This window comes from Cricetulus griseus, chromosome X (assembly GCF_003668045.3).
Source record: "Cricetulus griseus strain 17A/GY chromosome X, alternate assembly CriGri-PICRH-1.0, whole genome shotgun sequence".
NCBI classification, from domain to species: Eukaryota; Metazoa; Chordata; class Mammalia; order Rodentia; family Cricetidae; genus Cricetulus; species Cricetulus griseus.
The window spans coordinates 5,121,352-5,185,206 of NC_048604.1; the positions used below are offsets into that span (position 1 = coordinate 5,121,352).

Consider the following 63,855-nt stretch of genomic DNA (forward strand, 5'->3'; position numbering starts at 1 on the left):
CGGGAGAGGTGGACCTCGCACGCGGCCTGCGGACAGCCCGCACTTTGCTGGGGTCCCGTGGATAACGGGGACCCATCCGGTGCCGGTGTCGGGGGCCGCGGCCGGGCTCCATCTTTGGCCTTCTTCCCGAGGGAGGGCGGCAGGGAGGGACGTGAGGGCGGCAGGGAGGGACGGGGCCTGTCCCCCAGCAGTAAGAAGGACAGTCGTCCCTGGAGCGCACTGTGAAGGTGGGCTGTGGTGAGAGGGTCCCTGGGTGACCATTGGGCCGTCAGTGTGGGGTGTGTGCCGCCACCTCACCGGGGTCTTCGTGTGGGAGCAGCCCTCCCCTCACTGCGGCCCGTGGAGGCGCAGCGGCAATGGGTCCAGAGTGGGGGGGGGCACATGACTTTCTCCATCACTGGGAGAGACTGGCTCTCAGAAGCCAAGCCGAGACGCACAGGCCGGGAGTCAGGCTAGTGTGTAGGTTTTCCAGGGTCCTGTCCCCAACTGAGCGTGCCCGTGGGAACAGGGCCCTCCAGCTTCCGCAAAGGCTTCCACATCCCGGGACTGGGGGGCTGGCAGCCATTCTGGGAGGTCCCTGAAGGGAGAGAGGCAGGGTGTTCTCCTGGGTGCCGGACTTGCGGGCCTTGGACACATAGTGCAGGGTCCTGGAAGGGAGCCCTTCCCACCTGCGTTTCCTCATCCAGACACGTGGGCTGCTCAGAGCCGTGGCCAGGGGTGCGAGGAAGCCGTGTGGGCAGAGAGGCGCTTCGGGTATCTGGGAACTGGGGACTCAGAACCACTTTCTGGGTGCCTGGAGGGCACCAGTACAGTCGTGCTCCAGGCCTGGGAGAATTGGGGCGCCCAATGAGGCGCTCAGGCGCCTAGGGCGGTTATGTCAGTGGGCGCTTCTTGCATCCGGGTTCTCGGGACTTCGAAGCCCTTCTGGGAGGTTCGCAAGAGGAGGGGGACAGTCAGGCTTGCCGTGCCACACCGGACTGCTTTGGGGACTCAAGGCATGATTGTGGTGCCTGGGAGTCGGTCTCACCGCTCTTCCGCTTATGGGTACTGGGGAGCTAGGAGCCAGTGGCAGACCTGGCAGGATTATGACAGGCTCCCCACGTTTTCTGAATACAGGTGACTGATTCTGGGATGTCAAGGGCCCTTTCATAATGGAAAGTTTTCCCATACTCCAGGGTTGACACCTGGCTTACTGTCTCACCTTCCACTTGGCCTGAACCTCTTGCTAGGAGCTGCTTTAAGAGCATCCCAGACAGGCGTCTGCCAGCTCTAGGGTGAGGGCCAGTCACAAACTCCAGAGAGAGGGTGGGTCCCACATTGTGTCCACTGTATCCCTGCAGAGGGCCCTGCACCACGTGGGCGCCCGCTTGCAGTATTCAGTGCTTAACCATGTCAGTCAGTGTCACAAAGACAGAGAGCAATGTTCTTCTTTTCTTTAGTTTTGATTTTTTGAGACAGGGTTTCTCTGTGTAAAGGTTGGCTGCCCTGGAACTGGCTCTGTAGAACAGGCTGGCTGCGAACTCGCTCAGATCCACCTGCCTCTGCTGCGGTAGTGCTGGCATTAAAGGCCTGTGCCGCCACCCACCCCTCTGCTCAAGGATCACATTTTTAAGGGGTCCACTTATACCACACAGTGGCTTTGCATTCAGCAAGTACGTGGGAACCAAGTGGACTTAAGAAGCACCACTCCATCTGGGGGCTTCCCGAATGGTATTGCTGCTGTGGTGCACTTGGAGGAACTCACCTGCTTCCCCTCCTTCACCTCGTATGGACTGTGCCTTTGCTTCAGACTGTATGATGGGAAGGAGGCGGGGGACTCGTCCTGGGGGTAAGGTCTCCCTCAGATTTGTAGTGGTAGGGATCCAGGGCCACCAAGGAGGAAACAGTGTGATCTCTGGTCCAAGACATACACAAGCAGTCTTTGCTGTCAGCGTCGACTAGTTACGGGTGCAGACTGTGGACTCTGACTCACACGGTCACCTCAGACTTAGACTGACTGGGGTGATAAGGTGGGGGCTCAGACTTGGCTTGGACCTGAAGGTTGGATCTGAGAGTCAGGAGGGGTGTCGTGAGGAAGGAAGAGGAAGGAAGGCTTCAGAATGTGTGAGAAAATGCAGGGCTCTGCCCCTTTTGCCAGTCTCGAGAAACCCGGGCACGTTCACTTCTGTCTCCTCTCTCAGGAAGGTGAGCCTTGCACCGTGGGGGTACCACCACAGCCCAGAGGGGAGCACAAGTGCTTGCTGGAGGAGGAGCCCATTTTCCATCGTGAATCCTGGTAAGCTGTCATGCTCACAACTGAACATGGGAAGAGGGCCCCGTTCCCCAACAGAAGACTGTACAAAGCGTGTATGCCCCTGTTCCTATGCCGGGGCCGGAGGGGGGGTGGGAGCTGCCGTGCCTGGCTTCCTTGGGCTGCATGACTTACTTGGCTTGAGACCTCTTCTGGGAGTGATGACCTTGTGCCTAGGGTTGATATCAGATCAGCAGTGGCAGCCAGGTCTGGAGAGCAGAGGGATTCTGCAGGGTGTGGACCTCCCCTGAGGACTGACTCTGAAGCAGAGAGCAAAAGGACTGCACAGACTGGGTATGACCCGGAGTCAGCGCTCCGGCTTTGCTTACTCCAGCCATACCCCCACCCACCCCAGCCCCAGGGAGGTAGTACAGAGGGTGTGTTTGTGGAGATGGGGCCTGCTTGGAAGAGCAGGTCTCAAGAAGGAAGGCAGAGGTGCACTCAGGGTGGTCTTAGGGAACTCCTATGTAAGCAGAGTGGAGCCCTGTTCCCCCATAGGGCTGGATGGGCTGTGTCACAACACTGACTCCTGGGACGTTACAGGGCCTGGCATGCGTGACTTCACTAGAGTGGGAGACCTTGTCTGAGCACGGCCCTTGCTTAAGTGAGCGCCTGGGAAGTTCCAGGAAAGAATCCCAGGGGGTTAGTGAAGGAGAATCCACTCCAGACCCCAGACGGCAGCCCCACAAGAGACTTCCCTGAAGCAGTGTCTGTCTCACAACAGTCCCGGACAGGGCTGCGAGGCTGAGCCCCTGCTCTGGTTCCAGTCAGTGCTCTAAGGGAGCTGAAGGACCTACCTCAACCTGGGTCATCAGAGGAAGGCTTGGGTCTGTGAGGGCTCCTGGTGAGAGGTGAGAGTCCCATCAGCCACAGGCAGAGTGCTGGCTACCTACCTGCCTGTCTGGGGGCTGTGGGAAAAGAGAGGCACTTTGAGTGGATTCCTTCCCCTCTCCTACTCTTCCTTTCTTTCTCACAGCAGTAGTCTCTTCCCTTAAAGACCTTGGACCCGGAGATCCCAGGGAAGCTCCTCAACTAGCCATTCATCAAGGTGAGAATCGGGCCCCTGTCCTGTGCTCGCCCAAATGAACCACACTGAATTGAGGTAGCTCTTTCAGTCCCCCTTCTCCCACTCCCACCTCCAGTCAGGTGTCAGGAGGTGTGAGGTGACCTCACTGCCTTCCTGTTCTGAGGCTTGCCCTCAGGCAAGAAGAGGCATACACCCTGGGAGCAGGGTCTCTTCTTCTTTGAGCCTCTCAGAGGAACGTGCAGTACCAGAGTCCTTTAGCCTCGGAGCCCCCCCTCCCCCCACCCAAATCCTCCCACAGGCGCTTTTTGAGAGCCACCTGAGGAATGGCTGTCAGAGTCTACTCACCCTCTCCCTTTCTGCCCCAGGCCTGTGAGTCTTCATCTCTGTGACCTGCACTGTGTCCTGCCTGTGTTCCCAAGGAATCTCAGCATGGATCCTACTGAGAACAGCCAGACCTTCAACGTCCCTGACAACACTCGGTCCCAAAGGCCTGCAAGGGGCCTGCAGGGTGCCCAGGTCCCCATAGCTGAGGTGGAGGAGGCTGAGGCCACTGCCTCCACCTCAGGGTACATGTCTATTGGAAGAATGCTCAGTTTTCCCCAAAGTGCTGAGGCAGCCTCTTCTCCTCCTGCTGCCCTGGGCTCCATTGCAGGGGGACCATCTGCTGAGGCCTCTAGAAACCGATTAAGGAGAATGGCCAACCCATTGTTCATCCCACAGGATATGCTAAGTAGAAAAGTAGTTAGTTTGGTGAGGTTCCTGCTCCTCAAGTACCGAATGAACCTTCGGGCAACTAAGGCAGAAATGCTGGATAGAATCTCTCGTGACTATGAGATGTTCTTCCATGTGATCTCTACGAAGGCCACTGATTGCATGTGGCTATTATTTGGCATTGAAGTTAGGCAAGTGGACCCTCTTGGCCACTCCTATTCTCTTGTCACTGCCCTGGGGATCACCTATGATGGGCTGCAGCATGGTGCCGTGGGCATACCAAAAACAGGCTTGGTAATAATTATGTTGTGTATCATCTTCATAGGGGACAATTGTGTCAGCGAGGAGGCCTTGTGGCGTCTGTTGAATGTCATGGGGCTGTATGCTGGGAGGGATCATTTCATATACGGGGAGCCCAGGAGACTCATCACTGAGCATTTTGTGCAGGAAGGGTACCTGGAGTACAGACAGGTGCCAGACAGCGATCCTCCTAGCCATGAGTTCCTATGGGGCCCCAGGGCCCATGCGGAAACCACCAAGATGAAAATCTTGAGTTTTTTTGCCAGCATAGTTAGGCGGGATCCCAGATCCTATCCCTCCAGGTATGCAGAGGCTTTGAGAGATGAGTTGCAGAGGACCGAGACCTGAATCGCCCAGCAGATGATACTACTGTCCTGAGCAGCACCCATTCTAGTGCACTGGCAGTTTCCAGGTCAGGTAGTCAGACATTTAAGGACTTGTACCCTCAGTGGAGTGCTGGTGGGATGACAGCATGAACCATTTCATTCTTCCTGTTCTCACTGGGTGACTTGGGCTTTCTTGTTATTTCAAAATGTTGCTACTGTTACTACAAGGTTCCCTATTGGAGATGTTTTAAATTTAAGAATGGAAATGTTAAAGCATATATGTTTATGCAAATTAAGAGTATTTAATATTTTCTACCAGAAGCTATAGTGTCCTCCTCTGTCTAACTTGTAGTATGTCACTGGATACAATGGCCTTAATAATTTAGTTTCCTGGAACATTGCAAGTTGTACATTAGCGTGAAGAACAGAATAAAATTATTTTTGAGTGCCTCATCTGGTTCATTCATCTGTTTAACTAATTAAAATGAAAAGTAAAGTAAGCTAATTGCCATTGTCTCCCCCAAACTCAAGTGAGCATGTGCTCTGTTACAGGCTCTGTGCAGGTGGTACCTCGCAAAAACCGCACAGGAAAGTGTAAATGCAGAAGAAAGGGAGCTGCTAGGAAGCCTTAGAATCTCTTTAAGCTAGAAGGGCGAAGCAGGGGGCTGGCATGGGGAGGGCTGCAGTGTGTGCAGTGTGGTCTCCAAGCAAGAGCAGCCAAGTGTCAGTGCTGCAACCAAGGCAGCTGTGAGTTTGGGAAGAGTAGCTGGTACCAGAACCCTGGAAGGTGTGATTAGCTTAATGCAGCAAGAAGGGACAAGGGCTATGAGCAGTCCCTGTTGTTTTGGGATTTGGCAGAGAGAGGGAGGGTAGGAATCAGGCTGAAGAAGTCCTTCAGGGATGAAACATTTGCATACCATGTGCATCTCCTGGATTGTAACAAAGTAACAAAAAACAAAACAGGCAGTAACAGTGTCCTTGAGCTGGGACTGGAGTTACAGCTCCACACCCCACGTGCATTGTATGTCTTGCCCCCTCCCTGTGGAAGAGATAGCTGACTCATGGTGTAATTATGTGAAAGTAGGGCTTAGAACTACTCTGTCTTGAGAGAGAGAGGGGGGTGGGAGGGAGAGAGGGGGGGAGGAGGGGACTATCAGGATGACTTTGACTTTACAGGCCTTTGAGGAGGCAGAGATGGGCTGGTCTATGAGTTCCAGTCCATCCTCTTCTACAGTGCTGATCCTCGGACAGCTCTGAGGCTACTCAGAGAACCCTGTCTCAGAAAAAAGAAAAACAAGAAAAATAAAGCACAAAGGGGGAAAAACGGTTAACTTTGAATGTAACTTGGACAACTGTTTTGTCTGCACATTGGCAAGTGCACTACATCTGACCATGGTTTCCCGAGGGTGCAGAAGAAGGCACAGGATTTCATGGAAATAAGAGTTAGAGATGGTTGTGACCATCCATGTGAGTGCTGGAAACTAAACCCTGGTCCTCTGCAAGAGCTTACAGTAAGGGCTCTTAATCACTGCACAAATTCTCTAGCCCCAGATACATTTACATTTCAAAAGTCATTTTGTGTGTACATGGAGTGGGCAGCTATATGTATGTATACATGCCCTGGTGTATATGTGGATGGAAGAGAACAGCTTTGAAGGTGGTTGTCACCTTCCTCTTCCTGAGGCAGATTGCTGCTCTTTTTGATGCTGCTCTCTATACTCCAGGCTGGCTGGCTGGAGGGATTCCGGTTTATTGTCCTGTCTGCCCGCCGAAGGCCTCACCAAAGGTGTGCATGGGTTACAGATGCAAACTGATGATTTCCATTATGTATGCAAGTTCCAGGGAGCAAAATCGGACACAGAGGCTTCAGCGCCTAGCGTTTTCATGCTCTGATCCATCTCCCTGTTCCCAAGATAACCTTTTAGTTTGATAATCTCTATTGTAATTTGGGGGACTCTAATAATGTCTTGGGAATTTGGTGAATGATGGTGTGTAGGGGTTTGGCTGCAAAGGTGGCTAGATGGTAGACTGGGTTGGAACTGCTCTTTGACTCATGCTCAGCATGTTCCTGTGAGAGAAACGCCCAGATTTCAACACGTGTCTAACAAGGGACAGGATTTAGTGATGTTTGTTCATGAGATTTGATTTTGTCTCATTACCTATCTCATTCCCAACTTTTCACTATAGTTCTACTCACTCAGGGCATTTGCAATAGGGCCTTTACATGCAGCGCACATACACCAGCCATCCTGATGGACAGGCTTTATCACATCCATTTCACAGGTGATGAGCCCTGAGGCCCCCAACATAAGAAATCTCCCTGATTCCCACTGTTAGACCCCAGAAAACTCAAATATCCGGGGTCCCAGGCCACGTTCGCGGTCACCCCAATCACCAGGCAGATTTGAGAGCTTCCTGCAAACTGCACGAGGCTTTATTGTAATTTAATGAGCTAACACCATGTTAGCTCGGGTCTTTGATCCACCCACCAGCCATGGCGGATGGCTAGCAAAGACAGTTTGAAGCCGCGGCACACAGATCTTTATAGGGCAGCATAAGAGGAGTGTCTAGGGGTACGTACAGGCTCACGATTGGTGTGCCTCCAGGCTTGGAGGGCTTGCCCTGTGTTGATTGGTCAACTGGTTGTTATGGCCCATAGGCCCTCCCAGGGTGGTTGCTATGCTCTCTACGTCATTGCTGTGTGCTTGTGCATAAAGCACACCCAGGGTCATAAAGCATAGCACCACCAGCTAACTTCTGATTGTTTCCTTGTCACAAGGCAGGCATCTGACTTTCTAGTGTCTGGGACAAGGTCATAGAACCACGTGTTCGGCCGTTATGGCTGCCAAAAGGGAAGCTGGTTCCTTCACCACCTCACTAGTGACAACACTGGCCAGGAGTCTGCATAGACCTGTATTTCAGACTATGGCTAACCCTCCCTTTCTTAAGGACAAGATGCTTCTTGGGTCTCCACAATGTGTGATCAGGCTTCAGACAGAATGATCCTCCACTAGGCCAATGTTGCTTACAGAGAACAGCTTCCAATGAAAGGTATAACATTGACTGTGGTTGGGGGCCTGGGAGAACACAGTCCCTGTTTTAGGATACCTAAGTTGTGTGAAGTTACACTGGCAGGATATAAGCCATACCTGTGTGTCTGCTATAAAAATGCTGCTGCTGTCCATGAAAGGGCAAGGAGGACCCAATGGTGTAGAAGCCAAGGCCCTGAGAACACAGCCCAAGGGTAGAAAGCTTAGCACACAGACTCCGGGATCAAATTTAAGATGTTTATTTACCAACTCGAGATCTATTATTATTTAGTAAGAACAAAACTTGGTTCATTTCGGAAAAACTTTCTGAATTTTCTGTCTTCTGTGGCCTGTGACTTTATGAAGTTGTTTTGTTTTTGAATATATATATATATTATATAATATATATAATATATATACACAGAATATACAAGAGTTTTCTGAGTTTCCTTCATCTCCTCCTTCTCCTCTTTCTTCCTCCTCCTCCAGAATATACAAGAGTTTTCTGAGTTTCCTTCATCTCCTCCTCCTCCTCTTCCTCCTCCTCCTCCTCCTCCTCCTCTTGGTCCTCCCACTCATCATCTTCTCCCTCTTCCTCCTCCTCCTCCCCTTCCTCTGCAGTGGACTGACTTAGGGATATGGCAGAGAGGGCAGCTTTCAGGATGGAATAGCAGGTGTCATACATTGACATCATATAGCCATACCTGAGGTACCGTGAGGAGCTACTGGGCACATGCCCCGTAGCTAAAGGAGGGACTGTAGCATTACCCGATGTGCCCTCTCCACATGGGACACTTGTCTGCTGAGGTGGACAGTTGTCTGGGACACTTTCAGGGATGTTGCTCTGATTGTATGTACTAGAAAGCCGGGTGGAAAGGTTGCCTGCTGGTGTCTGGTTGTTGGGCCCCCGCTGCTGGGACTTCATGCCATCGTGCTCTCTCTTTTGGAACCATTGGTAAAGTCCGGGAGGTAAAAGCTTCACCTTCTTTGGGCCCGGCCCTTATTCAACCGCACTTTTTTTGCCTTGCTCACCCATTTCTTCCTCCTAATAATCTTCAGGAGCTCTGGTTTGTCTCTCTGAAAGTTGAAGGTTCTGTAGACCTGAAACAAAATGGCCTAGGTAAGCCAATTGGTAATACAGCTACAGCGACCCCACCGAATTACACTGGTCATTTTTGAGGTGGAGAAAATGACTGAAGTGGCTGGGGAGAGGGGTTATGTGATGACAAAGGACCCCAGTAAAGAGAAATGATTCATAGGTGAAGGTGGTGACTATATATGTGACACTAACTAGCTTCTCGGGGACTGTCTGCCTCCCTGCAGACATCTAAGGGGCAGCGCGGAGTCGAAGTCTCTTACCTTCACCAATCAGTAAACAACATCCCTGCTAAATGAGGAGCTTAAAGCACTTTACGCCTGGGGTGTGCAGATAGGAAGATGATCTCATCAGCACAAGTAGGAGACAAAGAACAACTTCTTTGTAATTGCTGAAAGTTGTCAATCTTAAAGTTTTAGTTTTTTTTTAAATTACTATGTTACTGATATATATCATGTAAAAACTTTCAAAATTAAAATGAAACATATCTTTTTAAGTCAAAGAAGCTGAGCTCCTAGGTAGTTGATAGGATGGCTGAAGAGAGGAAAGATGATTTTCAAGTCTCTAAGGAAATATTACTGAAGGTTCAGGCATTATGCTGGCCTGCCCCTGTTACCTGGTGGAATCCACACAGGCAATGCCCTGGTCAGCCCAAGGTTCCATGGGAACTAAGTCTGCACGCAGGTGCAGAGGACCCCTTTAAAAGATAAGTCCCTGCCCCTTTACGCTCTCTGTTTCTCTCTTTCTCTGTTCCTCTGTTTCCCTCTCTCTGTTTCCCGCTCTGTCTCTCTATGGCGACCGGCCATGGTGGTCAGCCATTTACCCCTATTCCTCTTCTTAGTCTCCCCATTCTGCCGTGCCTTATAATAAACTTATAGTCTTATCAGTATTTCTCTTTTCTTCTTTTTAAACAAAACAATAACATTTTGGCGCCTGGACGTGGAAAGGCTCTGCCCTTATACCTTCTCACGTGACCCGCTGGCAGGCACGTGTTAGGCAAGGGTACCCTTACAACCCACTTCCATCTCAGCTTTTCCTGGTACTCCCTCCTGCCTGCAGCAGCCTGAGATGCCGGAACTCAACTTGCCTCTTTTCCAACTAAGTATTTCTGGAACTCACTGATCTGCCTATTCGCTACAATCCGATAAGATACCCAGAACCGCTTCCATGGAGCAGACCCAGCACTGTTCACTCTGGGTCCATTTTTCGGTTTCGGGCCGGGTGCTCTCAGACAGGGCAATCTGTGCCATTTTTTGGCCTTGCCCACGGGAAATACATTTTTACGGGATCTTTCGGTTACTGCCAGCGAGTAGGTAAATGAGCGGAGTTCTGCCTCTCAGTGGGAACTTTCTTTCACCTGGGAATGTCCCTCATTGTTCTGTTTGTTCTTTCTCTGACTGTGTTTTCTCTTGGTTGGCAATGTCTGCTTGAGATGCTCTGAGAGTTTTGTTTGTTTGCTGGTTTTCATTTTTCCACATGAATGAGGTTTGAAACTTTTCTGGCAATTGAGAATGTGCTTACGGGGGTCGCCATCTTGGTCATAACCAGGTGACCTAGCTTAGGCCTGCCCACTCAGTTCAATGACTCACACGGGCAAGCACTGCCACCTGACATCTTGCTTTTTATTTCTTCTTTCACTTGTTGGGTGCATTTCCTGAAGGTCAGGCATGGGATCCCGCTCCAGGAGCGGTGCTTTTTTGCTTTTTCAGTTCGGACCACTGGGTCCTTTTTCGGTTTCGGGACAGCTGTGTCCCCTTCGGGGCCAGGCCCCTCGCAACTCCCACGGGCAGACGTGCATCTGGAGAGGAGCTTTTTGCCAGTTTTCCACTTGCCTCACCCATGAGAAATGCATAGAGGAACCTTTCTGGTTTCATCCAACAAGCAGGTAAACAGACAAAAGCGGCTTACGGTTGCCGCCGTTTTGGTCATGTGGCCTACCTGTAGGCATACCTAGCTCCAGTGGCCTGTGCCAGCAAACCTGTCTATTTCTGCCAGGTCTTTTTGCTTTTTATTTTATTTTTTTGTCTATGATTTCTTCTTTCACTAGCTCTGTTGCCCATGGCTTGTTTACTAAATACTGTGCCTTTCCAAGGCCCTCTGTTTCAATCTACTCTCTCCCTTTAAATCTCCTGTCCATTTGCTGCAATGTATGGATCAGAGATTACATTCTGGTTCCCCCTTTACTGTTATCCAGTCCTGCTTGTCTTTGTACCTGTAATTTAACTTTATACTTATCTAGCTCTATATACAATGTAAATTAAACTATACTAAGTCTCATATTTCTAAATTACTATATATCTTAAAATGATGGTAAACATTTAAAGTTATAAAGTTCTAATCTACCTTTACTTAAAATATAAGCCAAGTCTATACAACTTAAATTTAACTCATGTATCTTTAAATGATGATGAAAGTTTAAAACCATAAAGGTCTATTTCAAATTAACAAAATATTTATACCACTCAGTCTATCCTATAAGCCGTATACAAAGGTACAGCTTTTATTACAAAAAGGGATTTTTCTCTAACTAAAGGCAAACTTAACTGCTAAGATCCTAAGCAGACAGCCCTCAAATGCTCAGAGATCTAGAGAATATGGCATTTAAAATGTTTTGTTAAAAAGCTTTTTATAACAGAGAGATAGGCCAGCTGCTGGCCCCATCCCATTTCCTCCGAGAAGACTGATGGGCACTGAAGAAACTTCATCTCGAGTCAGTGACAATGCTGGTCACTGAGCAACCCTGCCCTTTACCTCAACTACTACAAAGTATTCCAGACCTTGGACAAGAGGACAACGGAATCGACTTTCCCGGCGTTGCTTGGGCCAACGGTAGGCGAGTCTTCCCAAAGTCTGTAATCCACAGGTCACAAGTTATCAGCAAGAAGGCAGGTGTCCTGCAGCCCACTACTATGGATAGAGGACCTTGGGGATGGCTGTCCATGCAGCCTGCTGGCAAGTCTCTGTTATTCTTTAAGCATTAATTCAGGTAAAATCTTATCCTTCCCAAGAACTCTGATGCTTTTGACGACTGATAGTCTTGCCAGCTTAAAGCAAAACAGATTCCAGTAACAGGTATTTTAGGGTTTATCTATGTAAAGATAGGAAAGTCTAAGATGTATGAAAGTCTGAAAATGTAGTTACGAAGGCCTGAGGATAAAAAGACTTAAATGATGATAAAATGAGTTGAGACATTAAAAAGAATAAAAATGTTCCTGATTTCTCTATTTCTCATGCTACTGTTCATAATAAAGTTCACCAATACCACTATAGGATCATAATTACAAAGTCAAGATTAAGATGCTTTTCATTGTCAAAAAAAATCTATTTTAAAATGGTAATACTTTCAGCCAAGTTGCTTCTAACATGAATCATGAATATGCTTCTAACATGTCTAATACTTATGTTTCCACAAACTCTAAGGATTCTCATAAGTTCCAGGGAGCCGAATCAGATCCAAACAGGTCAGGTTCACTCCAGGTAATATTCAATCTTTCCCTGGTCCCAGGATTCCCTTCCCTCATGTTAGGACTTCTCGGGAACCCCTCCCTCATCTTACAATCTTCCCCTCAAGTGACAGGACCTAAGAAAAAATTTTTTTCTAAACTTAACCTTGTCCTCTGGTCTGTCAACATCTTGCCAGGTCTAAGAGGCGCCAGGGAGTTCCATACAGCCTGGACTGCAATGAAACAACCAGCTACCCCAGGACGTGGCAGCACCCCAACCTTCTCGGGTCCCCCAAAGATGATCAACGCCCCCCACGTCAACAGGAATCAGTCTTAAGAATTCGACGCCCTTATCCTTAACCTGCCATGTCTAAACACCCCACCTTTTTTAATAATAAGTAGAGGTGGGAATGAAAGGTTCAGGCATTATGCTGGCCTGCCCCTGTTACCTGGTGGAATCCACACAGGCAATGCCCTGGTCAGCCCAAGGTTCCATGGGAACTAAGTCTGCACGCAGGTGCAGAGGACCCCTTTAAAAGATAAGTCCCTGCCCCTTTACGCTCTCTGTTTCTCTCTGTTTCTCTGTTCCTCCGTTTCCCTCTCTCTGTTTCCCGCTCTGTCTCTCTATGGCGACCGGCCATGGTGGTCAGCCATTTACCCCTGTTCCTCTTCTTAGTCTCCCCATTCTGCCAGGCCTTATAATAAACTTATAGTCTTATCAGTATTTCTCTTTTCTTCTTTTTAAACAAAACAATAACAATTACCACCTCAGTTTTAGCATTTATTTATTTATTTATTTATTTTGTATTTATCTCCTATGCTGTTCTGTCCTCATTTTCCCTGTCACAGAGCCAGAGAAATAGTCTGATGGTCTGACCCAAGGGAGGGCTTTAAAGGACATATGGAGAAAAGGCATGATTAAATCTGAAATGGGAGGGCCAAATCCCCTATTCTAGAGTTGCTTTTTGGTTTAAAGAGCACAGGTCACTTTGACAACAGCAGCTGCTTTGTTTTGATTGAGAAGGAGCTCACTAGCACTATTTGCATCCAAGAAAGTGTTTAGAGAAGTTTGGGCTGGTAAAAACTGATGTGTAGAAATATAGTGGAGAGCCAGAGTGAAGACAGAAAATGACTTCAAAGTGAGAAATATTTTAGGACTTCTGTCATTATGAAGTTGTCTGAGTTAGTGCCTGCCTGTCCCTCCCGGCACTTTTGCCCCGCCTACTCTGAGCCAAGGCTGTGGCTCCTCTGTCCCTGAGGTGGCTCTTTTGAGGCTGCTGTGGGCAGGTCTAGGGCATAGGGCTGGGCTGTGGTGTCTTGAGGAAGCGGCCTGGGGCGGCACTCAAAGCTTCTGCCAATACTTTCCACAGCCACCATTGCAACTCTGGTCATCTTTAAAAAACACAGACCCGCAACTTCCTTGCTTTCTTGTAGTTGAGCTCACCTTCAGGAGCCAGTGCAGCCACCGACCAGGAAGGCCTCCAGCTATGTGCTGCTGCTGCTGCTGCTGCTGTGATCTGTGGTTCTGTTGTTTTGTTTGTTTTCTTTTGTCTTTTCTCTATTTGTCTGTAAAATACCCTGCTGTGGTAGGGGCATTTGGCTCAACTAAAACAGTAGAAGCCAGTTTTGATTTTCATAAAGGTATCATCAAAGAAAGAACCTTTTGCCTTGTTCTCTGTGACATCATGAAGCAAAAGTAACTGAAGTACTGATGTCACCTTTTGTCTTCAAAATCTTGTATCCCTATTTTTGACTGTTTTTGTCTTTTGTCGTGCCCCTCCCCCCCAAGTGTGTTTTGGAGCAGACTGGCCGTAAATATGGGGGGGGGTGAACTACAATTGAATCAATTTCATAGTGCAAATATATCAACAGGAAATGTATTTGGCCCTCATAGGTCATATATTCTCTTTAAAATTTTTACCAATATGTTCAGATGCCTTGAAATTTACAGGAACTTTGTCAGGGAACCAAGGGCAGATTTTTAGAACAAAAATAAAGAAGTTACTTTTTGATGTTTGTTAATGTTTATTTATTTTTATAATTGTAATTAGACCAATTTTAAATAAGAAACAAGCTTCTTAGTTGTCAATCCCAGTTCCCTCTCCTCCTCCCCTGCCCCCCCACCCCCATTTCAAACCCTTTGTGCTCCCCATGGAGGGGGAGACCTTCCATGGGGATCTTCAGAGTCTGTCACATCATTTGGAGCAGGGCCTTGGCCCTCCCCCTGTGTCTAGGCTGAGAGAATATTCCTCTATGTGGAATGGGCTCCTAAAGTCCATTCGTATACTGGGGATAAATATTGATCTACTACCAGAGGCCCCATAGATTGCCCAGACCGCCAAACTGACATGTCCAGAGATCTACAAGTTTGACCCCAACTAACAATCTAAGCAATAGTGGAGAGGCTACCTTAAATACCCTCTTCCAATGAGATTGATGACTGCCTTATATGCCATCCTAGAGCCTTCATCCAGCAGCTGATGGAAGCAGAGGCAGACACCCACATCTAATCACTGAGCTGAACTCTGGAATCCAGGTGCAGAGAGGGAGGAGACATGAGCAAAGGGGTCCAGACCAGGCTGGAGAAACCCACAGAAACAGCTGACCTGAACAAGGGGGAGCTCATGGACCCCTGACTGATAGCTGAGAAACCAACCTAGGACTGTTCTAGACCCCATGAATGAGGATGTCAGTTTGAAAATAAAGAAGTTTTTAAAGTGCTTTAGAGTGTAGAAGCAAACAAAGCATCTAAAGGGGGAAAAGTTCTCTTTAGAATTTAGCTGTCCCATGTTTTACTGCTGATTCCTCACCTCTTTTTTCAAGCAGTCTTCCTGTCATGACTTCTCATATATTGCTGATACATATATATGTTTGTGTGTATAAAATATTATATGTATTTCTATGCATATTATATAAGTATTGCTTATATGTATAAGTATACACACACACACACACATACATACATACATACATACATACATACATATATATATATATATATTTTCTCCTGTACTTGGGTATCCTTGTTCAGGTGCCAGTTTGACCTGAACCTGCGGGTCATTGTTCAGTGACTAGGTCATAAGGGGAAGGTGCGAAAAGATGCTAAGGATAAAAAAGATAAAAGACAGAGAAGATAAATGCTGGAGTTAGGAAGTCTTGCATAAGGTATGTCTTATGCCAAACAAACTTATTGAGAAGCATTGTTGGACATGGTGGCACACACCTTTAGTCCCAGAACTTGGGAGGCAAAGGCGGGTGGATCTGTGAGTTCAATGTCAGGCTGGTCTACAGATCGAGTTTCAAAACAGCCAGGGCTGCATAGAGAAACCCTGTCTTGAACCACCCCTTCAAAAAGTATAGCATCTTATATATTTATAGGTGAGAAATGGGGCAAAGTCAATAAAAATAAACTCATCAAACAATGGCACAAAAGGAGAACACAGGGTATCTCAAGAGCCTAACAGACCAGAGCAAACAGCAATCTTGGGACTGATAACCATAGGCCCATAGGGTGGGAAGAGCTGGCCCCAGGCCTTTACCAGCTCTATCAAGCGGCATATTGCTGCTTATGTCAAGGCCTTGGGGATGAGCCACCAAGGCCCTGGCCCCAGATGATTACTGGCTCCACCAAGCATATTCCTGGTTTAGAGAAGGAGCTATGTTCCTTCCCCCAAACATCAGGGCCTCAGGGAAAGCCTCAGATGGTCAATCCAGCCTTCAACAGGAGAGAACATGTGGGTCATGCCTTACAAACCCACCTCCTACATACAGGGGGGGAGGAGGTAAGTAAAATATAATAAAAAATTTAATTAAATCCTAAGGAGAATTTTTACTTGCTTAGTTAGATGTGACAAAACTAACTCAAACCTATGGCAGTCATCAGGGTAGCCTCTTTGAACTGGTACATGCTGTTTGGCACAAACAGAAAGCACTTTAACCAGCCCTACTTCCAGAGATGACAAACCAGATGACTTTCTAATTTGTTTCCTTTTGGTGTGAAGGTGACAGACACTTCCGATGCATTAGGCTGTGGTTAACCAAAGGGAGCCCTGGGGCCTGGAACATCTAAAGTTGAGCATCCCCTAGGAGTCCCCTGATCATTGAGCTCTTCCTCGCTCCAAGAGGCTCTGAGACTCCTGGTGTCCAAAGTTCAGTCTCTGACATCTTGATGGGGCCTCCAGAAATATTGTGGGGTATTCACCAGAGAAGACTGCTCAGACATGGGTTTAAGGCAATAGAAAATCTTTATTCACCAGCCAGCTCCTTCAAACATGAGCTGCCTTGTCAAAATACCTGTGGCTTCCACATGAGTTACTTTCTGTTTCACTGCATTCGTATTTCAAGTGAGAAACAAAGGGCAAGGATCACTAACTTTTCATAGAGTGGGCAGAAGATCCACAATTTCTCCATGATCAGGAGTAGTTGGTTGTCCAGGTTCATAGTGCACAAAGACACAGTTGGTCAAAGTAGTCGACAAAACCATTCATGTGGTCTAGAATATGCTTTGTCTCAGAGGACTGAGAGCACCCATATTGATTCCACTCTATCACTTAAGGTAATGAACCCTTTACACTGAGAGGCCTGAGCTTCTCAAACCCATTAATTTCAATTTGAGGAAAACTTTCCTTACCTTTTCCGAAGGTTAGTTGCCCCACATTAAAGGTTGATGTGGGCTGTCCTTCCGTATGCTGTGAATATGTGTTGCTTTTAGTGGTTGATAAATAAAGCTGATTTGAACAATGGTTAGGCAGAATAGAGCCAGGCAGGACATCCACTTACAAAAGGTGCTAGCAGAGGTGTCACTGCAGTTGTCAAGGCAGGCAATGATCTTTGAAGAGGTGAGAATGAAAACTTGGTTCAGACTGACTTCATCAACCTAGATCAAATTTTGGGGAGTGTGATGCCAGGCGGTTTATTGTAAACATATTTAAGCACAAGAGAATTTGGAAAATGGTTTCCATGCAACAATTATTCCAGTTGCAGGTACACAAAAAAGTTATGGTGTGACTACATAGAAACTCCTTTACAAAGCACATGGGACTTGAACCCAAAAGAGATTTAAGGTTGGCAGTGTTCGTGGAATACGTAAGCCTAAAGTATATACGACTTAGTAAAATATTCTGTTCTAGGCTGGATCTTGTTGTTTTGTTTGTTGCTTTTTGTTTAATGTTTCCCTTTCCCCCTCTCTCCCTGACTTCCCTCCCACCTCTCCTTTGCCCCTCCACCAATCCTTCCCTTCTCCATTTTTATTCAAAAAGGGCAGGCCTCCCATGGATCAACAAAACAGGGCATATCAAGTTGCAGTAAGACTACATAAGCACTTCCCCTTGTATTACCGCTGGGCAAGGCAACTCAATAAGAATAGGATCCCAAAAGCCAGCAAAAGAGTCAGAGACAGCCCCTTCTACCACTGTTAGGAGTCCCACCAGAAAACCAAGCTACACAACTACCACATGTATGCAGAGGGCCTATGTCAGTCCCATGCAGGCTCCATGGCTGTAGGTTTAGACTTTGTGAGCTCCTATGAGCCCAAGTTAGTTGCTATTTGCCCTTTATCCCCAGTCATTCAGGCACTTTAGTAAATGGCTTTTCCTGTACGGTTTCCTCTAACTATACAGTGATTTCTCACTGAGAAGGCACAGAATTATACTATGACAACATGCACAGCATCACACTACTCCAACTCGAGCACAATCAGCCCAGCCGACAATGCTCACCTTACCACACAGGCTCCTCCCTAGACTCCTAACCTCAGCACCAACAGCTCTGACTATACCTACCTGCTACCTCAGCAAGAAAAGCCTGCCTACTACTCTCATTGCAGCTCCAAAGATCCTCAGGGCCAGCATGTCCTAATACTGTCTCCTAGTGGCCATGGAAGCATGGTTCAGTGGTCACATAGACTGTCTGCGTGAGACCTTCTAAGGAAGTGTCAGAGCCTGGGCAAAGGCATCTGAGTCAACGCTTTTAAATACCCTCAACATTTTCTTTCACCTGGGGTAGGCCCAACAAACCATTCTCCATGGTGTAATCATCCCCTGACCTGATGTGGAGGTCATTTGACTTGAAGGTGGAGGCATGACCTGTGAGCTAGAAGATGATGCTGCCTGGTGACCACAAGGCTACCCAGTGACCCTGATCCACTTCCAAGAGAAGAGAACAAGGAACCTTTGGGAAAGACTGTGTGCACTTTGCCCTCCACGGACCATACCTCTGGCTATGCTTTCCATTCTTGTGGGTATCATAATCAGAGCAGGGCCAGCCCAAGCTTTTGCCAGCTTGCCATCCTCATTCCTTCTAAGTGTGCCTGCAGAGAAGTAGAAATCCTCAGTGATGCTCCAAATGGCCCCTCCCCTCCCTGACCTTAGTCTGTGAACTCAGTGCCCTGATTACAGCCCCTATGTGCCCTGAAACCCCACCAACGTGGATGAACTGCTGCTTCTCCCTTTGGAGGTCAATGAGATTTTGCTTAATGACAGGCCAATGCAAGAATTGAGGTTGGGCTGACTTCTATCTGTGCAATTCAGGGATACTCACTGGATAGGATTACAGTGGCGGCATCCAGAGAAAGGCACCCACAAGATAGTGCTGACAGAGGTAGCCAGGTCAAAGGAAACACAAAGGAGGGAGTCTTGGAATTGTCAAGGTACTACAGTTGTGTGGGCTGGCATTGACACACACACACAGAGAGAGACAGAGAGAGAGAGAGAGAGAGAGAGAGAGAGAGAGAGAGAGAGAGAGAGACTTAGATCCTCTGATTGTCCTGCCTGTTGAAGTCACTGCTGCCCCTACTAACCATACTTTCAGCTGAGAAGCATTTACAGAAAAGACTACATCTCTCCTTTTGATTAACAAAAGGCCGGAATGTTAGTAGCAAAGGAAACTAGTTGCCCTCTACAAAACGGAGTCACTTCCCTTTTATGACAAAATGGGCAAATGATGCACAGCAAAGCACATACTGGCCTGAAGAATACTTCAGTATTATAAACCTGTCAAGATCAAAGAGTTAGGAAAACTTTCAAGAAGGATTATTCACAAGGGGGGACTGGGATCTGATTGAATGACTCACTTCATGGTTACCAAATTTTACCTGGGTAAAGCAAATGCTTATTTCCCCCTCACAGTGCATTGTGCATCCATTTTCATGCATCATTTGCAAATGTCAAATCAGGGACCCTACAATTCAATTCCCCAAACTCCACCTCCTAGAGCCAGCGAGGAATAGAGGGGACTAAAATCCTGTCCTTCTGTTACTTCTGGATGGTAATAGGCCAATGTATCATAAACCAGCTACTTACAGGAATTAAAAAGGGCATCACGAGAGTCATCTGACGCAAGGGACCAACGTGCCAGACCCAGTTCGGCGGTGGTGGGTTCCGAAAACCGAACACCCAGAGGCAGCCCGGCCTCCATCCGCCAGACCAGATAGGCCAGGAACTGTTTCCGGTTCCGGTTTATCATCACTGCTCAGAGTCATCTGAGGCAAGCATCCTTCGTGCAGGTCCCAGTTCGGCCGAGGCAGGTTCCGAACACCAAGCACCCAGAGGCAGCTCGGCCTCCATCTGCCTGCCCAGGTAGGCAAGGGGATGTTTCTGGTTCCTGCTCGTCTTCGCTGCTTTGCTTCCTGCTTGCTTCGATGATGCAAGCAACCTGCTTGCCATAAGGAGTTCAGCAGCGGGATCCAACACCCTGAGGCCCAGTGACAGCTCCGCCTCCAACTGCCGGCCCAGCGGGACCTGGCACGCCCGAACACTGCCAACAACCGGGTAACAGTGACACCTCCATCCACGAGAAGAGGACCCACATCAGAGTATTGGATCTGTTTGCATCTACCATAAGGAAACCATAGTCCCACACCCACCAGGAGAACAAGAAACTCTTGCTACATCCACCCGAAGAAAAGACGAGAAGAGGACAAGGTAAAAGCACATCCAACATCAGAAAACCCAATATGACACCACCGGAGACTAGGAACCATACACCAGTAAGACCTGAACATCACGATGCAGATGAACCAGAAGAGAATGACGTTAAAAACATCTTCAGGAAAATGATAGAGGACCTCAAAGAGGACATGAGAAAAATCCCTAAAGAAATGGAAGACAAAACAAACCAAAAAAACACAAGAAATAGTTCAAGACCTAAAAACTGAAATAGAGACAATAAAGAAAGCACAATCTGCCCATATTGAACTCGAGTTGGAAGAGGCAAGTCCGGTCTCAAAATGGAGGGCCATGATCCAAAGGAACCAGAACAGTTGAGGAAGCTGTTTATTGGTGGTCTGAGCTTTGAAACCGCAGATGATAGCTTAAGAGAACATTTTGAGAAATGGGGCACACTTACAGACTGTGTGGTAATGAGAGACCCCCAAACAAAACGTTCCAGGGGCTTTGGTTTTGTGACCTACTCTTGTGTTGAAGAGGTGGATGCTGCAATGTGTGCTCGGCCACACAAGGTTGATGGGCGTGTGGTGGAACCAAAGAGAGCTGTTTCCAGAGAGGATTCTGTAATGCCTGGCGCCCATTTAACAGTGAAGAAAATTTTTGTTGGTGGTATTAAAGAAGATACAGAAGAATATAACCTGAGAGACTACTTTGAAAAGTATGGCAAGATTGAAACCATAGAAGTTATGGAAGACAGGCAGAGTGGAAAAAGAGAGGATTTGCTTTTGTAACTTTTGATGATCATGACACCGTTGATAAAATTGTTGTTCAGAAATACCACACTATTAATGGGCATAATTGTGAAGTGAAAAAGGCCCTTTCTAAACAAGAGATGCAGTCTGCTGGATCACCGAGAGGTCGTGGAGGTGGATCTGGCAACTTTATGGGTCATGGAGGAAACTTTGGAGGTGGTGGAGGTAATTTGGGTCGTGGTGGAAACTTTGGTGGAAGAGGAGGCTATGGTGGTGGAGGTGCTGGCAGCAGAGGTCGTTACGGAGGCGGTGATGGCGGAGATAATGGATTTGAAGGTGATGGTGGCAACTATGGTGGTGTCCTGGTTACAGTGGTAGAGGGGGCTGTGGTGGTGGTGGACCAGGATATGGAAACCGAGGTGGTGGATATGGTGGTGGTGGAGGAGGAGATGATGGTTACAATGAAGGAGGAAATTTTGGTGGTGGTAACTGTGGTGGTGTTGGGAACTATAATGACTTTGGAAATCAAATTATGGACCCATGAAAGGGGGCAGTTTTGGTGGAAAGCTCAGGCAGTCCCTGTGGTGGTGGCTATGGATCTGGTGGTGGAAGTGGTGGATATGGTAGCAGAAGGTTTTAAAAATACAGCAGAAAAGGGCTACAGTTCTTAGCAGGAGAGAGAGCGAGGCGTTGTCAGGAAAGCTGCTGGTTACTTTGAGACAGTAATCCTAAATGCATTAGAGGAACCTTAAAATCTGCCACAGGAGGAACGATGATCCATAGTCAGAAAGAAAAGTTACTGCAGCTTAAACAGGAAACCCTTCTTGTTCAGGACTGTCATAGCCAAGTTTGCAAAAAGTGCAGCTATTGATTAATGCAATGTAGTGTCAATTAGATGTACATTCCTGAGGTCTTTTATCTGTTGTAGCTTTTTCTTTTTCTTTTTCTTTTCATTACATCAGGTATATTGCCCTGTAAATTGTGGTAGTGGTACCAGGAATGAAAAATTAAGGAATTTTTAACTTTTCAATATTTGTGTAGTTCAGTTTTTCTACATTTTAGTACAGAAACTAACAAAAATGCAGTTTTGGAGGTGTTTCCTTGTGAGTTAACAAGTAAAGAAGATCATTGTTAATTACTATTTTGTATGAATTTTGCTAAAGTTAACTGTAAAGTAACACCTACTGACTTGCAATTTAGGGGGAATCTATTCTCCCCATTTCCAAATCTATGATGAATGGGCACTGACACATGGAGAGAATAGATATTTGTATGTTTGCAAAAAGAAAAAAGAAAGCACAATCTGAGGGAATTCTGGAAATAGAAAAGCTGGGTAAATGATCAGGAACTACAGATGTGAGTAAACCAACAGAATACTAGAGATGGAAGAGAGAATCTCAGGACTTGAAGACACTAGCGGAAATAGATTCATCAACCAAAGAAAATCTTAAGTCCAACAAATCCCTAACACAAAATATCCAGGAAATATGGGATACCATGAAAAGACCAAACCTAAGAATAAGAGGCATAGAAGAAGGTGAAGAAATCCAACTCAAGGGCACAGAAAACATATTCAACAAAATCATAGAATAAAACTTACTCAACCTAAAGAAAGACATGCCAATGAAAATACAAAAGCCTACAGAACACCAAATAGACTGAACCAAAAAAAGGTCTCCTTGCCACATAATAATCAAAACACCAAACATATACAACAAAGAGAAAATATTAAGAGCAACAAAGGAAAAAGGTCAAGTAACCTATAAAGGCAAACCTATCAGAATCACAACTGACTGGTAAGGTTGGGGAAAGATCATCCAATCAAATGGACCCAAGAAACAAGCGGGGGTAGCAATCCTAATATCCAATAAATTGGGTTTCAACTAAAATCAGTCAAAAGAGATGAAGAAGGTCATTTCCTACTCATCACAGGAGAAATCCATCAGGATGAAGTCTCAATTCTGAACATTTATGCCCCAAACACATAGGCATCCACGTTTGTAAAAGAAACTTTACTAAAACTCAAATCACACATAAAACTGCACACACTTATTGTGGGAGATTTCAACACCCCACTCTCACCACTGGACAGGAACACCACACAGAAACTTAACAAAGAAACAAAAAAAAACTAATAGAATTTATGGCACAATTGGAATTAACAGATATCTATAGAACATTCTACCCAAATACAAAACAATTTATCTTCTTCTCAGTGCCACATGGAACCTTCTCTAAACTTGACCACATACTTGGCAACATAGCAAACCTCAAGAAGTACAAAAAAAATTGAAATAACCCCATGTCTTATCAGACCACCATGCTTTAAAATTAGAATACAACAATAAGAACTACAGAAAACCTACAAACTCATGGAAATTAAGTAACACCCAATTGCACAATTCATGGTTTCCAGGAAGAAATAAAAAAGAAATTAAAGATTTCCTAGAATTCAATGAGAATGCGGACACAACATATCCAAACCTATGGCATACTCTCAAAGCAGTGCTAAGAGGAAAGTTCATAGCGCTAAATGCCCACATGAAGAAACAGGAGAATAATCACACTAGAGAATTAACAGTACAACTGAAAGCTTTAGAAAACAAAGAAGCCAATACACCACGGAGGAGCAATGCCAGGAAATAATCAAATTGAGGCCTGAATTCAATAAAATGGAAGCTAGGAGAACAATACAAAGAAGCAACATAACGAAGAGTTGGTTCTTTGAGAAAATCAACAAGATAGACAAACCTTTAACCAAACTTAACAAACAACAAAGAGTGAGCATGCAAATTAATAAAATCAGGAATGAATAGGGGGACACAACAACCTATATTCTTCAAAATTCAAAAATCTAAAGGAAATGGACAATTTTCTGGACAGATTTCACTTACCAACATTAAATCAAGAACAGATAAGCGACTTAAATAGACTTATAAACCCTAAAGGAATTGAAGCAGTCATTAGAAGTCTCCCAACCAAAAAAAGCCCAGGGCCAGATTGCTTTAGTGCAGAATTCTACCAGAAATTGAAAGAACAGCTAATACCAATTCTCCTCAAAGTATTCCACACAATAGAAGCAGAAGGGTCATTACCAAACTCTTTTTCTGAGGCCACAATAACCTTGATACCCAAGCCACACAAAGGCATAACTAAGAAAGAAAACTACAGACCAATATCCCTCATGAATATTGATGCAGAAATTCTCAATAAAATATTGGCAAATTGAATCCAAGAACACATCAGAGAAATCATCCATCCCGATCAAGTAGGCTTCATCCCAGGGATGCAAGGATGGTTGAACTTATGAAAATCGATCAATATAATCTACCATATAAACGGACTGAGGAAAAAAGTCACATGATCATCTCACTAGATGCCGAAAAAGCCTTTGACAAACTCCAACACCCCTTCACGATAAAGGTCCTGGAGAAATCAGGGATAACAGGAACATACCTCAACATAATAAAAGCAATATACAGCAAGGCAACAGCCAACATCAAATTAAATGGAGAGAAACTCAATGCAATTCCTCTAAAATCAGGTACAAGACAAGGCTGTCCACTCTCTCCATACCGCTTCAATGTTGTTCTTGAAGTTCTAGCTAGAGCAATAAGACAACAGAGATCAAGGGAATACAAATCGGAAAGGAGGAAGTCAAACTCTATCTATTTGCAGATGATATGATAGTCTACATAAGTGACCTGAAAAACTCAACCACGGAACTCCTACAGCTGATAAACACCTTCAGCAAAGTGGCAGGATACAAGATTAACTCAAAAAAAAAAAACTGTAGCCCTACTAAATACCGATGACACATTGGTGGAGAAAGAAATCAGAGAAGTATCACCCTTTACAATTGCCACAAACAACATAAAATTCTTTGGAGTAACACTAACCAAAAAAGGGAAAGACCTGTACCGTAAGAATTTTGAGTCTCTAAAGAAAGAAATTAAAGAAGCTACCCAAAAATGGAAAGATCTCCCATGCTCTTGGATAGGCAGGATCAACATAGTAAAAATGGCAATCTTGCCAAAAGCAATCTACAGATTCAATGCAATCCCCATCAAAATCCTAACACATTTCTTCTCTGACCTTGAAAGAACAATTCTCAACTTTATATGGAGCAACAAAAGACCCAGGATAGCCAAAACAACCCTGTACAATAGAGGAACTTCTGGAGGCAATACCATCCCTAACTTTAAGCTCTATTACAGAGCTATAGTCCTGAAAACATCTTGGTATTAGCACAAAAATAGACAGGTAGACCAATGGAATAGAGTTGAAAACCCTGATATTAACCCACACACCTACTAACACCTGATTTTTGACAAACAATCCAAATGTATATGCTGGAACAAAGAGAACATCTTCAACAAATGGTGCTGGCATAACTGGTTGCAAACATGTAGAAGACTGCAGATAGACCCAAGCCTTTCACCCTGCACAAAACTTAAGTCAAAATGGATTAAAGACCTCAACATAAACCCAGCCACACTGAACCTACTAGAAGATAAAGTGGGAAATACCCTTGAATTAATCGGTACAGGAGACCGCTTCCTGAACATAAGCACCACACAAACAAGATCTTTGTCAGCAAGACAAAATGACAGCCCACAGACTGGGAAAAGATATTCACCAACCCCCCTGACAGAGGGCTGATCTCCAAAATATACAAAGAACTCAAGAAGCTATTCTTGAAAACACCAACCTATCCAATTAAAAAATGGGATACAGAACTAAATAGACAATTCTCAATAGAGGAATCTAAAATGGCTAAAAGACACATAAGAAAGTGTTCAACAGCCTTAGCCATCAGGGAAATGCAAATCAAAACAACTCTGAGATACCATCTTACTCCTGTCAGAATGGCTAAAATCAAAAATACCAATGAGAGTTTATGCTGGAGAGGATGTGGAGAAAGAGGAACACTCCTCCACTGCTGGTGGGAGTGCCAACTTGTACAGCCACTTTAGAAATCAGTATGGCGACTCCTTAAGAAAATGGGAATGAGTCTACCACAAGATCCAGCAATTCCACTTCTAGGCATATACCCAAAAGAAGAACATTCATACAACAAGGACATCTGTCCAACAATGTTCATAGCAGCTTTATTTGTAATAGCCAGAAACTGGAAGCAGCCTAGGTGCCCCTCAACCAAACAATGGATACAGAAAATGTGGTACATTTACACAATGGAGTACTACTCAGCAGAAAAAACAATGGAATCTTGAAATTTGCAGGAAAATGGATGGAACTCGAAGAAACCATTCTGAGCGAGGTAACCCAATCACAAAAAGACAAACATGATACGTACTCATTCATATGTGGACCTGCTTTATGATACATAGTAGTGACCGTGCTTTATCAGAGCTGTTTTTAATGATGTTGCTTAGAATGTTGTCCTTCCAGGTGATGATTGAGAAGCTAATTTAAAAAAAAAAATGGTGCCGGGTACCACAAGAGTAACAGAACTCTGCTGTTTTTCTGGTATTCTTTTTTTTACTTTTTTTTTAATGGAGACTGCTGGATGTCTCTACAGTTTTGCCCAAATGACTGCAAAACCTGGAAAAGCTGTTGCTGCTATTGATGCATAACATAGTGCCATTATTGGTCTTTATATATATATATATATATATATATATATATACATATATAATTTGAATTTTTGGAAAATTTAGTTGTGCTGTCAACTTTGGAAAAAAGTATCCCAGTTTACCATGTTGAGTTGGCATTGTACAAATATTAACAGCCATATTGGTCTAGAAATGTTGAACTCAATTTCTTTCTATTTGTACAGACGTACCGCACTGTATTAAATATGTAAGGTCTTAAAAAAAAAAGAAGGGATTTTGAGAGCCCATCCCTTGTGAAGGGATACTCTCTTGACCTGGACACATGGGGTAGGGTCTAGGCCTGCCCAGGATGATGTGATAGACTTTGGGGTGCCCCTTTTGAGGGCCTTACCCTGCCTGGGGAGTGGAGGGAGGATGACTAAGGGCAGGTGGGATGTTGGGGGGGAGGTGTGAGAGAGGCAGAAGGGATTGACATCTGAAGCAAGCTTGTTCCTAATTTGAACTAATAAAATAAAATAATATTAAAAAATAAAAATAAAAAGGGCAACACAATTAATGTATCAACTTTAAGATCTATTAAATGTGAATCAATGATTTGATCCATATGATCTAGTCCAGTGGCGCATGTGATGCCTGAAGAAACTCAGTTTTATTCCAGGTGTCCATCTTGGTACTCACTAGCCATTTTGTACTGGCTCCAGTTTTGAAGATAGGTTCCCAATAATCCTGACTCAGTGACACCAACTAAAATTGACCATCTAATGACCACATGAAATCTGGCTACAACTGGCTGTCTCTCCAGAAGAGCTAGAAGCACAGGTTTCATGGGGGAACAGAGGGCTTGGTCTCCTAGTCAGAGCAATTCGAGGGTCCTTCCCTCTGGGTAAAGGACCACAGGAAGCAGCATGCATCTGGACAGATAATCAATTTTCTCAAGTGGCATAGTTATTAGGACAAACATGAAGGATGTGACAAAAGAAAGTTGATAATTTCTCTTCAGAGCTAGATACAGTTTCTAGATAACTGTATCTCCCTAGATAGAGTTTCACATACAGATGTAGGGAAAAAGAGGCTTCCTTTATGGGTTCCCTTTCCCCTACCTCACAGGCTGGATTTTTCAGAATGCAATCTGTCAGATCCTCAGTGGTCAGTGAGAAGAATCCAGGTTGTCTGTCATCATTGTGGTGACAAGGCTGCCCTTGCATCCCAACAAGTCAATCCTGGTGGTCCTTTTGCCATACATGCAGCCTTGGCATTTGGAATAGAAACCACTGTAGGACTCTAGTTTGGAATCCCTGGCTTGTATTCCATTAAGAAGTCATTGCAGTGCACAGAACTCTTAGCTGCTGATGAGGTAGTGGCCCTGGAAAATAAGATGGTGTTAACCAACCTGCAACTGAAGCACCAGAACTCAGTTTCAGAACCCAAAGCACTAGAAGCACAAACCTAGGACAGAGGAAAAGGATATATTCCAAGTGGATTTGATTTCTCTTCCCTTTTGGGAGGAGGGTGTGACCACTGTGGGCTCTGGAGCAGAGATATAATGGTGCTGAGATGGCAGCAAAGTAATGCCCACGCAACTCAACAATTCACCATCACAGTTCAAAATCTAAAGCCAAAGCAACACTGAGCCACCATTGCCATGCTGAGGATGGCCCACTCTGAGCTGTTACCTGAACCACCCATAGCGCTATGCACTCAAAGGGCATGGCAGTGAGGACATTCCTCCTGCTGTGCTTCCCTTGCTTTGCTGAAACAGCCTCAAGTACCTTGGCCTTTAGGGGAAAGGAAAACTGCCAGAAAAATGACTCTTGTGCTGAAGCTTAGTTATCAGTAGCAGTAACTGTTGTCTGGATTGCACAGATAAATAGTGTTTAGTGTCTGGAGCCCTGGATGTGCTTTCCCGAGTCTTTCATTTTGTGGAAACCCAGGCAGTGCCTGAACAGCATCCAGGGGACCAGATGGCAAGACTGGGATCAGGCACTGAGTCGACACCAGTGCCCTGGCAAATCTGGAATGGAGAGGAGAATCTATAGGTGTAAACGGAGGTTTCTATTTCCCGCCACTTCCAGCAGCCACTTTTAAATAATATTCGGAGGCATGATATGAACTACAAAATATTCGGCCTGTATCAAAGGCTTATTGCTAAGTAGCTCTTACATTGAAATCAACCCACTTCTATTTATGTCTTGCCAAGTGGCCATGACTTTAGTGGTCCTCAGGCATCTTGATTCTTGGGCAACTGGCTCATGTCTCTCTCCACTCTGCCCTTCTTTTTCCCCCTGTATCTGCATTTGGCTTTCCCGCCTAGCTTTATTCTGCCTGGCTATAGGCCAATTTAGCTTTTCTTGTCAACCGATGAGAACAATATGTACTCACAGCATACAGAAGGATCATCCTACTGCAGATGAAGGAGCCCAACAATGTCGGATACTTCCACAGCACAAGAGCCCTCTGGAGAGGTTCCCCCAGGCAAGGAAGGATGGATCTCACCCAACCATTCCTTATCTTAAAAGTCCTAAATCTAGCAATGATTCCTTGAGGTTGCTTGAGAAGAGTTATATGGTAGATATTTTGTAGCAGCATTTTGCCATTTCTTTTGCAAAGTTTCTAGTGTCTGTTTTCCTTATGAGTCCAGTAGTTACACTGCCCCGCTCCAAGTGCTGAGAGGAATGGCCTGTACCTCAGGATTCAGGGTATAGTGGTGGTTCATCCCACCAGGAGAGAGTAAGACATAGCCACACTTTTGAACCAAGTTTGAAATAAGCTTTACTTGAATACTGGCCAGGATGATGAACCCTGGCCATGTCCATTCAAGGGTTCCCAGAAAAAGGCTACAAGTTACATTTTGATTAGTGTAATATGACAAACACATAAGGCTATGTACATCACACCTTGTCTAATCGGGATCAGTCATACTTGCTGACATACTTCCTACCTACACACCTGCCATGTACCTGTGGTCAAGTATATATCCTGTGCAGTTGAGTCAAATAACCTTGTTTAGGGGATTGGAAACATAAGGCTTGCTATCTTATACGAACAACAGCCTCCAGCATCTCAGAAATTACCTGTCCTTGGACAAGGGCTTTCATGTTAGAGGTGTTTCTTTTGCTTGTTTTGTTTTAGGGACTCTTAGGCAGAGGGACTAAAACTTATAGCTTTGGCTCTCACAGTAGTTAGTGTTCACCCCTAGCGGACAGGCAGCTAATTTCAGGTGTGCTTATACAGGGCTAAAGGATACTTGGCAGTGACCCTCAGCTCCTGCTCAGAAACTTCCTGGTGACCTCTGTTGGGAGTGCAGACCCAGGGGAAAGGAGTCTCCTGCTTCCAGATACCAGAATAATGTGAGGTGACGACAGCAGCTCAGTTTCCACACCCTTCAGCGCCCACGTGACTGAGGGCATGAAAATGCTGCTGCTGTCCATGAAAGGGCAAGGAGGACCCAATGGTGTAGAAGCCAAGGCCCTGAGAACACAGCCCAAGGTTAGAAAGCTTAGCACACAGACTCCGGGATCAAATTTAAGATGTTTATTTACCAACTCGAGATCTATTTTTATTTAGTAAAAACAAAACTTGGTTCATTTCGGAAAAACTTTCTGAATTTTTGGTCTTCCCTGGACTGTGACTTTATGAAGTTGTTTGGCTTTTGAACAGCCCACAGAACATACAAGAGTTTTCTCCTTCTTGTTCTTCTTCTTCTTCTTCCTCCTCCTCCTCCTCTTGGTCCTCCCACTCATCATCTTCTCCCTCTTCCTCCTCCTCCTCCCCTTCCTCTGCAGTGGACTGACTTAGGGATATGGCAGAGAGGGCAGCTTTCAGGATGGAATAGCAGGTGTCATACATTGACATCATATAGCCATACCTGAGGTACCGTGAGGAGCTACTGGGCACATGCCCCGTAGCTAAAGGAGGGACTGTAGCATTATCCGATGTGCCCTCTCCACATGGGACACTTGTCTGCTGAGGTGGACAGTTGTCTGGGACACTTTCAGGGATGTTGCTCTGATTGTATGTACTAGAAAGCCGGGTGGAAAGGTTGCCTGCTGGTGTCTGGTTGTTGGGCCCCCGCTGCTGGGACTTCATGCCATCGTGCTCTCTCTTTTGGAACCATTGGTAAAGTCCGGGAGGTAAAAGCTTCACCTTCTTTGGATCCTGCCCTTGTTCAACCGCACTTGGGACTGGAGATGTTGCCTTGCTCACCCATTTCTTCCTCCTAATAATCTTCAGGAGCTCTGGTTTGTCTCTCTGAAAGTTGAAGGTTCTGTAGACCTGAAACAAAATGGCCTAGGTAAGCCAATTGGTAATACAGCTACAGCGACCCCACCGAATTACACTGGTCATTTTTGAGGTGGAGAAAATGACTGAAGTGGCTGGGGAGAGGGGTTATGTGATGACAAAGGACCCCAGTAAAGAGAAATGATTCATAGGTGCTACGATAAATCTTCCTGCCAAAAGCCTCCTGAGCCCCACCGCCACGTGTGAGCTTTACGCCAGCCTCCCGTCTGAGTTAGGCCCAAATGAATACACAGAAACTTGTATTAGGTTCAAAGCTGCTTGACCAATGACTAGGATTCTTCCTCTGTTAGCTCAGTCTCAATTATCATAAATCTATATATTTTATAAGACTTATCATTTCGGATGCCTTATTGGCATTCCTCCTTGCCAGTGGCTCACATCCTGCCGCTGGAGGAGACGAACTGGAAAAAGGGACCCTTCCTGTTTCTCCTTCGCTTAAATATGAGTCTCCTTGCTATGTCATTTCCTGCCTGGATCAGCACTTCTCTACTACATTTCCCAGAAACGTCTTTGACTCCTAGTCCCGTCTACTTGCTGTCTCATTGGCCAAACAGTATTTTAATTAACAATCAATAAGATAAGCATACACAGAAATACTTCCCCCATCACATAGGTGAAGGTGGTGAATATGTATGTGACACTAACTAGCTTCTCGGGGACTGTCTGCCTCCCTGCCAACATCTATGGGGCAGCCCGGAGTTTAATGTCAAAGTCTCTTACTTTCACCAGTCAGTAAACAACATAGTCTGCTAAATGAGGAGCTTAAAGCACTTTACTCCTGGGATGTGCAGATAGGAAAATGATCTCATCAGCACAAGTAGGAGACAAAGAACAACTTTGTACTTTACCATCATTTTTCTGCTCACTCTCGACAGGAGTGAGGAATCCTTTGGGCGAATCTTTCTGAACCCATACCGGTAGAGCTGGCGAATGAAACTCTGAAGGATTTTCGTTTCAAAAATCTTCCCTGTAGCTCTGCGGTGAAGGACCTCTCTCTGAAACATGTCTACCTTAATCGTGATGCTGTCTCTGTCTTCACTCCAGTTCAAACACTGGAAGGTCTCGTTCTGCACGATGGTCCAGAGCTTCCTGGGGAAGGGCTGTTGAAAGAGGTTGGTGTTACCTTCCTCATTCGCTGTAAGTTGGCCCCCTTGGACAGCTTCGTCTTGTATCCCAACTCGGTCACCTTGCCTCAACAAATTCTCTCTGTTATACACCTGTGACTCAGAAGAATTAGATTGGTTCTCTCTTCCTGGCCTTTGCCCTACAGGTAGGACCATCTTGGTGGCAGAGTCCATCCCCACATTCTGACTGGACATCAGAAGTATTTTCGACTGTAAACCAGTAAACTTCCCCGCAGATACTCCAATCAGCCTTTCCTTGCGCTAGAGATAGCCAACCAACTGTGGCCACTGAGTTCTGGCACCAGTAGTGAGGCAATCATCTGCTGATGTCATAATTCTCTTTGTTTGTCATATGATGTCACGGGTGGCCCACAGCCAGTCTGGGGAAGGAGACTTGTCTCAGTGTAGGGGAGTTTTAAAAAGTGTATAAGATTGTGCAGATTTTCAGAATAGTCTCCTGTGTCCTGGCAGGCACATTTGGACCACCCTGCATCAGTTCTGAAAAACAATTGACATTTCTTCGTCACTCCTCAGGATTGGGGGGGGGGGCAGGAAGCTGTTTCTTAGGTCCCTGATTGCTCAGGTGTTTCACTATAACTGGATCAGCTTGTCCCCTGAGTAGTGCTGTGCCCAAGTAGGACGTGTGGATCTAACTGTATTCTACACATTGTTACCTGATTAAGAGGTCACATGTACTTTGAATTTCTGTGAGCCGCCAGGCCTGCCACCAATTCTCCTTAGAAGTACCACTCTCTTCCATCTTTTCTCAAAATATGACATTTTCATGTTCCAAGGCACACACGATTTTGAGGTCTGATTTAACCATATTTTATACCCAGGACAGACCCTATTTGTTCAGCTATACATGACTATGGTAATTCAAACTTGAAAGGAACCAGGATGCTTGTAATGATCAGATAAGTGTCTGTGTGTGAGGTAGGGTGGTAAGCTCAACTGAAACTCACCTTCCAGAGGACTTGACCCAGTGGAGACATCATGTCTTTAGTATCAATCTATGCAAGAAGATAAAGACTTACACTGAAAAGACACAACCCAGACAGAAAGGGTCCTTTGTGCCTAGGCCCATTATGTGGTACACTTGTACCCCTCTGAAGGACAGCCCATTGCTTTGTGATGGTGTGTGTGTGTGTGTGTGTGTGTGTGTGTGTGTGTGTGTGTGTGTGTATGTGTTCAGTTTGGGGACAGGACAAAGAGGGTTCTTCCCCTCTTATCTCAAAGAATAGGATAAGAGCTTGAAGAAGATCCTCTACAGGTGTATTTCAGCCTAAAGTCTCTCTAGACATTAGGCGTGCCCCATGTCTAGATTCATACTTGCTCCATTGACTGTTTCTTCCACAGACTTCATAAGCCTACAATCAAGAAGTCTGTTTCTGGGGCTGTTGAGATGCCTCAGCATGAGCAACCAAGTTTTACCAACTCATGTTCTCTTAGATTGAAACAACATAGTGGGAGGAGTGTGACAATGTACTTCCCTTTAAGACCTTGCACTAGGAAGATAAGAAATAAAGTCGAACCATCAGAATGTCTCTGAGGTGGCTTAGATTCAATAGCTTTCTCTCAACCAAACTTTGTCACTTAATTACAGAGCAATATCCTATTTCCTACACAAATTCTTTGGTGGTTTTTCTTTTTTCATAATTTATAAAAATGTTGTAAATTGATATAAAATTACCTCATTTCTCTCCTCCCTCTAGCTGCTCTGAATAACTCTCCCTTGAACCCCTCTGAGCCCAACCACTATCAAGTTGATAACCACATTCTCTTGGATAATATTTATTCACCCCCCCCCACACACACACACACACTGCACACGCACAAATTCCCCATGCAGGCATATGTGCACACATGCATAGAAATATCCTTAAGATTGAGAATGGTATTTTGTCCTGGCCTTACTGTCTTACTACTTGTTGTTCCTGGAAGGAAATGCCTGAGGCAGTGTCTCAGTGCAATCATTTTATTCTACTCCCTTGTTTGGGGGCCTCTTGTGAGGGTGAGGAATCCTGCCAGAACTAACTACTCACAATTCAAAGCAGGAAGGAACAGAGACACAGTGGGCTGAGGTCCCACAATCCCTCTCTTTAAAATCCCCATGCTTTAAAATATAAGGACAAGGACTGCACCAAATTTCACTTTGTATTTTTGTTTGTACCCATAGGTAAATGCTACTCTCATCAACCTTAACTAGAGAAGCTTCTCTTTGCAGTGAATGTCACTGAATGTAGAGATTCACAGCTCCTCAAGATGCCCAGAATAAATAATGGTTGAACGCTCAGCCTTAAGCAGGACATTTATACCACCCCACCTAAAGCGTTTGGGAGGCCGGGGAACATTGAGCAACAGGGGCCAGAGAAATGTCACCGCCAGATGATGGTGGGAAGTGCTGTCTTCAGCTTGAGACACAGCAATCGCAAACAAGATCTCACAGCAGAGGTTGGGTGTCTTCACTGGGCCTGTGTGAGACAGGGCCCTTCAGTAGCCAACCTTGGATTGGGGAGGGTACATGGGGCTTGTCTTCCTTACGGTTAGGTTACAAATGCTGGGATGAAACAGCATGGAAAAGAGAAACTTGTGGAGGAAAAGATTCATTTGGCTTAAGCTTCCACTGTTTATCATTTAAGGAAGTCGGAACAGGAACTCAAGCAAGGCAGAAACCTGGAAGTGGGAGCTGATGCAGAGGCCACAAAGGGATGACGCTTACTGTCTTGCTCTCCTGTAAAATCAGAAAAAGTTAAATGCTTGTATTTGGTAGGGTTTCCATGGCTGTGCTGTGATGAAACACCATGACCAAAGAAACTTGGGGAGGAAAGGGTTTATTTGGCTTATACTTCCACAGCACTGTTCATCATTGGAGGAAGTCAGGGCAGGAACTCAAACAGGGCAAGGTCCTGGAGGCAGGAGCTGATGCAGAGACCATGGAGGGGTGTTTTGGCATAATCCTGTTGTACACTGTGAAGATTTGTCACTCGGATTGGTTTAAGAAAAAGCTAACTGCCTGGTAACCAGGCAGGAATCATAGACAGGAAAATCAAACCAGGAGAATGATGGGCAGGAGAAGGGCAGAGTCAAGGCAGATGCCAGCCAGCCTGCAAGGAAGCAGGACATGTAGAAAATGGGATAACAAGCCATGAGCCCCACGGCACAGCATAGATAAGAAATATATGGGCTAATTTAAAAATGGAAGTATTAGGTAGTAACAAGCCTGAGCTCTCATCTAAGCATTTGTAATTTATATTAAGTGTCCTTCTCCGTGTCAGTTATTTGAGAAGTGGCTGCCAGTGATTTGGAAATGGTCAGGGCAGGACAGAAACTTCCAAATACAGGGGGGCGCTGCTTACTGGCTGTTTCCCCTGGCTCACTCAGCCTGCTTTCTTATACCATCCAGGAGCACCAGCCCAGGGACGTCTGTAACACAAATAAATAAATGTCCCAGAGACCGATACTGGGGTTCAAGATGAATATCAGAAAAGCCAAGAAAAGGCCACTAGCCTTTTATCTTTACCTCAGGCTGAATGGACTGGTCCTGTCTCCATGAGCTGTCACCAAGCCTCAGACTGCAACCTTTCCTCAGCCTGGCTGGAGAATGAATGCCTTTCTGAGACCTTGCTTCTGTCTTATGTACTTCCCTAATGTTGGGATTAAAGGTGCGAGCTATAATTCTTGTTTAGCCTGACTCACTCTCGAATACATCTGGGTGGCCTAGAACTCAGAGAGAGCCATCTATCTCTTAATCCCGAGTCCTACTGCCCACAATTGGCTGCACCCCCCCCCCTCGCATAAATTACTGTGAAAATGCTTTACTGCCTGGTCCTATGCAGGCCCTTTGTAGGGGAAGCTGCCCACTTAGGGGGTGGGCAGGGTGATGTAGAGTGAGAGTTTCAGGTGGCTGGGTTTCGCTTTCAGTTTCACTTTTCAGCTTGCTGTACAGACTGCTGCCAGGCCAGCTGGCTAGGTCGCTCTGTAACTAAGGCTTTTCCCTATTAAATACCCTTATATTTCTACTTGGCTCAGTATTGGTAATTTCCCACTTTATCTGGTGTCAGGAGGGCGTGGTCAGGCATACCCCTAAGTGGGCAGCTTCCCCTACAGCCTTTTCTCAATTGAGGTTCCTTCCTTTCAAATAACTCCAGTGTGTGTGTCAAGGTGACACAAGACTAGACAGCACAGCTTCCTTACTTCAAGAGGGAAGAGCCATGGCACAGTCCCAATCTGAACATAGTAAAAACCAACTCCAACTGTTCAAACCACCCAGCCCTCCATGTTTGGGAGCCAGGCAGTGGTCTTATGGGCTCCTCCAAAAGGCTTCGGTCAGTTCTCTGGCTTTTGTCTTCTAGGCTCTGGCTAGCCACACTCCATATGGTGCTCTGGTGCTCATCTCGTGGTACTGGTATCTCCAAAAATGCTAGGGCCTCTTGCTGCAACTGGGCTTCACTTTCACCAATAGTAGTCTCTCCAGGGCTCTCTTTAGGTATCCCGGTCCTGCCACACAGTGCCAAGCCTCACCTGTTCTCCATGACACACCCCTTCACGCCTTCAAATCTGGTACCACCTGGGTGACTCTTATTCTACCAAGTTCAGCTGCCAGCCCAAGGTCGAGCCTTGGCCACTTCTGAAACACAGCTTCTGTGTGCTAAGTCTCAGGAAACACTCCTTGCAAAATTTCACCTTGCTGAAACTGGTCTCTTCTTGATCAAAAGTAATTTCTCACTTCCATCTGACCAGCATTGACTATCCTAGTGCAGCAAAGGTTTTGCTTCGCTGCCTCTTGTCTCTTGCTAATCACAGCCGATTCTTCACCAGCTAACCAGAACCACAGATTCTGAAGTCAAAATATGAGATGGCCCCAATAGACTCTTTATGTGACCCTCTTACTTCCCTCTGGAACCTCACAGTCCAGGCTTCCATCCTCTGCATTTGTCTTAACATTCTTTTCTTCCAAGCTCTCACCAAACACCTCACCAAACTTAGAAGACTCAATGACCAAGGGTCCCAAGTCCTCCGACCATCTTCTCCAAAACAATATGGTCAGGTCTGTCCTGGCTGTACCCCACTCTTGGTACCAATGGCTGTTGTGGCTAGGTTTTCTATTGCTGTAATGACTTGCCATGACCAAAATCAACATGGGGAGGAGAAGATTTGTTTGTCTTACACTTCCACATCACTGTTCGTCAGTGAATGAAATCAGGACAGGAACTCAAAACAGGCAGGAACCTGGAGGCAGGAGCTGATACAGAGGACATGGAGAAGCACTGCTTGCTGGCTTGCTCAGCTTGTTTTTCTTAATGTACCCAAGTGGACCAGCCCAGGGATGGCACCACTCACACTGTGCTGGGCCCTCCCACATCAATCACCGATTAAGAAAGTGCCCTACCGGCTTGCCTGCAGCTGGACCTTATGGAGTCATTTTCTCAGTTGAAGTTCCCTACTCTCAGGTGACTGTAGCCTGTGTCAGGTTGACTTAAAACTAGCCAGTGTAGGGTTCTCTGGCTCCCTGCTGAGCTATTTGGATGGGTGTGTTGTGCTGACCGGGAGCAATAATGGAAAGAGGGACCAGGTGGGAGGGAGTTGCATAAGAGGAAAACATGCTCATGTGTCCAGAGTCCTAATGCAGTCACGTAATACATGATGTAGCCAAGCAATGCAGGGCCCCTTGAGCTGTCTAAGTATCTGCCTTAAAGCCAGTGTGTGTACCGTGCCAGATGTCACCTCTTATTATTATTTAAAGGTGGGAGGTTAAACATGGGGTGTCAGGGCAGGAATATGGGGTGCCAAATCATCAAGACTGCTCTTCCAGCTGACTTAGGGGGTGTTGACCATTTTGCGGGGCAGAAAACGCTGGGGTGCAGCCATTTTCTTGGGTAGCTGGTTGTTTCACTCCAATTCAGGCTGTATGGAACTCTTGCAGCCAGTCTCTGACCAGATGAGCCAAGCCTTAAAGGGACAGGCTACCCTCGGTGACTGACCTGACAGGAAGAGGTGGTCATACTGGAACATTCACAAGCCAGTGAGAGAAACTGAGGCATCTTCCCACCATGGAGCCAGGAAAATATTACTTTTGCCCTTCTGTGCATCTGCAATCTCTTTCTGCGGTTCTGCTTAGCATGTGGTGCTGGTGGCTAGTTCAGGCCCTTCAGGTCTGTCCAGAAGGCTACCCCACTGGTTCTGGGCTGCAGCCCATTTCTCTTCCAGGAGGGTTGAGCCTCATGTCTGAGAGCTTGTGGTTGCTAGGAAGGTGTGTCTGGCTCCATGTCTGGAACTTTTCTCAGCTTTCTCGGGCCTTTTACTTGGATATATATGCTCCCACGTTTTTCACCAAGTGGTGTTTCACTGCCAGGCCTTGGCCCAAGATGCTGTGGGGCAGTGATCGCAGAGCTTCAGTCAGTAGCTGAAACTACAATAGACTCAGGTGCAGATGCTGTGCTGATGATAACACCACAAATAAGACGTTACGGAGAGCCAGGAATAGCCCTCTCTTTGTCAGAAGTCTGCCCTTGGTCTGGTAGAGGTGAGAACTGCCTGAGTTATGGGTTCCTGCAGATCTCTGGCCTCCTCTCAGGCCTCCCATTTGTTAGGCAGCAATCAGGGACTTTCCCAATGCTGGGAACCTCAGGGTCTTCACCTGGTTAATGGGCTGCTTGTCAACAAGGCTAGAATATGTGTCCTATATGTAAAAGCCCTGGTGCAAGTGCCTTGTATGAGGAGAACTACAGGGAAAGGTAGGAAACAGGATAGCTAAGGATCCCGAATGATATTTCACGAATAAACTTCACTAAATCCTCCCACTCCCTGGACACATGTTTAAATCTGGGTTGCAACTGCACTAGAGAAAACTGAGCTAAAATGCAATCTTAAGGCTGGGGAGATGAATCAGATGATGAAAGTGGTAGCTGCTTATGCCTGAGGATCTCTTTCCTTCCCTGCAACCTGCATACAGGGGGATGCAACAGGGTACATCAATAATCCTAACACTACTTTGGTGAGATGGGAGAAGCAAAATGCGCCAGAATCTCAAGGGCCAGCCATCCTGGACTAGACCATGAAGCAGTAAAAACAAGTGAGATCCTGCCATCACAAGGTGGAAAGAAGAACCAACTGGACTTATGTCCTCTGGTATCTCTGTCAGCACGGAAGCATTCATGCATCCACCCTCATTCTCATGAACACTTGGAGAAATGATTTTTTTTTTTTTACTTAAACTTGTCTGGGGGGCTTGAGCTTTGACTAGGCACTTGCTGCTCTTGCCGAGGACAAAGGTTCTGTTTCCAGCACTCACATGGAGACTTGCAACGATCTATAACTCGGCTTCCAGGGAATCTGGTACTCTTTACTGTCCTCTGCGGGACCAGGGTCATGTGTGTTACACCTAAAATGCAGGCACAACAACAATACACATTACAAGCATTTAAAGTTATCCTAGTAGGCAGCTCCCTCTTCCCTAACTAGAGATGAAGAGGCCCTGCCTAGGAGTTCTAGGCCTCACATTCCCATAATTCTAGCACATGGGTCAGGATTCCCTTGCAGAGGGTGGGGATAAACTATGCCCTACATGTGCTGTGTTCATCTTTAACTGTAGTGCCAGCACATGATTCTTCTCTGTACATTTTGGTTTTGTGTTTTGAGGTTATGAGGATACAACCCTCCTAGTTGTATGTGTTATCCAAGTGTTCAACCACTGAGTGACATCCCAGCCTAAGTCCTCCATGCCAAGTCCACCAGAAACAGCAAAGGCTCAGAGCAGTTTTCCCTTTTCTCAGCCATAAGTCGTTCGTTCACACTTCCAAAGGGCCTGGTCCTGGTTAATAATTTCTGAGACCTGAAACAGCCTTGCCTTATACCGCTGACATGAAAATATTCACTGTAGGGGAGTGCTCTGGAGACTTCCTGTACTTACATTTGCGATCTAAAGGGAATTCTCACTTTCTTCCTGGCAGGGCTGTTGATGTTGTACTTGACCTTGTCACGGAAAAAGGGTGGATAAGACTTTTCTTACATCTCGCTGCTAACACAGGTCCTTTCACAGAGTAGGTGCTCAAGATTGCATTCACCTCACTATAGCTTTCACTGCCACTAAACAGAACAGAAGACTAAAACTTGAAGGCAATTCTTTTAAAATTTATTGTTTTTACATGAAAATGACAAGTTCCTTCCCATTGCCAGGGTAATTCCACTTAGAATGCTATAGAATCTTAATACATTTTCCAAATTGGACATGTCATTCTCAACTGTTCAAAAAAATGATAAAATTCTCCTAACGTGGATCAACAACAGTAGTTCAGTTTACAAACTATATTCATGAATTTAAAACATCTCCAATAGGGAACCTTGTAGTAACAGTAGCAACATTGTGAAATAACAAGAAAGCCCAAGTCACCCAGTGAGAACAGGAAGAATGAAACGGTTCATGCTGTCATTCCACCAGCACTCCACTGAGGGTACAAGTCCTTAAATGTCTGACTACCTGACCTGGAAACTGCCAGTGCGCTAGAATGGGTGCTGCTCAGGACAGTAGTATCATCTGCTGGGCGATTCAGGTCTAGGTCCTCTGCAGCTCATCTCTCAAAGCATCTGCATAACTGTAGGGGTAGGATCTGGGATCCCGCCTAATTATGCTGGCAAAAAACCTCAAGATTTTCATCTTGGTGGTTTCCGCATGGGCCCTGGGGCCCCATAGGAACTCATGGCTAGGAGGATCGCTGCCTGGCACCTGTCTGCACTCCAGGTATCTTTCCTGCACAAAATGCTCAGTGATGAGTCTCCTGGGCTCCCCGTATATGAAATGATCCCTCCCAGCATACAGCCCCAAACCATTCAATATGCGCCACAAGGCCTCCTCGCTGACACAATTGTCCTCTATGAAGATGATACACAGCATGATTATCAAGAGGCCTGTCTTTGGTATGCCTGGGAAACCATGCTGCAGCCCATCATAGGTGATCCCTAGAGCATGGACAAGAGAGTAGGAGTGGACAAGGGGATTCCTTTCTATTATGTCAAGCCCAAACATCAGTCTCATGCAGTCAATGGCCTTACTAAAGATCGCAGAATAGTATGCCTCATATTCTCTGATGACCGCATGCAAAATTTCTGCCCTACTTGTCACCTGCCCCCTCCTGTACTTGAGGAGCAGGAAGAAAACCAAATCAACTATCTTTCTATTGAGTTCCTGCTGCAAGGAGGGCTCAGGAAGGGCCACTTCACTAGCTTGGTTTCTAGAGGCCTCTGTAGATGCCCCCCCTGCATTGGAGCCCAGGGCAGCAGGAGGAGAAGAGGCTGCCTCAGCACTCTGGGGAGAACTGGGCATTTCTCCAACAGACACTTCCCCTGAGGTGGGGACAGTGGCCTCAGCATCCCCCACCTCAGCTACGGGGACCTGGGCAGCCTCCAGGCCCCTTGCAGGCCTTTGGGACCGAGTGTTGTCAGGGACGTTGAAGGTCTGGCTGTTCTCAGTAGGATCCATGCTGAGATTCCTTGGGAACACAGGCAGGACACAGTGCAGGTCACAGAGATGAAGACTCACAGGCCTGGGGCAGAAAGGGAGAGGGTGAGTAGACTCTGACAGCCATTCCTCAGGTGGCTCTCAAAAAGCGCCTGTGGGAGGATTTGGGTGGGGGGAGGGGGGCTCCGAGGCTAAAGGACTCTGGTACTGCACGTTCCTCTGAGAGGCTCAAAGAAGAAGAGACCCTGCTCCCAGGGTGTATGCCTCTTCTTGCCTGAGGGCAAGCCTCAGAACAGGAAGGCAGTGAGGTCACCTCACACCTCCTGACACCTGACTGGAGGTGGGAGTGGGAGAAGGGGGACTGAAAGAGCTACCTCAATTCAGTGTGGTTCATTTGGGCGAGCACAGGACAGGGGCCCGATTCTCACCTTGATGAATGGCTAGTTGAGGAGCTTCCCTGGGATCTCCGGGTCCAAGGTCTTTAAGGGAAGAGACTACTGCTGTGAGAAAGAAAGGAAGAGTAGGAGAGGGGAAGGAATCCACTCAAAGTGCCTCTCTTTTCCCACAGCCCCCAGACAGGCAGGTAGGTAGCCAGCACTCTGCCTGTGGCTGATGGGACTCTCACCTCTCACCAGGAGCCCTCACAGACCCAAGCCTTCCTCTGATGACCCAGGTTGAGGTAGGTCCTTCAGCTCCCTTAGAGCACTGACTGGAACCAGAGCAGGGGCTCAGCCTCGCAGCCCTGTCCGGGGCTGTTGTGAGACAGACACTGCTTCAGGGAAGTCTCTTGTGGGGCTGCTGTCTGGGGTCTGGAGTGGATTCTCCTTCACTAACCCCCTGGGATTCTTTCCTGGAACTTCCCAGGCGCTCACTTAAGCAAGGGCCGTGCTCAGACAAGGTCTCCCACTCTAGTGAAGTCACGCATGCCAGGCCCTGTAACGTCCCAGGAGTCAGTGTTGTGACACAGCCCATCCAGCCCTATGGGGGAACAGGGCTCCACTCTGCTTACATAGGAGTTCCCTAAGACCACCCTGAGTGCACCTCTGCCTTCCTTCTTGAGACCTGCTCTTCCAAGCAGGCCCCATCTCCACAAACACACCCTCTGTACTACCTCCCTGGGGCTGGGGTGGGTGGGGGTATGGCTGGAGTAAGTAAAGCCGGAGCGCTGACTCCGGGTCATACCCAGTCTGTGCAGTCCTTTTGCTCTCTGCTTCAGAGTCAGTCCTCAGGGGAGGTCCACACCCTGCAGAATCCCTCTGCTCTCCAGACCTGGCTGCCACTGCTGATCTGATATCAACCCTAGGAACAAGGTCATCACTCCCAGAAGAGGTCTCAAGCCAAGTAAGTCATGCAGCCCAAGGAAGCCAGGCACGGCAGCTCCCACCCCCCCTCCGGCCCCGGCATAGGAACAGGGGCATACACGCTTTGTACAGTCTTCTGTTGGGGAACGGGGCCCTCTTCCCATGTTCAGTTGTGAGCATGACAGCTTACCAGGATTCACGATGGAAAATGGGCTCCTCCTCCAGCAAGCACTTGTGCTCCCCTCTGGGCTGTGGTGGTACCCCCACGGTGCAAGGCTCACCTTCCTGAGAGAGGAGACAGAAGTGAACGTGCCCGGGTTTCTCGAGACTGGCAAAAGGGGCAGAGCCCTGCATTTTCTCACACATTCTGAAGCCTTCCTTCCTCTTCCTTCCTCACGACACCCCTCCTGACTCTCAGATCCAACTTTCAGGTCCAAGCCAAGTCTGAGCCCCCACCTTATCACCCCAGTCAGTCTAAGTCTGAGGTGACCGTGTGAGTCAGAGTCCACAGTCTGCACCCGTAACTAGTCGACGCTGACAGCAAAGACTGCTTGTGTATGTCTTGGACCAGAGATCACACTGTTTCCTCCTTGGTGGCCCTGGATCCCTACCACTACAAATCTGAGGGAGACCTTACCCCCAGGACGAGTCCCCCGCCTCCTTCCCATCATACAGTCTGAAGCAAAGGCACAGTCCATACGAGGTGAAGGAGGGGAAGCAGGTGAGTTCCTCCAAGTGCACCACAGCAGCAATACCATTCGGGAAGCCCCCAGATGGAGTGGTGCTTCTTAAGTCCACTTGGTTCCCACGTACTTGCTGAATGCAAAGCCACTGTGTGGTATAAGTGGACCCCTTAAAAATGTGATCCTTGAGCAGAGGGGTGGGTGGCGGCACAGGCCTTTAATGCCAGCACTACCGCAGCAGAGGCAGGTGGATCTGAGCGAGTTCGCAGCCAGCCTGTTCTACAGAGCCAGTTCCAGGGCAGCCAACCTTTACACAGAGAAACCCTGTCTCAAAAAATCAAAACTAAAGAAAAGAAGAACATTGCTCTCTGTCTTTGTGACACTGACTGACATGGTTAAGCACTGAATACTGCAAGCGGGCGCCCACGTGGTGCAGGGCCCTCTGCAGGGATACAGTGGACACACTGTGGGACACACCCTCTCTCTGGAGTTTGTGACTGGCCCTCACCCTAGAGCTGGCAGAGGCCTGTCTGGGATGCTCTTAAAGCGGCTCCTAGCAAGAGGTTCAGGCCAAGTGGAAGGTGAGACAGTAAGCCAGGTGTCAACCCTGGAGTATGGGAAAACTTTCCATTATGAAAGGGCCCTTGACATCCCAGAATCAGTCACCTGTATTCAGAAAACGTGGGGAGCCTGTCATAATCCTGCCAGGTCTGCCACTGGCTCCTAGCTCCCCAGTACCCATAAGCGGAAGAGCGGTGAGACCGACTCCCAGGCACCACAATCATGCCTTGAGTCCCCAAAGCAGTCCGGTGTGGCACGGCAAGCCTGACTGTCCCCCTCCTCTTGCGAACCTCCCAGAAGGGCTTCGAAGTCCCGAGAACCCGGATGCAAGAAGCGCCCACTGACATAACCGCCCTAGGCGCCTGAGCGCCTCATTGGGCGCCCCAATTCTCCCAGGCCTGGAGCACGACTGTACTGGTGCCCTCCAGGCACCCAGAAAGTGGTTCTGAGTCCCCAGTTCCCAGATACCCGAAGCGCCTCTCTGCCCACACGGCTTCCTCGCACCCCTGGCCACGGCTCTGAGCAGCCCACGTGTCCGGATGAGGAAACGCAGGCGGGAAGGGCTCCCTTCCAGGACCCTGCACTATGTGTCCAAGGCCCGCAAGTCCGGCACCCAGGAGAACAGCCTGGCTCTCTCCCTTCAGGGACCTCCCAGAATGGCTCCCAGCCCCCCAGTCCCGGGATGTGGAAGCCTTTGCGGAAGCTGGAGGGCCCTGTTCCCACGGGCACGCTCAGTTGGGGACAGGACCCTGGAAAACCTACACACTAGCCTGACTCCCGGCCTGTGCGTCTCGGCTTGGCTTCTGAGAGCCAGTCTCTCCCAGTGATGGAGAAAGTCATGTGCCCCCCCCACTCTGGACCCATTGCCGCCGTGCCTCCACGGGCCGCAGTGAGGGGAGGGCTGCTCCCACACGAAGACCCCGGTGAGGTGGCGGCACACACCCCACACTGACGGCCCAATGGTCACCCAGGGACCCTCTCACCACAGCCCACCTTCACAGTGCGCTCCAGGGACGACTGTCCTTCTTACTGCTGGGGGACAGGCCCCGTCCCTCCCTGCAGCCCTCACGTCCCTCCCTGCCGCCCTCCCTCGGGAAGAAGGCCAAAGATGGAGCCCGGCCGCAACCCCCGACACCAGCACCGGATGGGTCCCCGTTATCCACGGGACCCCAGCCTAGTGTAGGCTGTCCGCAGGCCACGTGCGAGGTCCACCTCTCCCGAAAGGGCCCCTTTCCTTCCCCCTGAAGAGCTCACCTCAACCCTGACGTGTCCGCGAGATGTCTGCCTTCCAGGAACCTCACAAAATGGCGGCCAGCCCCTAAAGTGCCCGTATGGGGAGGGCTGGGCACACGTGGGGGGACACGTGAGCCGGGGAGGGGTGGGGGTGAGAGGGTTGGGGTGGTGAGAGGGGTGGGTAGGAGGGTACGTGGGTAGGGGAGTGGGGGGTGGGGGGTGAGGAGTGGGGAGTTGGAGGGGGTGGGGGGGGGATGGGGAGTTGGGGTTGTCGGGGGCTGGAGGGGTGGAGTATGGGGGAGGGGTGGGGGGCGGGGGGTTGTGTTTTTGGGGTGGGGTGGTGAGGGGTGGGTTGGGGGGGTGGGGAGTTGGGTGGATGGGGGGTGGGGGGTTGGGGGAAAAAAGAGAGGGGGTTGGGGGGATGGGGGGTTGGGGGTCTCTTCTCACAAGTCAGCCATTCGGCATCCTTTATACTGAAAGGAACTTGACAAATGGGATCTGAAAAGCCCCTCTCCGCAGTTTGGAAGGCTGATGAGAGCTCTTTGCACAAGTCAGCACTGAGGTAGATGTCCTTCAATCCCAAGGAGCCCCATGTAGGGAGCCGTCCCTGCATTCTCCATTACAAGATGGCGCCTGCATCCGGCAGGCACCGAATGTAAACAAGATTATTGCGCAGGCGCTGGGTAATTTTCCATTCCTTGATCTCTGCCTATTCCGTGGCGTCATATGGCCTGATGAGCTGCAGCCAATCATAGGGTGACACGTCCCAGGCGGCGGCTGCCAGCCTTTATTAGGGGACGGGATTCTTGGCTCAGGGTCTCCGCTCTGGTAAGCTTATGCTCTCCTCTCAAGACGCATTAAAGCTTTCCTGCAGAAGGATCCGAGTGTCCTGCGTATGATTTCTTGCTGGCGAGAAATACAGAGAGCGCGCGGGACATATGGTGCTGAAACCCGGGAACATGTGAACATTTCCAGCACCTCGGAGACCCCTCTAACGAGGCGGATTCAGAACTGCAGGGTGGTAAATTCGGAGAGGTATGATTTTTCTGGACTTTGGCTTGGGAATGTTGCTATTGTGGGAGGTTAATATAGAGGCTTCTATGCTTTTACTAGGAGCTATTTTGACTTTTCTCACTGTTGTAACAATCTTAAAGAAGTCCAGAATTACATGTCAGAAACCGAATGTAGTGAGAGATGGGGCGCGCCTAACAATAAAATATAAGAAAAAAGGACCTCCCGGGATGTCTAGTGACAAGGGAGTGAATAATTTGTTAAGAGAAACAGCAACAAATAAGAAAAAAGGACCTCCTGGGATGTCTACTGACAAGGGAGTGAATAATTTGTTAGATGATTCTGTAAATAAGTTTAAAGCTTTAAATCTTGATAGCTCTAATGACTCTAAAAGCTCAAGAGATAAAGTTTTAGAGGAAACAGCTCAGCTAGGTGAAAAAGAAACAAAAATGGAGGGAGAGAAAATAGGGGATAACCGGTCACACCCCGGTAAATTTAAGAGACCTGTTAATCCAGCGGGTGTACTTCCATCAGCACCCCCATTATATGAGTTACAACAAAAATTTGGTACCGACTCCTTTTTACCATTAGAGGAGCAGAGAAAATTACAGATGGCTTTCCCAGTCTTTGATAGGGGAAAAGGCCATGCATGTTATTCAACACTGCTTGGAGGCCTGGGATGCCTGGGAAAAGCCTCATATCCTAAAGTTGCTCAAGTAATTAATGTATGCTTGTTTTAAAATGTTCTATTTCCTGGTACGGCCATTTTGTAGCTGGTCACATGACTGACGGTAGCCATTTTGCTAAAGTTAAAAAAAGGATACTTAGACCGCCATCTTGACTAAGGTGACCGCATGGAAATTAGAAATACCATCTTAGAAACAAGTTTTTCAGTTAAGATTTAAAATGTTAATGCTTCTATATATTACAAAAAGACCTTAAGGGAATTTAAATTTCTTTTTAAAACCAGTTTTTCAAATGTTTGATTTTATTAATGTTTATACTTAAAGAGCTTCAATTTAGAATTTTTAAGCAAAGCCTGACAATGTAAAGTTCTTGTTTTGTAAAAGATGCTAATCTATTATGTTGGTAGCACACACCTTTAAGCTCAGGGTGTTGGTGACACACGCCTTTAAGTTTAGGGCGTTGGCGACATACGCCTTTAAGCCTTTATGAGTTCAAGGCCTGCCTGGTCAGATGGATCTTTATGAGTTCAAGGCCTGCCTGGTCCGACAGATCGAATTCCAGGACAGGCTCCAAAGTCACAAAAAAAAAAACCCTGCCTCAGAAAGAAGTTAAGCTACTGTTTAAGGAAGTTCAGCTGTATTACAGAAATAAGACTTTACCTAGCCACCTGTGTGCTTCTTAAAAACAGATAATGGGCCGGCTTATACCTCTCAAAAGTTCCAGCACTTCTACAGACAGATGGAAATTACCCATCTAACTGGCCTACCTTATACAAGGCATTGTGGAACATGCCCATCGCACACTTAAGCCTTATTTAATCAAACAAAAGGAGGGAATGGGAGCATCCTTACCCTCGGTGCCAAGAGTTGCAATATCCATGGCACTCTTTACCCTTAATTTTCTAAACACCGACGCTCAGGGCCATACAGCGGCCAAGCGTCATACCTCAAAACCTAAAAGGCCAAAAGGAAATGGTAAAATGAAAAGATATCTTAACTGATCTTTGGAGAGGCCCGGATCCCATTCTCATAAGATCCAGGGGAGCGATATGTGTTTTTCCACAGGATGAAGAGAATCCCCTGTGGATCCTGGAAAGACTCACCCGAAGAGCCTCTTTGGACCCTCAAAAGTCGGAACTCCACCCTCTCCCCGGGAGTTGAGAGCCGCTATTATCCAGATTAACTCCTGTCTTTGACGGAGGGACTGTCATCATGGATTGCTTCAGCTGTCTCCTATTTTAAGGAAATGGGTGGAGGTGGGATTGTTTGGTACAGCCGTTTGCTGCGGATTGATGTTGCTTCTCTGGCTGGTCTGTAGGCTCAGGGCTCAAACTAAGAGAGACAAGGTGGTTATCGCCCAAGCGCTTGTAGCTTTGGAACAAGGGGCTTCCACTGATATTTGGATAACTATGCTTAAGCAATAGGCCGCTGGCCAGACAGCTCTTGCACACCCGGAGCCTAGGCTCATTGCACAGGGTAGAGTGCCTGGCTTGAGCAGCCCATGAGGGATGCTGAGCAAAGGCATCGCACAGAGTTGCCTATTATACAGGCTTCTCTGGGAGGTACGTTGACCTGCATAAGGGTTACCTGCCCTGAGACTCCCTTTCCCAGAAAAACGGCAGAGGACAGGTCGAGAGTGCTTCGGGTCAAGCTAACAGCCTAGTCGCGACTCCCGTACACAGTCTTAATGTTTGATTTTGGGAAGGTACAACCTCTACCTCTATCCCTCAACATATGGGTGACCTATTTGCTTGTAATAATATAAAGCCTTTTCATTAATTAATAAAAAAAGGGGGATATGTAGGGAGCCGTCCCTGCATTCTCCATTACAAGATGGCGCCTGCATCCGGCAGGCACCGAATGTAAACAAGATTATTGCGCAGGCGCTGGGTAATTTTCCATTCCTTGATCTCTGCCTATTCCGTGGCGTCATATGGCCTGATGAGCTGCAGCCAATCATAGGGTGACACGTCCCAGGCGGCGGCTGCCAGCCTTTATTAGGGGACGGGATTCTTGGCTCAGGGTCTCCGCTCTGGTAAGCTTATGCTCTCCTCTCAAGACGCATTAAAGCTTTCCTGCAGAAGGATCCGAGTGTCCTGCGTATGATTTCTTGCTGGCGAGAAATACAGAGAGCGCGCGGGACAGCCCCACATAACATCTCTCACCCCCTACCTCCCATCCTGATACCTGGATATGGAAGTGTGTGGAGGGACTCCTTCTCACAAGTCAGCACTGAGGTAGATGTCCTTCAATCCCAAGGAGCCCCACATAACATCTCTCACCCCCTACCTCCCATCCTGATACCTGGATATGGAAGTGTGTGGAGGGACTCCTTCTCACAAGTCAGCACTGAGGTAGATGTCCTTCAATCCCAAGGAGCCCCACATAACATCTCTCACCCCTACCTCCCATCCTGATACCTGGGTATGGAAGTGTGTGGAGGGACTCCTTCTCACAAGTCAGCACTGAGGTACATGTCCTTCAATCCCAAGGAGCCCCACATAACAGTTCCCACCCCCTAACTCCCATCCTGATACCTGGATATGGAAGTGTGTGGAGGGACTCCTTCTCACAAGTCAGCACTGAGGTAGATGTCCTTCAATCCCAAGGAGCCCCACATAACAGTTCCCACCCCCTACCTCCCATCCTGATACCTGGATATGGAAGTGTGTGGAGGGACTTCTTCTCACAAGTCAGCACTGAGGTAGGTGTCCTTCAATCCCAAGGAGCCCCACATAACAGTTCTCACCCCCTACCTCCCATCCTGATACCTGGATATGGAAGTGTGTGGAGGGACTCCTTCTCACAAGTCAGCACTGAGGTAGATGTCCTTCAGTCCCAAGGAGCCCCACATAACAGTTCCCACCCCCTACCTCCCATCCTGATACCTGGATATGGAAGTGTGTGGAGGGCTGCCTTCTCACAAGTTGCAGTGAGGCAGGTATCAGTTATGATAAATCTTTTCGCCAAAATCCACTCAGCCCCATCGACCTATTTATGTTTATGCCACCCCCCCACACAAGTTAGGCCACCAATTAATGCACAGAGAGAGCTGTATTAGGTTCAGAGCTGCTTGGCCAATGACTTGGATTCTCATCTGCTAGCTCAGTTTTAATTATCATAAATCTATATATGTTATAAGACTTATCTTTATAGAGGATGCCTTCTGCTGGCACTGTCTCTTGCTGGTGGCTCACATCCTGCCACTGGATGATGGGAAGAGGAAAAGGACACTTCCTCTTTCTCCTTGCTTAGATATCAGTCTCCTTGCTATGTCACTTCCTGCCTGGAACACCACTTCTCTACTACATTTCCCAGAATCCTCTTTGACTCCTAGTCCTGTATAACTTGCTGTTTCATTGGCCAAACAGAACTTTATTCAACAATCAATAAGATGAACATACACAGTACTTTCCCATCATCTCCTCTTTTCTGTCTAAATAAAAAGAAGGATAACTTATCTTTTATAATAACTGAAGAAAACTATAACCATAACTATCTGTCTTTAACTCTATCAAAGACCACAGTAGGATAATATAAGAACTCTTGAATTGACAGAGACATCTCGCTACCTGGACAGTCACCCAAAGTTCCTCTGTAACGTTGGGGCATCCATCTTTAGCCCATAGGCCACAGTGTGTCTGGCACACTTCTCCATTTTAACAGGAATCCTTCAGTACTGTCTTGTTTTGAAAGTTCAGCAGTCACTTTCTTGTGGGTCCTGCATGTCCAGTTTATACAGCAACAAACAGTCCAGGCAAGAGCAGTTTCTTGTCCAAATGGCTAATCTTGCCATGTTGAAAGCAAACTCCATAACGAGTTTCTTCAATGCCCATCCTCCTTTCTGATGTAATTTGTGTGCCAGGAGCAGTTGTGTCTCACTGCCAAGAAAAACCCTAAATTATTTAAATGCCATATTTCTGTAAGTCTTTGAAAGGTTTGGAGAATAACAACCCATCTCAAATACATCTCTATAAATCTAGAAAACCTAACTAACCTAATTATAAGTTCTGACTATCATAGGCAATTATATAACCTGTATTTAATTATGCATTTCTTGTTTATAAGATCTGTATAAACACAATACCTAAACAAAGGAGACATATACCTATCACAAAATTCACCTTAAAGTTGTATCACTAAATGAAAATTGATACCAATGCAAAGTATTCATTCCTATATCCTATTTCCCTTTTTTCTTTAAAAAAAAGATTGACTATGTTTATTACCATTTATAACCAACCCCATTTAAATGAAAACAAACATTTATAAACAATGTTTGGGAATATGGGCATCATTCTTTCTAAACTGCTTTCTGCTGATTGGGGACGATGTTCATACAATTGGAATCAGGATAAATCACAGAAATGTGACCAAGTCCTTGTTTTTGTAGTCTGTAAGTCTGTATCATCTCAGCTTTAGGGGGTCTTGCTTGATCAAACCATATTTGTCTGGAAGGAATCCCCAGATCTCCATTTTCTGTGGAAACACCAACAAAAATTATTTTTCCAAGCATCGTGTCCTTAGACTTAAATTTTGAAGTCAAAGCCTTTTCAAAATGTATAAATTAGATTAATTTAACCGCATTTATAATAAAATGTATTTTAGCAGCAGGAAGTCTTTCTTGGCAATCAAACAATTTAAAGACAGCAATATGGCATACAGTATCCAGATCCTCTGTGTATTTTTTTATCTTTATGTGGCTTTTTATTACTAAATTTTTACTTGTTATTGTTTCTTTCTTCCCTGAGACCGGGTTTCTCTGTGGAAATCCGCCTGCCTCTGCTTCCTTCAGCAAATCCTACCGGCATGTGCCACTATAACTGGCTACTCTATTTCCTCCTGTTACTTTTTCTCTACAAGCCTTCATATACTTTTAAATGCAATGTAAACCTTTAGAGGTTTTTCTTTATCTGGATCTGTCTTTATAATCTTGGGAGTGACTAGAGAAACCCCAATAGCCCTGGGACAACACAAGCATATGGAAGCTGCTCCGATGCCTCTCAGCAGCCTGACAGGGCATACTGTGGCAGCAGGTATCCCTCTTTCTTTGGGAACCTCGGGGCATGGGGTCATCCCACTACTGACACCATTCTGTTACGATAAATCTTTCCGCCAAAAGACGCTGAGCCTCACCGACATGTGTATGCTTTATGCCAGCCACCCTCCCGAGTTAGGGCCCCAATTAATAGACAGAGACTTGTATTAGGTTCAGAGCTGCCTGGCCAATGACTAGGACTATTCATCTGCTAGCTCAGTTTTAATTATCATAAATGTATATATTTTATAAGACTTATCTTTATAGAGGATGCCTTCTGCTGGCACTGTCTCTTGCTGGTGGCTCACATCCTGCCTCTGGACGATGGGAAGAGGAAAAGGACCCTTCCTCTAACTCCTTGCTTAGATATCAGTCTCCTTGCTATGTCACTTCCGGCCTGGAACACCACTTCTCTGCTACATTTCCCAGAATCCTTTTGACTCCTAGTCCTGTCTAACTTGCTGTTTCATTGGCCAAACAGAACTTTATTTAACAATAAGATAAACATACACAGTACATTCCCCATCAGGTATTCTTCAAACACAATCACGTCCACATAATAGATCCCACACCTGCTTCCCATCCTGATACCGGGATATGGAAGTGTGTGGAGGGACTCCTTCTCACAAGTCAGCACTGAGGTACATGTCCTTCAATCCCAAGGAGCCCCACATAACATCTCTCACCCCCTACCTCCCATCCTGATACCTGGATATGGAAGTGTGTGGAGGGCTGCCTTCTCACAAGTCAACACTGACGTAGGTGTCCTTCAAACCCAAGGAGTCACACATAACAGTTCCCACCCCCTAACTCCCATCCTGATACCTGGATATGGAAGTGTGTGGGGTGACTCCTTCTCACAAGTCAGCACTGAGGTACATGTCCTTCAATCCCAAGGAGCCCCACATAACAGTTCTCATCCCCTAACTCCCATCCTGATACCTGGATATGGAAGTGTGTGGAGGGACTCCTTCTCACAAGTCAGCACTGAGGTACATGTCCTTCAATCCAAAGGAGCCCCACATAACAGTTCTCACCCCCTAACTCCCATCCTGATACCTGGATATGGAAGTGTGTGGAGGGACTCCTTCTCACAAGTCAGCACTGAGGTAGGTGTCCTTCAAACACAAGAAGCCCCACATAACAGTTCTCACCCCTAACTCCCATCCTGATACCTGGATATGGAAATGTGTGGAGGGACTCCTTCTCACAAGTCAGTACTGAAGTGATGTCCTTCAAACCCAAGGAGCCCCACATAACAATTACCATCTCGTACCTCCCATCCTGATACCTGGAAATGGAAGTTTGTGGAGGGACTCCTCACAAGTCAGCACTGAGGTAGACATCCTTCAAACCCAAGGAGCTCACATAACAGTTCCCATCCCATGAGAATGCAAAACACCCATCTACAGAGGGCTCAGGCTCAGAAACCAGCCCCATGTAGTTTGAGGACCATCTGCTGAGATGCTGCTGTATCAGAATCTGCATTTCTTGACCTGGGTTTACATAATCTACCCTCTGTTCTCATCTTCTCAAGTCTGTCTTCCTCTTTTCCTTCTTTTTTGTCACAGAAAGCTGTTGTACATGCATGCAGCCATTTGTTGAATCAACTGTCGATAATCCTCAGGTCTGTGTCTGTCATTGGATGTTCAAACTTTCATTGCTCAACAAGGCTGATTTTGAGATCTCTCCACTGACTTTCTTTTCTGTAAAGAGGTAATCTGAAAATGTACCAGAGGTTCAGGGATTTCCCTGGCCTCTATCTGATAATGAACCCCTCAGATGGTCCTCTCTCCCACCTATGCCACCCCTAAACAAAGTAAAGGCTGCATTAGGAGCCATGGCAGAGAGTCTCAGGGAGAGGCAGCATAAGATATATTAGGTAGATCAGTGCATAGCGATTAACCCCGATTCACCAGTGAAGTTTCTGTGTGGAATTAAGAAAGCAGAGCACTCCCCCATGCTGTCATTTAACCAAAAGCTAGCCCAGATTTGAATTTTCTGCTACTCTCCCTGTGTCTGATGGCGTGGTCTAAGTGAGTTCAACCAGACCTAAGATAAATAATAAATAGGTAGTTATTAGGGAAGCACTCACGCAAATAATAGTAAATAACCTCCTCGGGTATCCTGCTCCAGAAGATGCAGTTTGTGCCCCTCTGATGCTCTCACTGCAACCCTAGACAGACAAACAGCCCCTCCTCTACCTTATAAGGTGCCACTTCTGAACACCTGAAGCCATGCCCATTGGGTGTGGCCACCACAGCAAGTTCACCTGCAAAGCAAGATGCCATTACATCTCCCTGTTTTGTCTGAATAAGAGGATTTTAAGCCTGATACAAAACCCATATACAATGGAAACAAGTATCCAGTGTAGTTAAGGAGAAGGAAAGGTAAAAACATACACAAATTTAAACCTACAAACAGCAAGAGCAATATGAAGCAAGAAATACATACTAGACATCCAGTCCCAGGGTAATGGTGTATAACAGAGATTATTCTGAGAGCTGTCCTATTTTGGAAGTCTAAGTCATGTATCTAATATGTTCTAGCTAAGAGAGGTTACTAGCTGTGACTATCTAGTCTTCAGCCTCATCAAATACTTGAGGAGGAAAATAACCTTACTTGGGTAAGCAGGAAGTGCAAGCAGGCAACTTCCTAAAGGTGCAAGAAATGACAGAAACAGCAGGGTACCTGGGCAGTCACTCTAGGTCTCAGAGTAACCGCAGGGCAACCAACTTTGGCTAAGGCCTAGAGCATCTGAAAGACCAATTCAGAAGCAGGAAAATTTGAAAGACTGTTCTACCCTGACTTGGCAAGCTTCATCAGTCTCTTTATGTTTTTCTCCTGCTAGCACAGTTAGGACAGCATGTCCAAAGTCAGTGGTTGAGGCAGGGGCAGGTTTTTTTTTTTCCCGAAAGGCCAGTATTGCCAAGAAGAAAATGAACTCCAAATGGAGTGTCATCAGTGCCCATCGTACTCTTGGGAATAGCTCTGTGCTATCAGGAGCAACTGTGTCTCATGTCAGTGGAGTGCTAAATTATTGAACACTTAAATATCATATTCTTTGTTTGAAGGTGAAATATCTGTGTTAGGTACATCTCTGAGCACATAGAGAACCTGGCTAACATCATTAGGTATAAGAAGCATGGGTAACTAGAATCTGTAATTCTCAGAAACATATATTTCTTGCTGACTGAAGCTTCCCAAATATAATTTAAACAATCTTTAAACAGATGTGATAGTAAATAACTGCTGCAGCCTTCCTGCTCTAGAAGATGCCGTCTCTGCCCTTCTGATGCTCTCACCACAACCCAGGAGAGCAAGCCAGCCCCTCCTCTACCTTCTAAGGGGTCACATCTGAAAAGCTGAAGCCACACTCACAGTGTGTGGTCACCACCAAAAGTTAGATGGCAAAACAAGATGTCACTTCATGTGTCTTCTGTACTCTCCATCAGTTGTATGGGTGTTAATCTGTGCCTGCCTGAATGCTGTCTTGTCTGTGTGTCTGTGTGCATCTTTCTGCTCTGTTTGTTCCTAACAAAGGGCCTTACTCTCCCTTTTATTGAATGGCACAGAAAGCAATACATGGAGAGTTAATGATGGTTACTTTTATAGAGTGAATTATTCACTGACCCCAACTGACCCAGATAGCAAACAGTAGTACAAACATCATTGTTTACCAAGTAATGTGTGAATGCTGCCTTCAGCACTTATTGTGCATCTTCATTTTATAAGGCCGCTTTCAGCTCAACTCCTCTTTCCCAAAAATGATTATTGAAACGTTCAGAACACACATGCAAACACATGGGCATTATTGTTGTTCAAGGTGATGTAAGGTTTGTAATTTAAGATTACACTATTCATTAGCTTTAGTTGTAAATGTGGTTACCTGGGAAATCCAAAGAATATAAGTAAGGTTAGTTGTTGCAATGTTCTCTTAAAGGCATGTTAAACATGCTTAGTGCACAGTAGGATAAGTCCTATGTGACTGCAAATTTTATTATTATCTGTGACTTTGAGGTCCAGGAAATGTCCCAATTTCTTAGACTGTAAGAGGCATATTTCTCATCATGTATTGCCAGAAGGTATCACTGAGTCAGCAATGAGATGAACAATATTTGAGAATACCTGGAATCAAGATGATTTAATGAGATGATATTTCACATATTGCAGCTTCAGTTAATAAGGTCTTCTTCACTGAGCATCCAATTACAATAATGGCACTACTATTCGTTTCATAAGATAAAATATAAAATGCAGAACTCTAGGTTCATAGGACACAGAATTAAGAATGAGGAAAATTGAATGTGCTAACTCTTTCCAGTGGGAAACCATTACCATCTCTTTACCACACATAATGTTCCCAATCCTCCCCCTTTCTTGCCTCTGCATAGGAGCCATTTGAAGGTTCTCAAAGTAGAGATGCCCAGACTCCTTGTGAGTCAAGGTGTGATGTGGGATAAAAGATGCAACCTATGCAGATGTTACCCACCCACCCACCCACCCCTAATGCTCCTATTGATAGTCCTCCAGGAAAACAGTTCCAGTGTTCTGGGAGACTCACCCCCTACCTGTATTTCCACATCATGTCTGATGATGTGGGGACACAAAACCAGTTTTTGAACTTCCTGGAGCAAAGACAGCCATCCATGCACCTTTCTGGAGGTGGACTACTCTTGAGAGAGGATTTTTAATGAAAAGACCCTGTTCCCAAGTCGGGACTACCTAGGAATCACATTGTTGGACTTGAGATAACACTAGGGGCTCTCCACTCCTGTCAGTCTTGGGAGACCTTGGAAGAGAGTAATCCGACTCACTGCAACTTTGTATCATCCTGTAGTGTGTTAGGGAGGACCCGATATTTCCATGGGGGTGTACAGCCTCACATCTCCCATGGTACAGGACCATGGCCCTCAAGGAAGAACAAATAAACCTCTGATATAGGACACTTGAAAGCTGCTTCTGATGTCACTCCTGATTTTGGGGAAGTCTGTGGCCCAAAGCTGTCACCTCTGACTTCCTGTTCAAGGGTTAAGGTGGGGCTCAGAGGTGGCATTTGCCTGAAATATGTATCTCAGGTTCAACAGGTGCCTTGAGAGGAGTTAATACAAAACGTTTTGGAATCCCGAAGACAAAAGAGGACCACTACTCCTTTTTCCAGTTTTAATAAACATCCTATGTGTATCCAGGTGTACTCCAACTTTACATTTGTCTCTTCTCTCAGGAAGGTGAGTTACAGTATGAAGTATTATTGGCAGAGCATGGGGTAGGGCATTACTGTTATCAGAGGGAGTATCTATTATCTGCCAACAATCCAGGTTATCTAACATGATAAGAAGAGAGTGCATGGTGAAGCCTAACATCACCTCAAACAAGGGGCCACATAGAGCCCATGTGCCCTTCTTCTGATGTCTGTCAAGCCCTGGAAGTATGGTTGTTATGATGACTCTCCTTTCTGCCCCAAGACTGGGTATAGGAGGTCTTCAGGGATGTGACAACTCTGGTAGTAAGGTCTTCAGAGGATGAGTGAAGGTAAGAGTCCCAGAAGGAGCCAGATCCCAGACATGGGCCTCTCATGATGACTGCATGTGTCCACAGCCCAGAAAGAAGGACTGTGCTGTCTGGCTGTGGCTGGGACCAGCCCCGGGGAACTAAATGGGAAACTTGCTTGAACTACTTCAGGTAGGAAGGTTAGGGTCTTTGGGAAGATGAGTAATAGTGCAAGGGGAGCCTGTCGAAGAAGACATGGCAGATGAATGCACTGCACTCAACAAAAGAAAACTCACAAATTATTTGCAAGGTAAATATTACTGAGCTGAATTTTTATCTATTTCTCTATTTAGTTTCTCTTAATGAGCTGAGACGTACCTGAAATGTCATAAGAAACATAAAATAAGATTTCATAGAAGAAGAAGCTACTAGAAAAGCCTGACAGTCAACAAATATTCCATATGCCAGTTGTTGTGTCTGGTGTTTCAATGCATTTATACATTACACCTTCCATCCAGATAAAAATGCCTATATGACACATTTTACACATGAAAAAGCAACTTATCACGCAGTTTTTAGAAGTTTCCCAGGATTCCTACCTAGTAAACAACAAAGATTTATCTAAACACTATACTGTTCCCACCCTTCCCTGCCCAAGGCAGACCTGTGTCTCTTAATTTAATTCTCTCTCAAGTACTCTACAATGTTTCTCAGGGAATAGAGTGATCCATTCTGAGTCTATTGCACTATGAGTCAACCGAAAGTAATAAGGTAAAAAGAACCTGGAGACTGCATCATACCCAGTGGAACCATCCCTAATCACCTGCCCTCCTCTGACATGCATGAATTTGTTCACCATGGAACCCTTATAGTAGCAATGGGACTTTTGACATAAAGTTCACTTTGAAACACCATGTTTAGATATGTGGTAATATGTCCTCTGAACATGTGAAAAAAATACTTTCATGTTGGATGTTCTAATTCTGATTTCATAAAGAAGCTTTAATAATCATTCCCCTGCTGTTATTTATTTGTATACCTCTCCACTGGAAAAATCCTCATTTTCAATATGCCTAATGGCAATGATATAGGTATTCATGAAAGATCTGTCATGTAGAGCATATACGTGACTCACAGGTATATATTGGCCATCTACACAAAAAGAAAACAAAACAAACAAAAATAACACCTTAAAGGAAATAAAAGTTCATTTATTCTGAGTCAAATAAGTGACCATGACCCCATAAGATGGATTACATTGCTCTGAGTAAAATGTTCTAACATGGAAGTAATCATGTGAACCTCTATACTTATAGAAGAAAAGAAAGCCATTAACCAAAGTGTTTTTCAAATACACTGGTAGGAACTCTTAAGTAAGCAGAGTACAAAGCTTGTCTGCTGTAGGTACAGAGTACAGAGAAATGTCTGCTGTCGGTTTTAGATGGTATTTGATTACGTTCTTAGTTGTTGAGGTTGATGAAAACTAGTGACCTGTTAGTTACTACATTCCAAGGGTTTTATCTAACATTTGAAAATATGGTAGGTTAGACACAGAGGTGCAAATGTATAGCTACCAAAGGGGACATAAGATAGCCCAAGGTAATTTGCTAATGTATCTGCAACATTCCAAATGTCTACAGTCATAAGCCCCAATCAATCAATCAATCAATCAGCCTTGTAAAAACTTTAGCATAGGTGTGTCTTTATTGAGGAGCTTTAGTTCACAACCATGAATCAATGAGAAAACAGTGTGCTGAGATGAGAGTTTATTGTAAAATTACAGAAAAGCATCATTGAATGAAGATGGTCCCTTCCTATAGATGTTTCTAGAATAATTTGAGGGGTTTCTTTTTGGTTTTTGGCTTTTGATTGTTCTTGTTAGTTGTTTTTGTTGTTTTGTGACAAGGTGTCATGTAGCTCAGGCTGGCCTCAAACTGTCCTTGTAGTGGAGGATGGCCTTGAATGTCTGATTCTCCTGCCTCTACCTCCAAGTATTGAGATTACAAGTGTATACCACTGCGTTCAGCATTAGAGTGATTTGAAAATTAGGTGTTTTGTATTTGAAGTTTCTGTCACCTGGAAGCATTTGGGAAAGTGAGGAATTTCCAGGCATATTTGACTTTCTCAGAAATTCCTCTGAGAAATGAAGATTTTATCATAACAAATCCTATTAGTTGCTTTTGCTGATCAACTACTACATAACCATTTATGATTTTTTTCTCAGTGTCAATAGAATACAATAGTCCAGATAGTCCAAATCCCTGTTGTAACCAGAAGTTCCCCACTGTTGTGGTCCCAGTCAGCCTCCACACTAAGGGCAAGCTAAGATTTCTGCTAGTGTTAATAGCAAATATTTTTCATGGTGATGCTGAGGGTTAAAATATTAATGGGAAATTGATCACCTTACCAGGGTGACTAGGAAGCTTTGTTTTCTGAGGTTGATCCGAAAGATGGAATAGGAGTATCTTGTCAGCCACCCAGAGAGCTGGCTAGCATCATGTATAGTGTTCCCATAGGAACATGGCATTCCCATATGGGAGATTCAAGTAGGCTAAAGACTGTAGCAAATAATGGAGTATTTGCCCTGGAAGAGTCAGTAGAACACTCCCCCAGATATAATTTAGGAATTAGACAGGAAATGGACAGGACAGGACTTTGATATCCTGAGATGGCCCTGAAGAGCACTAGGAGGGTCAGGGGGAACCTTTGCCAGATCCATATCAACTTTCCTTGGCTTGTCTGGGGAGGGATGTGAGGACCAGAGGTAAGCTGGAGCCCTGGAGGAGGATAAATGAAGTGAACATAGAAAAATAAGGGCAGGTCCCTATATGACTCCAGGACTGAAGCAAGGGCCCTGATAGATAAAAATATATCACATGATATTTAGACAAAAGGTACGGAAAATGCTCATTAAGGAGGCTAGTGGTGCCACAGCTATAATAGCTGGGATGCTCACTGTGGCCCACTATCTTTGGGGGACATTTCCAGCATCTAGTGCCATGAACATCAATTTCCTGTGTGGACCTGTACCATCCAGGACTGACCTGCTCAGAGCAGAGCAGGTAAGAGCCTCCTTCTTTCATGACCACCAAAGGAAGATTCCGAGATTCTCTGGGTGCCACAGGGCACATATGAGAGGCCTTGAAACCATAATTATGTACATCTAAGAAGCATATAGATGTTTTTCTTTTGTGTATGTTTCCAGATTTCCCTTTTCTCAGAACATAGTCATATTGGATTAAGGACCCATTCTAATGACCTCATCTCAACTGCAAAGTCCCTGTTATCAAATAAGCTTGCTTTCACAAGTATTATAAGCTAGAATTAAGACTTCAATTTATCTGTTTGGAAGGAACCTTTTCAACCTGTAATATTATCCAAGTTTACACACAGTAGGTGACTAATACCAGCCTTCTCTTCAAGACTATAATATGACTGGGACTGAGTCAGTATGTATCATACAATTCATATGTACACTAATTGAGGCAGTTGTTTTTTACTATTCAAAATCTGTTATTAAATGGATGGCTCATCTCCCATCTCAGAATTGTTCAAACATGTTATAAGTTGTTCTTGGCCTAGGGAGATAGATCTGTCAGGAAAATGCTTGCTGCACAGCATGATGACCTGGGTTTGGACCCTCTGCATCCATACAAGAAGAAAGCTAGGCATGGTGGTGTGTGTTTATAATGCTAGTTCTATGGAGGCAAAGATGGGAAGAACCCTGAAATTTGCTGGCCATCTAGTCATGCCTATTCAATGAGTTCCAGATTAATTCAGATACCCTTTATCAATAAAAAGGTGGAGAGTGTAATGATTAAAGTCTCTTTATTCAAGAAGACACCAAGGCAAAACACAGGCCAGAGCTAGGTTATAGAACCCAGCAAGTGCGGCCAGAACAAAAAGGGGCCCGGGTCCCCACGTGCAGCCCTTTAAGAAGCTCCCTTACCTCACCCCGGCTTTCCTTCACCACGCCCTTATGGGCGAGCCCCGGGTCCACCTGGTACCTGTCCCAGGACTATTGGGTGGGGCTAGGGTGTCTCCCTACAGGAGAGTGATAGAGGAAAACATCTGATATTGACCTTTGCCCTCCATATGCGTGGCCACATACATGTATACAGATACAAATGTGTACATACAAAATACATATATGCCCATGCATACACCACAGACACATTAAAAGTAAGCTATTCTACAATAAGAACAAAAAACTCCTTTGTGTCCCTAACCTGAAAGAACCTAGTAGGAAAACTGGAGTGGGTGTGCCTAGACATACTAATGTCTACAGCTTCTAGAAACTTTGGAAGAAAAGAAGAGGTGTGATACCCAATTTATTTCACAGAATTCTTGAGCATCAATTGTATGAAAAGCTTCAAAGCTGCAAGGAGGTGGCAGGAGGCATCAGATTTCCTGAGCTGAGTCTTCAAGGAACAGAGACCTAGCACAGTACAAACAAGACTTTATGTGTATTAATTTGAGTAAAAGCTGGCTGCTCTAGGGGACAGAAAAAAGAAACCAAGTCCAGGACATCAAAATACTCTAGTATAGATATAATGGATACTGTAACTAAATGATTTACTCAAATTACAAATTCTTCTGTGCCCATGTTTGTACACTGAGTTTAGCATAGCTTAATTATGGCTAATCATAAGAGGAAAACAATTTTGTGGTAAACACTCAGATTCCAGACTGGGTGGCTTGCTGGAAAAGATGCTGCAGACACCATTCCCCCAACGATTATTTCCTCAAGCTGTTTTAGGAACTATTAAGGCTTGTGGCTAGAAATTGTTGTTCATTCAAGTGCCCCTTTCCATGTGGCTGCTGTTCAGCTATTGCTTCTCAGAATTATTTTCTGACCTAGTGAGCATAGGGAAACCAAAGATAGGTGAAGACACTTGTGAAGTGTTGTTCCCTCTGTTTGTAATTTCCTTTTCACTTTTCACAGCCTGAACTCTCATTTGTCCTTTCAGATTCAGGTCATCAGTTCTCAAGTTCTGGAAGCTTAGCCACAATGCTGTTTTTGATTTATTCATTTCTGTTTGTTCCCACTGCCTCCTACAGCATCTGGTTTAGAAATCATATTCTGGATGAATGAGTCTGAAAGACTAAAGGTTATAGGCTAACCTTGCTTAAAGCATGCTTAGAGAAAATAAAGAGGAGGAGAGGACATAAATCTAATTCTAGGCAGAAGATCCCAGAAGAATATGAAGAAGCTCAAAGGGCCTGTGGGGTGTGTGTGAAACGGATACTGAGAAATGAGATCAAGATGGGGATGAGAACATAAGCAATGTTTATGGGAATCTAGTCAATGACCTCTGGTAGACCTGTCCATGCTGTTTTCTGTAGAAAGCAGTGGAAGCCCTGAGTAAATAGCATGGGCACAATCATGTCAATGACTCCAGTGCCTCAGCCTCATGGGAGTGGCAAAGCCTTCCCTGTGTGAGGCTCAGAGGGACGGTAAAGTTTTCTTGAAGGTTTTTTTGAGCAAAATACTTGAAAGACCCCTGTCCCTTAGCCCTTTCTTTCTCAAGTTTGTCTCCTCTTCCTCCTGTCGGCGGCTTCCCCGATCCCCACCCCTGGTGGCCTTTCCCCGCCGGCCCGAGAACAAGCACCGGGTGGGCCGGCACGAGGGCGAGCACCAGGTGGGTCAGCACGAGAACAAACACCGAGTGAGCCGGCCTGGAGCCCTGCCCCTGAGCCCCCGCCCCGCCCGAAGAGAAACACTCCATCCCAAGGTCTCCGCCCCCAAGGTCAGCCATCAGGAAGGGGGGGGAATTGAGTCTGCTGTACCAGACACCAGACACCAGACCTTGAGAATATGCTGATCTGGAATGGCTCTGTGTCTCATTTGAACCATCCAATGGAAATGATTCTGTATTTCGCCTTATTTGAAAGACTCTGTGTTTCACCTCATTTGAATAACTCTGTACTTTGCCTCATTTGAATAACCCTGTATAGCGCCTCATATACATTGACCAATGGGAATAGCTCTGTACAATGCCTCATTAGAATTATCCAATAGAATCCCTGCTCCTAGCTTGCGCCTTTTTCCCTATATAAGGACCCCTTTCCCTTGGCTCGGGGCGCTTAGCCACACAAAGGCTAAGTCGCCCCGGGTACCCGCGTCTCCAATAAAGCCTCTTGTTTTTTGCATCCAGTTCGTGGCCTCGCTGATTCCTGGGTGTGTGGGTCTCCCTCTACGAAAGTGCCTCTTCGGGGGTCTTTCATACTGATCTAGCAACTGAAGCTTCTTCTTTTACAGCTGTTTGCAGCCTTTGACTGCTCACCAACAGACGCCTCCTCCGGGGACTATCTAACTCCTCTTCCTATGCTATACCTAATATACATGCCGAGGCTCCAATGGTGGCAGTAGTAAGTGGCCTCCATCAGAGTGCACACCACACTTGACCCAAGCTTTTCTGTGCTAGCGTGTCTGCTCTTTTCAGCATTCCCATTCAGTCCCTAGTCAAGATTCCAGAACCCGAGCAGTGCTGGATGCAGCAGTCTTCCCTTTATGTTGGGTGTGTTGTGTGCATTTG

At 46.1% G+C, this 63,855-nt stretch overlaps 3 protein-coding genes, 1 long non-coding RNA gene and 1 pseudogene across 13 annotated transcripts in view; 3 read left to right on the forward strand and 2 right to left on the reverse strand.

The window, feature by feature from the left end:
- LOC113837612 overlaps nucleotides 1–3,805 on the forward strand; it is a 3,862-nt gene extending 57 nt beyond the window's left edge. Inside the window, exons 1-6 of one of the 2 annotated variants that reach the window (XR_004771492.1) lie at nucleotides 1–1,274; nucleotides 2,181–2,275; nucleotides 2,468–2,584; nucleotides 2,834–3,141; nucleotides 3,267–3,338; nucleotides 3,683–3,805. The exon at nucleotides 1–1,274 is cut by the window's left edge and continues 10 nt beyond it. This is a non-coding gene — a long non-coding RNA (uncharacterized LOC113837612). The remainder of the gene's footprint in view (nucleotides 1,275–2,180; nucleotides 2,276–2,467; nucleotides 2,585–2,833; nucleotides 3,142–3,266; nucleotides 3,339–3,682) is intronic. The other variant, XR_004771491.1, reaches the window with a different exon arrangement.
- Nucleotides 3,806–4,010: 205 nt separating this feature from the next.
- LOC100754300 (melanoma-associated antigen 10-like) lies at nucleotides 4,011–4,676 on the forward strand. Its single transcript, XM_027432257.2, has one exon. It carries the CDS (start codon nucleotides 4,011–4,013, stop codon nucleotides 4,674–4,676), a length of 666 nt encoding a protein of 221 aa, XP_027288058.1.
- A 15,733-nt stretch (nucleotides 4,677–20,409) lies between these two features.
- Nucleotides 20,410–21,577, forward strand: LOC118237664 (annotated as a pseudogene).
- An 8,372-nt stretch (nucleotides 21,578–29,949) lies between these two features.
- On the reverse strand, nucleotides 29,950–32,230 carry LOC113837602 (heat shock transcription factor, X-linked member 3-like). Its single transcript, XM_027432199.2, has 2 exons — nucleotides 31,581–32,230; nucleotides 29,950–30,705 (listed from the first exon to the last, which is right to left on the reverse strand). The coding sequence occupies exons 1-2, from the start codon at nucleotides 32,049–32,051 to the stop codon at nucleotides 30,064–30,066; spliced, it is 1,113 nt and encodes a 370-aa protein (XP_027288000.1). The 5' UTR covers nucleotides 32,052–32,230; the 3' UTR covers nucleotides 29,950–30,063.
- A 7,738-nt stretch (nucleotides 32,231–39,968) lies between these two features.
- LOC100763051 (melanoma-associated antigen 11) lies at nucleotides 39,969–49,914 on the reverse strand. 9 transcript variants are annotated; one of them, XM_035450119.1, is made up of 7 exons: nucleotides 45,539–45,807; nucleotides 45,113–45,199; nucleotides 42,805–42,899; nucleotides 42,496–42,612; nucleotides 41,939–42,065; nucleotides 41,742–41,813; nucleotides 39,969–41,398 (listed from the first exon to the last, which is right to left on the reverse strand). In XM_035450119.1, the coding sequence occupies exon 7, from the start codon at nucleotides 41,332–41,334 to the stop codon at nucleotides 40,411–40,413; it is 924 nt and encodes a 307-aa protein (XP_035306010.1). In that variant the 5' UTR covers nucleotides 41,335–41,398; nucleotides 41,742–41,813; nucleotides 41,939–42,065; nucleotides 42,496–42,612; nucleotides 42,805–42,899; nucleotides 45,113–45,199; nucleotides 45,539–45,807; the 3' UTR covers nucleotides 39,969–40,410. The 9 variants fall into 9 exon arrangements, with proteins under 9 accessions (XP_035306010.1, XP_035306008.1, XP_035306011.1 ...); XM_035450117.1 differs by lacking the exon at nucleotides 45,539–45,807 and adding an exon at nucleotides 42,186–42,246 and having other exon boundaries at nucleotides 45,113–45,264; XM_035450120.1 differs by lacking the exons at nucleotides 45,113–45,199; nucleotides 45,539–45,807 and adding an exon at nucleotides 49,677–49,914.
- Between the last annotated feature and the right edge of the window lie 13,941 nt (nucleotides 49,915–63,855).

Bases quoted from the DNA above. Each gene is read 5' to 3' on its own strand.
- LOC100754300 (XM_027432257.2), top strand. From the start codon at position 4,011: ATGGCCAACCCATTGTTCATCCCACAGGATATGCTAAGTAGAAAAGTA.
- LOC100763051 (XM_035450120.1), bottom strand. From the start codon at position 41,334: ATGGATCCTACTGAGAACAGCCAGACCTTCAACGTCCCTGACAACACT.
- LOC113837602 (XM_027432199.2), bottom strand. From the start codon at position 32,051: ATGTCCAGTCAGAATGTGGGGATGGACTCTGCCACCAAGATGGTCCTA. The intron at 30,706-31,580 runs GTAAAGTACAAA...ATTTTGTTTCAG, and splicing joins GAGTGAGCAGAAAAATGATG to GTCTACAGAACCTTCAACTT.